Consider the following 72,089-nt stretch of genomic DNA (forward strand, 5'->3'; position numbering starts at 1 on the left):
ATGCCTTGCCTGTATTCCAAGTTGATAAAATAATTTCAAATCCATATCAGTTTATCTGTGGCCGCGCGCGTGCCCTCACAGAAGAATCTGCCTGTCACATGTTTAGTATAACCTTCTCTGTCAGCGGTGAGGACTACACATGTGATAAATGCAGGGAGATAGTCAGGCTGACAGAGAAGATTTCAGAATTAGAGACACTCATCCAAACTTTAGACACTGCTTTGAGCTGTAGAGCCATACCTGTCAAGTATCCCGTTTTCGCGATAACTGGCATCTGCAGTAGCCTACAGTATAGGTGTCAGTTGTCGCGAGGCTAGTGTGTGACTGAGGTCAGATGACGAGTGACAACGCGGGAAAAAAAACAAAACAGAGACGGATGATGATGGACGTAACGTTAGAGACGGATTAAGGCACTCCTGCCAAAACAATCACACAAAAAAACCCTCGTGTAAATACCGTGATCAATGGGACAGCGAATTTAATTATAAAATGTAAGTGACTTAATGTTAATTAATTGTTTATGGAACTGGCGTATGAAATCAGTGTCATTTCCAGTCGTGATGGTATTCTGGAAAACAACACTCTTGTTAGTGTAATGTTGCTTAACTGTATCATATGTTATAAATATAATAACTACACCATTTTAACCGTGTATGTTAACTGAGTTTCTGTGTGTGAGTGCCGCTCATTTGTTTTCGATTTTCTCTTCGAGAGGCTGCGCGAGCCTCAACCACTCAACATTGTTGTCAGTTCGTTTGATATTATTATCCACTATCGATTGCCACTTACACTAACTGAATGCAGAATCATTATTGCACTTTGGTGATTCCCTAGTTATTTTTTTGTTTTGACATTTTACTCAGGATACTTGTCTGTTGGGCAAGTAAAATAATTTTTCACTTGCCCCTTCAAAAAATCCACTTGTCCACTTGGACAAGCGTACAAGCGTTCATGTCGAGCCCTGTCCATAGCAATGCAAGTTCAGAGAGGGTATTTAGCATGGTACGAAAGATTGTTACAGAGAATAGGATGACATTAGACAACTTAACTGTTTGTGCTCTACTCTCATGTAAAATGAACCACTCTGGCCCAGCCCACAAATACACTCCTTCCAAAACAGTCTTAAAGAATGCAAAGTCTGCAACAAATGTGTACAATAACTCACTAAAAGAGTAAAGAAAAGTTGTGTGAAATGAAAAGAAAAGAAAAACTGTAAAAGAAAAGCAATATGAAATGAAAAGAATGTGTGGAATGAAAATAAAATCTAAAGACAAGCAATTTTAAATGAACAGAAAATATGCAAATAAGCCTTTAAATAAATGCTCATTATATATACCCTTTTGTGTTTTCATTTGGGCTATAACACCTGTCTTAAAATGTTAGGGATACTGGAGCTTGGTTGGGGTGGTGGGACTGCTTGCGGTGGGCGCCGAAAAATTTCCCTTATTTTCAAATCCAAAACTTGACAGGTATGTGTAGAGCCCGGGCAGAAGGGCAACTGGGTGACTGTGAGACGGCATAGTCACGGATCAAAACTGAGGCCTAGTCCTTTACCGCTGCCCAAAGACCCATATAAAAGTTATTGCTCCAGCTACAAGTCACAGAAGGAGTTCGCCAGGGTCCCCAGATTACTGTTTTGATCAAAAGAAATGCGTTGGCCGGGAATCGAACCCTATATCGAACACTATACCACCAACGCAGGTGTTTTTATTGTTGCCTGGATGCCGTCTTGTGCGGTCAATGCTCGCAACACATTAGCAGCAACCATGTGCAGAGGAATCAAAACTCTCTCTGTTTGGACCCAGCACTAAAAAAAAAATGAATCTATTGATCTGACCTACCAAGCTCTCCATTGAAAAACAAGCTCTCTAGTTTAGTGACATTCCACATTTTATACAGACACTTCATATTTAATGGTATTAGATGATTTGTTGGCTTCTCTGGCTTCTGTGAACCAATAACCTAAAATGACGAATTAGGCCGTGCCTGCAATTGGGAAGGCTGAGCAGCAGTTGTGCTGATCGGGGCGATGACCAATCTCTGCAGCGTTTGATTCCCCGACGGGGAGATTTAGTCCTTTACTGCTGCCCAAAGACCCATATAAAAGTTATTTCTCCAGCTACAAGTTACAGAAGGAGTTTGCCTGGGGACCCGGGTTACCATCTGATGACATCGGATGACTATCCATAGACCAGTGGGCTCAAATTCGACCAAGGAGAGAGATGTTGGAACAGCAGCGAATACTCAAAAACAGGTTTGAAGTAAGAAAAGGAAAATTGTACTTGTATTAAACAAATAATTTTTTTCCCCTTCTTTGACTGGTTTGTTTTAGATGTCCTGTCTTTTTCTTTTTCTTTTCAACCTTAGTTTACTTCAACAGTTTGAACACTTTTCCCATAAAACATTAACCCCTTGCCTGTCACCCACAACCCCCCATTTTGGCAAGTGGAGCATTTTGACATACCCATAGTAAAAAGGCTGCTGCTCACAAGTTATTCTGTATAGACGCATAACAAATATATTTCTAGAAAGCCAACACTTGAGAGTTTACAGCTGAATACTCAGAATTACTCAGACAGTTATTAATATGGAGATAAATGTATAAAAATAGTATGTGAATGTAGTATAACATTTTATAACCACAACTAAAGTAAAGCCACAAGGGTGGTCATGCTTCATTTAAAATGTTATGTCCAAAACTATGAATTTTATTAAATATTTTTTAAGACCATGTCAGGATGCTATCAACATGTATCAAACATGCTGTTGGCCTGCAAACACCCATTTACAGTCTTTTGTCTAATGTCTGGCGAGGAGAACAGCTCAATTCATGCTATAATGATGATCGTTTTACTCCTTTGAGTGCATGAGACGTAATCCTCATTATCCTTTTATCATTATTCTTTTGTTTGTTTATAGCCATTATTAAAAGCCATTATATAATTTATGCTGGCATTAATGGCCCATTAACTGTACAGTAATCCATTTACAGCAATCCACATATTATCTGAAGTCTTTCTAAATTATAAAAGCGCATCATTGGAACCTTTTGTGAATTATTGTAACAAAATAGACAAAGCTCCTGGTCCAACAGGTGCATTAGAGGTATAGTTAGCATTACGCTACATAACACAATTTAAAAGATTAAAATTACACTTTCACTCAAAATGTCTCTTAGAGCAGGGGTTTTCAAACTGGGGTCCGGGGACCCCCAGGGGTCCTCCAGATGGTTCTAAGGGGTCCCCAGAAAAGTTCAGAGAATAAAAAGACAAAGCAAAAATGGTTAAAGTCTACCACACATTCTAACTTTTTAATTTCTAAATGTTTCTCTCCTTTCTTGCCGTATACATACTTTCCAGAATTATATATGTTTGCTTTGTATCTTTAGTGAGTTTTTCTCACTATAGTCCCCTTTATCTTGCTCACTGGGTTGTAAAGCAGTATCCTTAACGCAGTACGTATGCTGCTTACATAAATGTATTGTGAAAGTTGCTTATATAAATCATTTTTAATTGAAAATGTTCTTCATTCTAACAGTTTGAATGTTTTTCATACATAAAAATATATAGATTTGGAAGGGGGTCCCTCATAAAACATTCATCGTATTTGGGGGTCCTTGACAGTTTGAAAACCCCTGACTTAGAGCACCATCGAGTGTTTGTATTAGCTTCCTGTGGCGATATAATGGGGATGTTAAAAACATGTTATATTTAGCATTTTAAATGGAGCTAATCGCTACACTTGCTAGCAGTTATAATGTAAACATCCATTATTGATATAAAATAGCCAAAATCACAAAAAATCACACAAAAACCTTATGCCATAGTTGATCGAGCAGGTAAGATGATTGACAGCAGTAGAGAACCAATGACTGCGTGATGACTCATATCTGACACAAATCATGAAGAGGAGACACAGAGAAAGCTGTGTTCATGTTTCAGCTGAATGGAGATTGGATAATTCAGTGAGAAATTAATAGAAATGGTATTCTGTATGGCGAAATATTTTGCAAACGTGATAAATCAATAATTCTCCTAATATGTGCACTTTTGAACTAAGAGCTGAACTGAAATGTGTTATTTGCGAGCTGTGCGGACACAGCGTAACTGCAGCACATGAGAGATAATTAATTTGAGTGTGATTATTCAATTCAAAATATAGTTCATTTCAGATCGGTTATTTTACACTTAAGTAAAATTCGTAAAATTCCCAATAAAATTATTAAATCCCAGGAAAATGTTATCATAAACAGTGGTCAAATATCGAAGCGGGAGCCTTTAATCTGCCTAATGATACTGAGTTTGTCCAGATGAAGTTAGAGTGTGATGTTTTAATGAGCAGTGAATGTTGAACGACAGTAATCTGGGGCCGTCTGAGATCTTTGACTGCAAAGGGGTTAAATAAAGGGACACCACAACTGTATTTAGTATTTTATTAAGAAAGGTATTTAATCAAATAATAAAGAAACATACTTACTGTCAAAAATGTTAAGTATATAATGATTGAGTAGAGAGAGAAGAAAAGCTGCATTAGAAAGAGCATAGATCAGAAAGTAATGCAAGAAGAATGTTATATTGCGGATGAGCAGAAGACGGCAGCAAAGGAGAAGAATGCAGAGAAAAACGGCAAAGAGGAGAAGGTCTTTATATAGACAAGTTTTGAGGGGGTTTCCACAGTTGATGACGTCTCAAGAATGTGTGGAATGTAGAAGCTGTCTATAAAAGACTGAAATGCAATGAGAGCTTCAGACGCTGATTCCGTGGAACGGCCTCTCCGATGTTAGATGCCTTGATGTCTTTATTGAACAACACTTGTAAACAGTTTATTTTTGTATGCACTTTTACGTTTTAAAGCCTCTGATTTCTAGTCTTGAGCAGCTCAAACCACGGAGAAGTCTTCTGTGACATACAGTATATATTGTATGTATGAGGATTTTGAATGCTTTGAAGTTAGGGCAGATTTGACTTGCTTTACCTTAACTGATAATAAGTAAAATAAGGTAGAAGGTGTTAAGAAAGTTTGCACCATAAAACAACACACGTTATTTCAGTGACGGAAGTTCAGCTTTATTATTAATATAATGAAGAGACTCTATATCACTGTTATCATACAGCTCAAAGCATTATGAGTAGAATCTCTCTACAATTTATTCTGATTCACCAACACAGTCTCAATGATGATTTAGACCAAACCCCAAACCCAGGATAGAGCGGTTTAGTGAATGTGGTCTGGACTGTGTGGATGAGGCTCATTGAGTCTCCAGAGATGCTGTAGAAGGACAGAGTTCCTGCATCGCGATCCACATACACTCCTACTCTATAGATATCCACAGACACTCCTTCACCATGGATAACCACACTCTCTCCTACTCTAATGTGACTCTCATACGTTGTTAGTCTACTGAATTTACTGGCGATGGGCTTCGCAGGGAGAACAGTCTCTATGTTATTGTGCCAGAATGAGTAACTGGAGGAAGAGCCGGACAAACTCCAGGACTGATCATTATGTCCATACACACACTCATTACCCTGTCCCTTCCTGCTGATACTCTTATATGACAGTGATATATACACACCATCATCCGTTCCGCTCCACTCAACCTCCCAGTAAGAGCGTCCACTCACACTCTCTCTACACAACACCTGCCAATGATGATTAAATCTGTCTGGATGATCAGGATATGGCTCAGCCGTTGAATAGGCAGTAATAACTCTGTTCCACTCAGACAGAAAGAGGTATGGATTCACTGTGTTCGTATCCACCGTCAACTGTTGGGAATCTGATGGATAAACAAATCAGAATCAGGAATTATGAATTTAAAAAGTTTAAAGGTGCTATAGAATGCATTGATACAATATTTTAAATTGTTCTCTGATATCAACATAGAAGGTATGGGGCTTAGGTAAGGTCAAAATACTCCAGATACGGTTTTACATGTCCATTTACAACCCAAGGATTTATCCCTAGAATGAAATGGGCTGTTATTACCTTATTTGGAAGGGTCATGAATAATAATGTTGAGCTCTGCTCTGCTCTGATTGGCTGTTTCACAGCAAGGCTCATTTCAGTAGCTCACAGTTATTCAGCAAACACAATCGCTAATAGTGGAGAGATCCATGCTTGAATTCATTACAGTTCATCTCTGAGAAGATTTTATGTCAGATTTTGTCGCACAAGCGGCTTGTGAGTCATGACAGAACACAGAACATCTCAAATGGAGAATTGCAGCTTACTTGTTTATTGGTGTTTTCAGATCATCTGTGCATGGTTGCCAGATTGCAAATTGTAATCAAAACACCGGATATAATGTGTTCCTTTAACAGAAAAGCTCTGATTGGGGGATTCGTCAACGATATTGTATGTTTTTTTTATAGTCAGAGTTATCGTTTAAGTACGTTTGTGTAATCTTGTCTTGTCTTAGTCATGGAAAAAAAGGTTGAACAGTTTTTGTTTAATTCGAAAATGAACACTAGTCAGAGCAAACTAACAACTTTGAATTCAATTGGTGCGGTATCCTTTTATAGATAAACATCAACCATGCCTGTTGACAGTTCTGTTCTGTGGGAATTGTATGAAAAGTGCTCATCCCCTGCACAGCCGGGAACATAACATTTATATTCACGATCTGCCATTTCCGCTATTGTCCTTGCTTGCTTCTTCACAATACCTGCAGAACTTCTGATGATTCGGCTGTGCAGGTCCACGTTAACCTCTTAACTTGCGCCCCTATTTTTGAGAATTTTCTGAAAACGACATATTCAAATAAAAATATCTGCAGCTCTTAAACCCTACGGGGGCAAAAAAGTGGCCCCGGACTTTCTGGCACAAAGCGGCCCATAAACACCGGTCCGCAACACGTCAAGTCAAGTCACCTTCATTAGGGATACAACGGTTGACCAGCCAAAAACCGGAACTGGTTTTATTTTTATTTTTCTGCCGATTTATCCGGAAGTGTGCCTGCGTGCACATACGCCTATATTGCAATCATTCGCGAACATGTCACTTGTGTGTTACAAACGGAAACTGGAGAACTGAGGGAAGGAGATACGCTGAAGGGAATGAAGAGCCGCTTTCCTGCGCGAGCTGAAGTTGCGCGAGCTGACTCTCCGCCCTGCACAAGCGCAGACAGTGAGCGTTTGTTCAGCTCAGCTTCTCACGTGTTGGATCGGATGAGAACGAAACAGACTAACTTGTGACAAAGCCGAAATACTTATTTTTGTAGCCTAAAGAAGAACATGCATGCACTTTTGAAATGAAATACTATCAGTTCTGTAGCCTATATAGGATGATAATTTTAATTTGGTAACACTTTAGAATAATGGTCATTAGTTAACATTAGTCAACTACATCAGTTAACATTAACTAATAATGAACTGCACTTATAAAGCGTTTATTAATCTTTGTTAATGTTAATTTCAACATTTACTAATGCATTATTAAAATCTTGTTAACATTAGTTAATGCTCTGTGATGTTTATATTAACTAACGTTAACAAAGATGAACAAATACAGTAACTAATTTACTGCTCATGGTTAGTTCATGTTAGTTAATACATTAACTAATGTTAACTAATGACCATTATTCTAAAGTGTTACCTTTTATTTTACCTTAAAATGACATTGACTTAATTTGATTTAAAAAGCACCTGCTGTAGCATCTTATTTATTTATTTTTTCGTTGCACTAAACATTTTTTGATTTAACATTTTGGAACAATTATATACTTTGGTTTTATTTAATTTCACAGGTAAAGACTTTTTTTCTTTACACTGAATTTAAAAACAAATGCTGATTTAAGTAACATCTTTGTTTGGATTGCAGAATATTCAGTTGTTGCCTTTAATTTCACCTTTCAGCCTTTTCATTTCCAATCCAATTTCCCGTTCATTTCAGATTGCGGACTTGTTTTCATTAGCCAAAAGCCAATTTAGCCTGTTAAATACCAAATAAACATCTTGTTCATGTATACTTTCATTCTTTTATTGTGTAAAAATTTTTTTTTTTTAAAATCGGAAATCGGAATCGGAATCGGCCAGTTTTCTTGAAAAAAAATCGGTATCGGAATCGGCCATGTAAAATCATGATCGGTGCATCACTAACCTTCATTTATACAGCTTCAAAGCAGCTTTACAGTGATGATAGGAAATTAATTTTGCTTTTGAAGAAAAGTTTTTCATCTCACCATAAACTCACCAGCTCATTATGCAATGAGCAATTTTAAACACCACTTACTAACAAACAAACATAGATGCTATTTATACAGAGATATAAATGCTATATTTGATTGAAGTGCTTATCATTAACATTAATGAATGACAGGCATACTTCTTTAGGTTATAATTGCTCATTCCTGGTGCACTTGGCAATTCATAATTTAGATTTTAATTTTTTTTAACACATTTTGAAATCTTTTCCATACAGTGAAGTTTAATATCACTAACGTTCAATACCTACGATAAAATCCGTCCATATAAAGCAATGCTATGGTCTAAGACTTAGTATGTAGTGCAGAATGTGGACTATTTTATGGTGCCTTTCTAGTGGTTATATGTCCTTTGAGGAGCTTGACATGTGTCATTTTATGGAATAAAGCTCCAATTGTTTAAAAATTCAAGTTTAAAAATTATATTGATCCTGAAATTTTTTTTTTTTTTTATTGAGCAGATTGATAAATGACAGTAAGTGCATGACAAATATGTGAAAGATCACATCCTGCTTTTTTTTTTTTTTACCCCAGAAATAAATAAATAAAAATTGCACAAATAGCTAGAACAACAACCCGACCCTAAACATCCCAAATTATCCCACAAAAACCAAGGAAACAAAAACAAACAAACAAACAAACAAAACCAAACAACAACAACAACAACAAAAAGGGAGAAGAGGGATGGGGGGAGTTAAATCTCTGTTAAAGGTACAGTCTCAACAAAGGAAAGAACAGGGTTCCACATTTCATATAATGCATTAACAGAGTCTCTGATTGAGTGTTTAATTTTTTCCAGGTGTAAAAAGGACATTAAGTCTTTTAACCAAGAGGAGTTAGAGGGGGGGCATGATGATTTCCAATGTAACAGTATTCGTCTTTTGGCGACCAATGAAGCAAAAGCAATAATATCAGCATGTCTTTTGCTATACAAGCCATCAACAGAGGGTACTCCAAAAATTGCAAGTATTGGGCAGGGTTTCACAGAAACATTAAGAGCCTTTGACAATGTAGAAAAAAAGGAAGACCAGAATGAATACAGTTTAGGGCAGGTGAAAAATGTATGAGTATGGTCTGCTGGGGAAAGCGAACATCTATTGCACCTATCATCTTCCGTTAGAGAGAGTTTCTTCAATTTTGCTTTGGTGAAATGAATTCTGTGGACAACTTTGAACTGAACAAGATTTAAACGAGCACATATACAGACAGAGTTAATTTTAGCTAAGGCGCTATTCCACCGTTCCTCATCCAGTTCCAGTCCTAGCTCTCTCTCCCAGGTTCCCTTGAGTGCAAAAAGAGGAAGGAGCTGAGAAGAACGCTACAGGCCATAAAGTGAGGCTATGTGACTATGTGATTTTGGAAGAGACATTATGTCATCGATTAAAGTTTTCTTTGGCTGGTGAGGGAAGGTGGCAAAGTGTGCTTTAGCAAAGTCTCGTAATTGAAAATAACGGAATAAATTAGATTTAGAAATTTTAAATCTACTCATCAGGTCATTAAATGACACAAATGTGTTATCAGAAAACAGATCCTGAAACAATATTAGGCCCTTCTCCCTGAGCTGTGCATATGTTGAATCCAAAGTAGAGGGCACGAAAAGATGATTACCAACAATAGGCATTAAGGTGGACAATGTGTTTAATCTAAAATGATGACGGAACTGTTTCCAGATTTTGAGTGAAGAAAGCACGATCGGGTTAGTGGTAAATTTAGAAGGACGCCGTAAATTGGGATCAAAAACGAATGCAGGTAATGAGGAAGATATACAAGAATTAGCTTCTATCATACACCAATTAATATCCGGGGAGTTACACCATGCATATATTTTCTGGATATTAGCTGCCCAATAATAAAAAATAAAGTTTGGGAGCGCAAGACCCCCATCTTGTTTGGGTCTTTGAAGGATTGACTTGTACACATGTGGAGGCTTTCCAGCCCAAATGTATGAAGATATAGTGGCATCAAATGATTTAAAAAAAGATTTGGGGAGAAAAATGGGAAAAGTCTGAAATAAAAAAAGTATTCGTGGTAGGATGTTCATTTTGATTGATTCAATCCTTCCTACTAATGATAGTGGAAGACTGCTCCATCGCTGAAGATCAACTTTAATGCTGTTCATTAATTTAGTAAAATTGTCTTTATGTAAACACTTGAATGTGTTTGAAATATGAACCCCTAAATGCCGGAATCCTGAAAACGATGTGCGAAAAGGGAGCATAGTTGCAGGAATTATTTTTGCCAATTCATTCATGGGAAAACACTCACTTTTAGTCAAGTTTATCTTGTATCCTGAAATAAAGACAAACTCATTCAACAGATGCATTATTTTATCGATGCAGTTGAGAGGGTCTGATACGAATAATAAGAGATCATCTGCATATAATGAGACACGATGCTCCCTTTCTCCTCTACAAACACCCGCAAATACTGAAGACGATTTTAATGCTATAGAGAGAGGCTCTATAGCCAGAGCAAAAAGGAGAGGTGAAAGTGGGCAACCCTGACCTGTGCCACGAGAAAGAGGGAAATAAGGGGACGTTTCACAGTTTGTTTTCACACAAGCTGAGGGAGAAGAATAAAGTAAACGAATCCATGAAATTAATTTCGATCCAAAACCAAATTTTTGTAAAACCATAAATAAATAATCCCACTCCACCTGGTCAAAAGCCTTCTCTGCGTCTAGCGAGATAACCATTTCAGGCCTTGATGACTTGGATGGAGTAAAGATTACATTTAGGAGTCTACGTATATTAGATGATAACTGACGACCCAGTATGAATCTAGTTTGATCATCCGATATGATGGAGGGGAGATGAGCCTCTAAACGTTTGGCCAATACTTTAGCTAACACTTTAATGTCATGATTAATTAGGCTAACGGGTCTGTAGCTGCCACACAGTTTAGCATCTTTGTCTTTCTTTAATATTAAGGAAATCAAAGCTTGATTTAAGGAAGGTGACAAGAAGCCCTGATCCGCGGAGTGATTGTATAATTCTAGCAATAGGGGGGATAACTGGATGGAGAACTTTTTAAAAAATTCAGCTTTGTTGTTCTTCATGCTCCCAATGCAAGAGGCTATCTCCTCCAAGCAAAGAGGCTCATCTAGTCTACTGGCTGTGTCAGAGCTTATTTTAGGTATTTCCAGAGGAGAAAGGAAAGACTGAATAGTATCAATGTCTAAGCAGGCTTCTGATTTGTAGAGATTAGAATAAAACAAAGTGAACTCTGTGTTTATTTTGACCGGGTCAGTAATAAGGTTATTTAAGGAGTCATACACTTGTGAGATTAACTGGGAAGCTTTTTGATGTCTGAGCTGAGAAGCTAAAAGACGGCTAGCTCTGTCTCCATGCTCATAGTAGGTTGCTCTTGTTCGTTTTAGCAGAAATTCTGCCTTATTGGTTGTCAACAGATCAAACTCGGTTTGTAGTTTTAGACGCTGTGTCTCCAAAACAGGGTTTGGTGAACTGGCATTTAGCCTGTCTAGCTCTAAAATTTTGTCAATGAGTCTCTGCTGATTTAATTTTCTGGCTTTAATCCAGTATGCGTTAAAAGAGATAATCCTTCCACGTATAAAAGCTTTAAATGTTTCCCATAGAAGTGATGGCGAAACCGATTCTGATTTGTTGGTCTCCAAAAAGAAATCTATGTTCCTAGAGATATAATCACAAAATTCTTTATCAGCCAGCAACCCGATATTGAGTTTCCAGCCTCTAGCGTGGCTGCCTGAATTTTGGGGAAAAGAAAGGTCTAAAATGTGTGGGGCATGGTCTGAAATAATTATAGCTGAATATTCTGTGGATTTTACAAGAGGTAGAAGAGATTTATCTATAAAAATAAACATGGTGGACATTTGAAAAGAAAGAAAACTCTTTTGCAGTTGAATTGAGGAAACGCCAGGGGTCAACACACCCCAGCTGATCTATTAAAGAAGAAAAAGACCTAGACATCGACGTAGGGGCAGATGATTTGGGCTGTGAGCGGTCTAAATTTGGGTTGATTGTGCAATTAAGATCCCCACCTAAAATAAGGCAGTGAGTGTCTAGATTTGGAATGTGGGAAAAGAGCGCAGTCATAAAAGCAGGATTATCAAAATTAGGTGCGTAAACGCTCACTAATATGACAGGTGTTTGGTACAGAATTCCAGATACTATTACATACCGGCCATCAGGATCGGAGAATACATTGTGTGGGACAAATTTTATTCGTTTGTGTATTACAATAGCAGTGCCTCTAGATTAGCTAGATTTGAATGAAAAACTTGACCAATCCATGGCTTGCGCAGTCTAACCTGATCACTAATCTTGAGATGAGTTTCCTGTAAAAAACAATATCTGTAGACAAGCTTTTTAAGTGCGAGAACACTCTTGATCTTTTAATTTGACCACCTAGGCCCCTCACATTCCAAGTAACAAATTTGACATTGTGGCCAGCCAGCCCTTCTATAATCACTTTAGGACTAGTCATTTATGTTGTTTTAAAGATAAAATAAAATAAAAGGACTGAGCCACATGAATCGTGAAGGTATGCAAGGGAAGGAGAGAAAGTGACCAAAACCCCCCCAAAAAAACAAGGAAGGGAGAGGAGAGAAGAATTTTTTTTTTATAATAATAATAATAATAAAAAACCTATACTTACAACTCTGAACATCACTTCACACAACCGATTAACTATGTTACACTGTCACTCCTAGACCTTAAATATACATCCAAAATAACTATTGGAACTTAGAGTTATGTACCAAGAAGCAATAATAATAATAATAAGAAGAAGAAGAAGAAGAAGAGATAAGCAAACGTAAAACACTACGGAAAGAAAAGATACAATTAAAATTGGCAAGTTATACTTAAGACCCGCCACAAGGCGGCACTGCCAACAGGGGACCAGGTGGCACGGCAATTTAGAATGATTACCCAAATAGCTTCCTTAACATGCAACCCCTAAACAATATAACTTGGGGGAGTAAATTCCCCATAAGAGTCATGCAGAGGTACTCATAGTATAGCAGATTATTCTGCCTTAACTCTCAGTTACAAGTAAAACGAGAGCTTAATACTAACTTTTTTCATTTACAACTATTTATACCTGTTGAATTCGCAAACTCGTTTCGGAGATGTGTATTGTTCCACACACAGTATAGGTCCGCGACTCAATTAGGAAAGTTCTGTTGATAAAACAGCTCCGCTGCCTCTGGGGACTCGAAGATCCGCTCCACACCATTACAACTCACTCTGAGACGAGCAGGGTACAACATCCCAAAACGAACTCCCTGCTTGTAAAGCAGGCTCTTGATCTTGTTAAAAGCCGCTCGTTTTCTCGCCACCTCTGTGCTGAAGTCCTCGTACATCTTGATTTTGTGACCCTTGTAGGAAATGTCCTTGTGGGATTTAGCCCAGCTCATGACAATTTCCTTAACAATGTAACGGTGAAATCTAATGATCAGCGGACGCGGGGATTCACCAGTAGGAGGTTTGGGCTTCAGGCTGCGGTGCGCGCGATCCAACTCGGGTGGCTTTGCAAGTGAGTCGCCGAGAAGCTCCGAAAGCAGGTTAGTCATGAACTCTCTTGCGTTTTTTCCTTCTATGCCCTCTGGTAGGCCTACCACTCGTATGTTCTGGCGCTTTGAGCGAGAAATCAGATCTTCAACATTAGCTTTAAGCGCCGTGTTCTCCCTTCCGATGGTTGTCAGTTTTGATTGAAGAGTGTTCACATCGTGTTCGAGCTGAGTGATTCGGTCGCTATGCTCTGAGAGACCCGATTCCATCTCGCTGATGGTCGCTGCCTGTGTTGTTAGGGTTGCACCAATCGATTCGATTGAAGACCAGATTGGTTCCAGAGAGTTATTCAGAAGTGTAACGAACTCCCCCGTCATATCTTTTCTGAATTTTTCGAGCTCTTTGACTAGAGACTCCACTGTGAGCTGTGCGGATAGAGGCTCGTTATCCGCCATTTTGCTGCTCTCTTGACCGCGCTGTGCATGTTGAACTTGAGCCTGTTGCTTACCGCCTGTCCTTGTAGTCTTGCTCATTTTAAACGAAAATTCCAAAGACAGAGAGTTTGTACCATGCCAAAAATACAATGACTTGAAAAGTACTGATAATATAGGATGTATTTTGAAAAGATTACATGGAATAACGCGGAGCTCAGACACTGTGCGTCCTACCGCCGCATTACTAAACCGGAAGTCCCTGAAGGTTTTTTTAATGAAAAATACGGCATATTAGAATGATTTCTGCAGGGTCATGTGACTCTGAAGACTGGAGTAATAATGATAAATTATTAGCTTTGATCACAGGAATAAATGACACTTTACTAATATAGCGACAACAGATATTAGAAATAGTATTCATATTTCTTAATATTGTGTTTTTACTGTATTTTTAATCAAATAAATTCAGCCTTCTCCTTTCAAAAACAATTATTCTTAATTATTAAAAGTCTTAATTATTTCAAACTGTTATTGCTAGTGTGTAAAATAATGCATGTGAACTAACTAGCAAATTATAGCCTTTATTTATTTGTATATGACACGTTCCTTCACGGGACATACTTGAATATGAAAGTTGCCAATTTTACCATGTTTTAGTGAAAACAATATTTTGAGTTTTATGAATCATTTTCAAATGACTGTGATATTACTGAAGCTGGAAAAAGACGCACATACATTCACTCTGATGCTGAAAACTGCTATGTTAATGTAGCCTGGCTCCGCCCTCCTACGTACTTCTGCTCAATTTTCATTTTCCTTCAGTACTCCGTCTGGGACTGCGCTATAGGTTTTCTCCAAACAAATTTTTACCGGTCCAATCAGCGAACAGTGGGAGTGGCTGAGAACGACGATGTTGATGTCGTGCGCTAGTCTGAGATCACATACGTCACGACCAAACGTTAGTGATTGGTTATGGCAGATCCAAAAGTTTTTAACTTCAACAGAGTTCCCGCCTTCAAGGAAGAAAACGCTTGTCAATGGAGAGCGGCCAGACTCTCTGTACAAATGAAATGTACGAGTGTTTGGTAGGACCAGGCTAACGTCAATGTGCATTGTGTGTCGAATAACGTAAATGGCATTACAATCTGAGAAATTCGAGAAGGTCAGCAGTAGTTTGCATCTCTGGAAATGAATGTGTATTGTTTAACATTTTTGTCTGGAAATATTGCTGAATTGACTCGTCAAGTTCAGCTGTTTATCTCACCTCGGCTCGCATTCAAGTGCTGCTCGGTCTGGACAATAAGTCCTGCCTCCTTCGATTTGATTGGATGTCTCAAACATTTTGACATTGACGAGCGCTTTTACACCACTGAGACTGATCAGGCTAAATAGATTAGCGTTTTCCCCTCAAGTGGGCCATTCGTCTGGGCTGACGGAAGGATATAGACTAGGCTACGCAAATGTACTATTATTCATTCTTCATATATATTTACGTAGTAACAGGCCGGCCCACTTTGTCTAGCGGCCCACCGGGAAAATGCCCGGTGCTCCTGATGGCCAGTCTGCCCCTGCCTATGGTCTATATTCATAAATCTGGTCTTATTTTAAACTAGACACTTGAAAATTGAGTCTTCTCGTTTGAGTCGTTCGTTCAAGTCCCTATAAGCTGAATGCAGAAACAGTTTATCTCTCGAGTCTCATTCTTTTGTCACGTGACGTGACAGTCGTGTTGGATACAGAAATGAATTAATTCACAACCTTCCTTACAAACAAGTGCAGAGTTTTTTTGTTTGTTTATTTCAGTTTTTTAGCTAGTATAATAATTGATTTTTCTATGGAGCCTGGACAGATTGGGTTGGTCAGAACGGATAGGCACGAAATGAACGAAATGTTTATTGCACATATCTTCTGATGATTTTATAATAATAAATATATTACAACTGTAATATATTGTTACAACTGTTACAAAAATAATACGACTGTAATTTCAAATGTATATGTTGTGAGACACTGACCGGGAAGCGGTCATGTGAAAAAAGAACGAGACTCGAGAGATGAACTGTTTCTGCATTCAGCCTATGGGGACTTGAACGAACGACTCGAACGAGAAGACTCGAGAGATGAACTAATCTTTTCTGTTTCCGTACGCATGTATTTACATATATGAGGCATTTGCATCGGGAGGTGAGGTGAACGAACAGACTGCATAGCCTGAAGCAAGCTATAGCAATTAATTAATAATTTCTTTCTCAAAGTTTGGCCATGGCTGCATTAGCTTATTTTTAATTTTTATTCCAAAAGTACTAAATGTGTTGAAAAATGTAACATGTAACATTTTAATTAGATTCTGCTGAAATGAACGAAATGACTTGAAAAAAGATTTGATCATTTTGCTGAACGAGATTCAAAGATCAGAGTCAGTAAAATGATCCGAACTTCGCACTACTATTACAAACACTGTGCAAGAGAATGCATTTTGATTGGTTACTACGTCCATCAATCAAACCTCTAGGCATTGACTGACATTATCCAATGAAAACCATGGGCGCTTTGACTGACACCTGCTGGAGCCAGTAAGGCTCTTCCTGTATATATTGACTCATCAGAAAGCCTGTGACTGAAGGAGAAAGACCTGGGAGGATTTATATTATGCGGAAGAGACTAAGCTGCAGGGGAGATCGCAAGAATACTGATTCAAATCGATAGTTCATTGAAAATTACTCTAACTCAAAACGCTCATGCAAACAATGGAGGATTTTTAGTTTTTTTCCCAATTTTTTTGTTGTTTTGTTTTGAATCTTTAGTGTTTTAGCTTTTCCATTCTATGGCACCTTTAATCATCATTGACATGATCAACTCTAAAACTCTTCTGTCGTGTTTTCTTTCCCCTGAACACACTCAGTGAGTTTTTGTGCTTGTTTTCATAGTGACTTACATTGTAGGAAGTCTTTCCTGGTCTTGGGAACTGCGGCTGTGGAAATCAACAGACATGAAGAGTGTGATTATCATTACAAGAGAAAATGATCCCTGCATCCATTGCTAATACATGCAGAAATCCTCCAACACAGAAGATATTTAGAGAAATCTTTCTGCTGTTTACAGAGCCCAAATCCTGACACAAGCACTATTGAGGGTTTGACACTATTGACATTTCACCATATTTGATTTGGCTTTTGTAGACATGAACTGATCACAGAAAGGATTTGAGAGGGAATATGATTAAAATTTCACTTTGTACATAAAGTAATCGAATCGTTTCATAAGACTTGGATTAAAGGTGTAAGTAGTGGTGTAAGTACAAATCTGTCTAAATCTGTGTTAGTGAGCACTTCTCCACACCTGTGAGGTGATGGATTATCTCGGCAAAGGAGAAGTGCTCACTAACACAGATTTAGACAGATTTGTGAACAATATTTTAAAGAAATGGGCCTTTTGTGTACATAGAAAAAGTCTTAGATCTTTGAGTTCAACTCATGAAAAATGGGGACAAAAACAAAAGTGTTGCGTTTATAATTTTGTTCATTGTGTGAGTGTATATATATATATATATATATATATATATATATATATATATATATATATATATATATATTAGTGCTGGGAATCGATTAAAAAAATTAATCACATTTTTAACGTTTTCACGTTTTTAATTTTTTGATATTGTAATAATTTCAGTTACTCTACTAATTAAGGAAGAAACTATTTAAAGACAGCATATTTTAAATATGTGTTGTATTGTCATGTTTTTATGAATGAAGGCCAGTATCACTGATGCTAATGTCTCTATGAAACATTAATGACGTTACATTACAGTATAACTCAAAGCTACCAATCTCAACATTTATTAGGCTTTAAAAAAAACTACTTTTAATTTAAGTGAATTTAAAACAATCTTTACATAAACCCATTATAATAAATGTTATATTTACCTGTGGCCTTCCCTGTTAGACATATACAGAAATGTAATAGTTATCAAACACCTTTCTTAACTGCATAAATAATAAATGAAATATAGATTAATCCTCATTAAAGCTACAATTTTCTCTGTTCCCGTTGTTCTGTGATGAACATTAAAGGGTTAGTTCACCCAAAAATGAAAATTCTGTCATTAATTACTCACCCTCATGTGGTTGGACACCCGTCAGACCTCCGTTCATCTTCAGACACAAATGAAGGTATTTTAGTGTAAAGCTGATGCTGAGAAAGGCTTCAGATAGGCCTCCATTGGCATTCAGTACATTTCCTCTCCCAAGACGCATAAAAGGCATTTAAAACGTTGTTACAAAGTCCATCTCACCACAGTGGCTCTACAATAATTTTATGATGCGACGACAATAGTTTTTGTGCGCAAAAAAAAATCAAAATAACACCTTTATCCAACTTGTTCTTGTCTTCCGTGTGTGCCTCCACGACGCATGCGCGAGAATATGACGTAGCGCCGGGGTTCGGGAATCCATGAAATGCACACTTTAGTCCGATTTTGAACACTACGCCGAGACCTAAAGCACGATCAATGTAGAATCAACAGCTTAGACACGCGCGCCTTACTCTGCTTGTAAACAAATCTCTTCTGGGTCATGTGTCCGAATGCCGGATCTGCGTCATATTCTCACGCATGCGTCGTGGAGACACACACGGAAGACAAGAACAAGTTGGATAAAGGTGTTATTTTGATTTTTTTTTGCGCACAAAAACTATTGTCGTCGCATCGTAAGATTATTGTAGAGCCACTGTGGTGAGATGGACTTTGTAACGACGTTTTAAATGCCTTTTATGCGTCTTGGGAGAGGAAATGTACTGAATGCCAATGGAGGCCAATCTGAAGCCTTTCTCAGCATCAGCTTTACACTAAAATATCTTCATTTGTGTTCCGAAGATGAACGGAGGTCTGACGGGTCTCGAACGACATGAGGGTGAGTAATTAATGACAGAATTTTCATTTTTGGGTGAACTAACCCTTTAATGACAGGCACCATCAGTGCTCCTGTCACTTTAAGAGCGGCCACTGACGAACATGACGCGGATCTCACGCGCTGTCCCGCGCATCTCATTTCCTCACAACTCTTTAAGTTCATTTAAGACTTTATTTAACTAATTTAAGACTCCTGATATGAGAATACTCCAAATTCTCTGTATTGTTGTTATTGTTTGTTCAAGAGCAAAAGAGAACTCGATGTGAGCAGGAAACTGATGCGAATTTGTCTGTGCGTCGAGTGTGTGCGTGTGTCAGAGTGTCCCTTGATTGGCTGACATGAGACGCAGCCACAGACAGGACACTGACACACACACACACACACACACACACACACACACACACACACACACACACACAGACAGGACATTGGCATACAGCGCGTTCTCTTGTGTCTTGTCGCGCTTGGAAGCATTTACATGAATAGGAGCGTGATCATATAATGTAACGCTGGGCAAAAATGTATATAAAAATGGATGCTGCATTATTTGCGTTAAATATTTTTGATGCGTTAAGCTGAAAAAATTAATCGCCCGCGTTAACACGTTAATTTGCCCAGCCCTAATATATTTATATATATATATATATATATATATATATATATATATATATATATATATAAATAAAGAGAGAGAGAGAGAGAGAGAGAGAGAGATAAAGATGCAAAGACATGTGCACATGACACTTACCTGAAGACGGTATGGGGCCGATAGTGTCACTGGCTTCACTCACTCCCACTTTACCCACTATCCTGTAGCGGATCAAATACTGCTTCCCAAACTCCAAGCCAGTCAGATTAAAGTTTTCATCAGGTTTGTTTATGACATTCCACTGTTCCCTGTTCACCTGCCGGTACTCCACTCTGTACTGCACAGTTTCTCCAGTTGGGGACTTCTGCAGTTTCAGGGACACACTGCTCTCCTGGACCTTCTTCACTTCTGGTCGAGGAGGCTTTGACACGGGCTGGAACTGAGTGTCTGTCAGCTTCCCTTTTTCATACAGACGGATGGAGGAGCCTGGACTGGATGGATCAGAGATGGCTGACATAACGAATCTGTATCTCTTCTCATCTTTATTAGCCTCTGAAAAACTTCTGAAAAGAGACAAGTTCTCTCTTATCTTTGAGATGACAGCAGTATCGTTGAACCACTTTCTGACAGATACCACAGAAACCATGCTTTGTTCCCCATCTAGCGCTTTAAACTTGTCAGATTTCAGAAACTTCTTCAGGGTTGAAAGATACGGGTCTTCATACTTCAGGGATGTGAAGGTCAAGCACACCACAGCATCAATATTAAGATTAAGGTGGATGGTGTTGAGGCGGTCTGAGTCTTCAGTTGTGATTCCCTCCAGCATCTTGGTGTGAGAAGTCAAGAGGTTAAGTTCAGACTTTGCACCATCTAACCACTGGCTAAGACTGTCAGCATTAAAAGGGGAGCTGTAGTGGATCTTCTGAAGGTCTTCTAGCGACTTCTCCTCCATCTCTCCTCCTCGTATAGCAGGCAAGACCCTGCCCACTGCTTTCAGGAGCATTGTCTTGTAAATGCTAAATGAGTTCTGAAATGAATGCAGCCTCTCTTTGATATCACTGAAAGCATTCACCAATGTTTTTTTGGAGAGGTCGTTGTATGTCCTGTCTAATTCTCCCAGCTCCTCCATTATATCTTCAGTGCTGGAAACCAGACGTGTGGTGATTTCTCTGTCCAGCTGAGCAGCTTTTGGATCCAGTAGAGAAAGAGGATAGAGCCAGACTCTTATTGGAACAGCATTCTGTGGATTCTCCTTCAGGATAGAGGGGAGCTTCTTGTACACCTCTACGGCCTCCATGAAAGTGGTGGGGTTCTGCTCAAGGCGGAAGTCACCATGAAATGTGCAAGCAATGTTCTCAGCCCTTTGCTTATCAGCATCTGTCATTTTTAAAGCTGCTTCTCCCTCAATAGACAATAGAGGAATCTTCTTGACCATGATATTCAGTTTTCCCTCAATCTCCTGCTTATTTTCCTCTTCTGAAAATCTCCGATCAAACACCATGAAGGCCTGAGCTCCGTACTGTACAGCCGTGACCACATGAGTTGCAGTTTTCTGGTCAAACACCTGAGGGTAGGTGATCTGGCCCAGATGGCTCATAGTGAGCTGTTCGAATCTGGTGGTTTCACTGTAATACATTGTTACTCTGGACTGTTGGTTTGAGGATTTGGTGTCCCGCAGAAACTTGGCAGATCCTCCCACCTCCACCAGCCCTCCTAAGAAGCTGGCCTTCAGGGAAGCACTTACATCCAGGAGATTGGCCTTACTAGAGAAAGAGTCGGAGCCACTGAAGTCAAAATCTGTCTTGGGCTGTGGACGGGTGTCCAAATCTTCACTCAGTGACTTCTTATCCCACAGAGTAACACCTGAAATGAGAAATCACTTTAACAGTCACGTATGAGGACGCAATGCACTCTTGAGGGGAAAATAAACTTTTATTTATTTTAGGTTGATAAAACACCTGGAATGAAGGTATCCTTGCGGCAGTCATACAGCATACCAGGAAACAGAGGTCTTCCTAGAGCTGCCACTTCAATGGGCGCTGATGCCAAGGCTGCAATAAATAACAAATTAAAGGTCATATTTATACTTAAAATATTTATGATATTTATATATATATATATATATGAACAAAATAACATCTGGTGATAATGAATAATGTGTCACTGTTTCCCCACCAGCATTTTTTTTATAGAGTTGCCAGCCACCACCAGCATTTTTGATCATTTACAGAAAAGTTTTATGACTCCCAGAATATTTTGCTGTATGAATATCTGAACATGCAATATGTCAAAAGACAGAACAGACCCTATACTTAAAAAAAGTTTTATTCTAGCAATGTAGGGCTGTCAAAAGATTAATCACGATTAACCCCCTCGAGTCGGCCGGCGTCATCAACACACTTTATGTCTTATCAGCAGGGTTGCCAACTTTTGAGATCAGGTTGGAGTGAGATTTTCTTTTCTTTTTTTTTTGGGGGGGGGGGGGGGGGGGGGGGGTACTTAACCAATTACCGTACGATTATATCGATTTCAGTATCAATTCATAGCCTGCTGTACATATAAGATTATATCGTATATCGATTTCAGTATCAATTCATAGCCTGCTGTACATATAAGATTATATCGTATATCGATTTCAGTATCAATTCATAGCCTGCTGTACATATAAGGAAATAAGGATATGTACGTTATTAACATTTTAAAATTTCCCATTTAAAGAAATCTAGTGTTTGATCATATCAAAATATTTATTAAAATGCAAAACTGCAATACTTTTTTGAGCAACTAGATTAGATACATGTATTTTGATTAAAGAGCCATAAAGGCACCTATAGTGGGTAATGGCATTACAAATGGAAATTATTATTTTTCAAGCCACAAAATGACTCTAATTTGCCTCTTTGAATAAGAATTCTCTAATTCAACCTTAATACTAATTGTAATATAAATAAGAAAAATATTAGAAGAAAAATATTTTAAGTGGTCAGGACCATAATTATTGCACAGATAGTATTTAGTACCAAAATATATATATATATATATATATATATATATATATATATATATATATATATATATATATATATATATATATATATATATATATATATATATATAATATATATAATATAATATTTTTGAACTAAAATATAGAACATTTATTCAATTGAAAAATAGTTAAGGTGTATGGTCACATTTGACCATCAATGTGTATGAGTGTATGAGGGCTAAATACAGGAAAAACATTAATGTTAACAATGTTGCATCTCCATCACTCTCTATAATAAAACGATCCTGTATGGTTGACGTAATAATCAATGCACACTATGCTGTACTGTTTACCAAAACTTGCTGCAAACACCTGAAGTGGAGATGTTGTGTATCAAGCCATTCAAATGCATTGAGCGCTAGAAGTATTGAGAGCTCCGTGGAGCACGTGACCGCGCGCGCACCCGCGAGATGAGAGAGCATTCCGCAACTCCGTTTTTCAACACTCTGGCTTTAACTGTTATGCCATATTAGCGCCAAAACGCTATTTATTGTTTGAATTTCGCATTAAAACTTAAACAAATCTAAAAGCTTAGACTTTGTTTAATATCAAAAGCAGGTTTGGCAGTTTGGCGTGAGATTAAGTTGGGCAGCGTGAGAGCGTGAGACAGAGCCTGAAAGCGTGAGTGTCACGCCAAATGCGTGAAAGTTGGCAACCCTGTATCAGTGCCAAAGAGACTCAAATAACTTTCTCTTTCAGGCAAGTGTTATACATCATTATAATTATAAGTTTCTTCTTTTATTTGTGTATGGTCACAATAAGAACAAAATGTTGTGCTTTTTGCAAAATAAAGAAAACAAACATGATGCACAATCTGCAGCCTCTCTGTCAAAGATGTTCATTCAGATAGTCTTCAGAAAAGGAACTCTATTTTAGTGAATACTTGTCTCACAAACATGAGGCATATGTCTAAAGAAACGCTGAAACAAGTTTTAAACAATGTAAATCAAAACGAAAACAAATATTCTCTGTTTATTTAATCTTTTTGAAAAGAGAGAGATGTCAGTCGCTTTGAGCCTCTTCATTATCAGCTAATGCGCCACGCCCATGGAGCACGCATTCTTTTCAGATTCAAATACTGACGTGATCTATGAGAACAGAATCCACGCCCACACCAACTCAAATAAAAACATCAAGAGAGTTTTGGACAGATTATATCGTGTTTATTGTAAAATAGCCTAGTGTTGCATCAATAAAGCTTTTATTTGCAAATGTTTGCTCAGATGCTATAAATATAGAACCAGTCAAACGTATTGTGTTCAGTAGCCATTAAAATGAATTTTGTTTCATATTGATGTTTAAATATTATAGCCTAATGTTATTTATTAATTTAATATATGTTGATTATGAAAAGTGAACAGCACGAGTAATAAAGGACACATCAGATGTGCAATATATCAGAAGACATGGAGTTTGTCAGAAATGATTTTGACAAATTCATTTAGTTTTGTTTTGTAGAAAGCCTTTCTTTAACTTCTTAACCCGCACCGGTTCGTGGGCGGGGGGATTGACGGAAGTGGGCGTGTCTGTACTTTTATTTGCTTTTGTTTTATACAAAATATTCAATCAACTATCACAAACTATGCATCATTTGAAAGCTAAAACACTCAAGATTCATGTTCTGAACTTGTTTTTGCAATAAATACACCAGAGAGGAAAGGGTTAAATGAAATGCTAGAGGACCGGCCATGTAAACATTAGCATAATATCAGCGATACTCATCTTTCATCTCCTGCCGTTCAGATCAGATCGGACGAATCCAATAAACCCCCGCATACATGTCCGTGTAAGAGTCTACTCTTCAAAATGCATCCCATTTTTTAATCCAAAACGACGAAAAAATAGGGAAAAAACAAAAAATCCTCCATTGTTTGCAAGAGAGTTTTGAGTTAGCGTAATCATTCATGTCCATTTTCAATGAAATATCGATTCTAATCCGTTTCTGGCAAACTCCCCCTGCTAGAATAGTCTCTTCCATGTAATATGAAACCTCCCTCGTCTCTCTCCTTCAATCAGAGTCTCTCATGTGATGCATCATATAGAGGAAGCGCCTTACAGGCTTGGTGAGCTGTCAATCATTGCGCCCATGGTTTTCGTTGGATAAAGGCACTCGGTGCCCAGCCAATGCCTTTCCAACAAAGGTTTGATTGATGGACTTAGTAACCAAGCAAAAGGCATTATCTTGCGCAGTTTATGTAAGTAGGATTTGGTGAAGACTGTTAGTGCTTAGGCTTTCATAACACCGGCACGCTGTCTACACGCTGTCTGTCTGCACGCTGTCTATGGCGCCTGCTAGTGTTTAGGGCAGAAACTGCAGTGGAGCGCGCAGATTCTATGACGGACACTTCTTATCAGCTAAATGAGTTTTTTACACTTTGTAATTTCTGTAAATAGTTGCTTTAGTTTTTCAGTAACTGTTTATCCATTATAATTAGCAGTTTATTGCAGTTTATTGCAGATTTATTTGAATGAAAAACTACTCTTTACAATAGCAAATCTTCTGAAATAAATGGCCTTTTTGAAAGGACGCCTAGACTTTTCTTGACATAAAAGCTTACAGAAGCTACATTACTGAGAGAATCATCCTCATATTTGAATCATGACATGATTACACATTCACATTTATATTTAAGTTATTTTCAGGCTCTTAACATTAAATTATCATATTTTTTTCCCTAAGTAAAACATAAAAAAAAACGTGAGTCACTTACATGTATATTTACATGTATATTACTCTGTTCCCATATTACTTTGAGTTATTATGACTCTTAGGTAGCAATATTTAAAGTGTCTAGTTTAAAATAAGACCAGATTTATGAATATAGACCATAGGGTTTAAGAACTGCAGACATTTTCATTTGGGTATATCGTTTTCAAAGAATTCTCAAAAATAGGGGCGCCAGTTAAGAGGTTAAAGTGAATTTCGTTTTATAAAAATTATATCTTAATTTTAATCTATGCTTTTAATATAGTTGCTTCTTATTTAATAAGGGTTAATAAATATAACAGACAATAGCCTTAGCACTGGCGATCATGCATTGCATGCATGTCTCATAAATGAACTGAAGCTCGTAATGATATTTGAGTATTGTGTAAATCAGATAGTTTACGAAATCAAATGATTCCGAAAATTGTTCCCGCTGTTATGACTGGGAAAAAGTGTCCCAATCAACCTGAAGTCACCATATACTTTTTGAAATCATAATTGCATTGCATTATGTTGTTTTAAATCCCAAATATTTTACTTGTAACATTCATTATTACCAATTATTCAATTATTTGTATTTACTGAATACTAACTGAATTGTGTTCAGTGTCACAATATTACTGTTTTTTACTAGGGATGTCCCGATCCGATCATGTGATCAGAAATCGGGCCCGATCACGTGGTTTGAGACTCGATCGGAATCGGACATTACCTCCCGATCAGGACTCGGATGTATATATGTACAGGGCTGGATTAACATAAGGGCTAGCTGGGGCTGAATCCCCAGGGCCCGAGCACAGAGGGAAACGGCATTACCTGATTAAACCGCGAGCGCATCCAACAGACTCAAAGCGCGAGAGCTGCTGGATCGTCTCACGCAGAGCTGACCAACTCGTTCGGCGATTTTGCCGCTTTATTGAAGTGATAACGAGTTACGAGCACCAGGCACAACATATAGTGTACAGTAAAGGCTCTGTGGAGAAACTAGCTGAACAAGACTGAATATCTCCGACCATGTAAACTGAAGTGTTGAGGTAAACTAGGCTGCCTACACGATGGCCGTAGCCAGCTAATGTTATGAGGTCTGGACCTCTGTATTTTTCCGAGGTGTACATAATACATTAATCATTTAGTAGACACTTTTATCCAAAGTGACTTACAAATGAGAGCAATAAAAGCAACTAGAACAATCAAGGGCAACAAATTGTTAATATGTGTTAAATGTAATAAATGTTGCGAAATAATTGCCTAATAGAGTATTAACACTACTTTAGTGCTGCAAGGATATCTTCTTGTCTGAGCTGCCCTGCCTGTGGTCCGTCACCGCTCATCAATATCAAAATATTTGAGATGACCAATCAAATTAAAGTATGCGGGCTTTATACGCAGAAGCTGCTGTGCAAGTAACACGCTTCAGTAAATGGTGCAAGATGCAAGTAGCCAAACAAAACATTTCATATTTGACAGCTGTTTTAATATATACAATGTTAAACAATGAAAAGACTATCAACCAGAGCTCAGCTTTAGGAGGGGAAGAGACAGGGCAAGAGAAGGAGACAAAAAGAAAGAGTGATGTAATAGAGGAGGCTTATAGAAATGAGAGAATGATGAAAAAAGGAGAGAGGAGGTATGACAGATAATCTACTGCCCACTAACATATAGAAGTATATACTTATATTATAGAAGTATCGGATCGGGACTCGGTATCTGTAGATACTCAAATTCAAATGACTCGGAGGCAAAAAAAACCTGATCGGGACATCCCTATTTTTCACACATGTGTTTTCACTGTTATATGGTAGGGGGCGCTATTACACATCCATGTTTTCACTGTTATACGGTAGGGGGCGCTATTACACATCCATGTTTTCACTGTTATATGGCAGGGGGCGCTGTTACACAGCCGTGTTTTCACTGTTACACGGTTGGGGGCGCTATTACACATCCGTGTTTTCACTGTTATACAGTAGGGGGCGCTATTACACATCCGTGTTTTCACTGTTATATGGTAGGGGGCGCTATTACACAGCCGTGTTTTCACTGTTACACGGTTGGGGGCGCTATTACACATCCGTGTTTTCACTGTTATACAGTAGGGGGCGCTATTACACATCCGTGTTTTCACTGTTATATGGTAGGGGGCGCTATTACACAGCCGTGTTTTCACTGTTATACGGTAGGGGGCGCTCTTACACATCTGTGTTTTCACTGTTATACGGTAGGGGTTGCTGTTAGACATCCGTGTTTTCACTGTTATACGGTAGGGGGCGCTCTTACACATCTGTGTTTTCACTGTTATACGGTAGGGGGTGCTATTACACATCCGTGTTTTCACTGTTTTACGGTAGGGGGTGCTATTACACATCCGTGTTTTCACTGTTATACGGTAGGGGTTGCTGTTAGACATCCGTGTTTTCACTGTTATACGGTAGGGGGTGCTGTTGCACATCTGTGTTTTCACTGTTATACGGTAGGGGGTGCTATTACACATCCGTGTTTTCACTGTTATACGGTAGGGGTTGCTGTTAGACATCCGTGTTTTCACTGTTATACGGTAGGGGGCGCTGTTACACATCTGTGTTTTCACTGTTATACGGTAGGGGGTGCTATTACACATCCGTGTTTTCACTGTTATACGGTAGGGGGCGCTGTTACACATCCGTGTTTTCACTGTTATACGGTAGGGGGCGCTGTTGCACATCTGTGTTTTCACTGTTATACGGTAGGGGGTGCTGTTACACATCCGTGTTTTCACTGTTATAATGTAGGGGGCGCTATTACACATCCGTGTTTTCACTGTTATACGGTAGGGGGCGCTATTACACATCCGTGTTTTCACTGTTATACGGTAGGGGGCGCTGTTAGACATCCGTGTTTTCACTGTTATACGGTAGAGGGTGCTGTTGGACATCCGTGTTTTCACTGTTATACGGTAGGGGGTGCTGTTAGACATCCGTGTTTTCACTGTTATACGGTAGAGGGTGCTGTTAGACATCCGTGTTTTCACTGTTATACGGTAGGGGGCGCTGTTAGACATCCGTGTTTTCACTGTTATACGGTAGGGGGCGCTGTTAGACATCCGTGTTTTCACTGTTATACGGTAGGGGTTGCTGTTACACATCCGTGTTTTCACTGTTAAACGGTAGGGGTTGCTGTTACACATCTGTGTTTTCACTGTTATACGGTAGGGGTTGCTGTTACACATCTGTGTTTTCACTGTTATACGGTGGGGGTGCTGTTACACATCTGTGTTTTCACTGTTATACGGTGGGGGTGCTGTTACACATCCATGTTTTCACTGTTATACGGTAGGGGGCGCTGTTAAACATCTGTGTTTTCACTGTTATACGGTAGGGGGCGCTGTTAGACATCCGTGTTTTCACTGTTATACGGTAGGGGGCGCTGTTACACATCCGTGTTTTCACTGTTATACAGTAGGGGGCGCTATTACACATCCGTGTTTTCACTGTTATACGGTAGGGGGCGCTATTACACATCCGTGTTTTCACTGTTATACAGTAGGGGGCGCTATTACACATCCGTGTTTTCACTGTTTTACGGTAGGGGGCGCTGTTAGACATCTGTGTTTTCACTGTTATACGGTAGGGGGTGCTGTTAGACATCTGTGTTTTCACTGTTTTACGGTAGGGGGTGCTGTTAGACATTTGTGTTTTCACTGTTATACGGTAGGGGGTGCTGTTAGACATCTGTGTTTTCACTGTTATACGGTAGGGGGCGCAATTACACATCTGTGTTTTCACTGTTATACGGTAGGGGACGCTGTTACACATCTGTGTTTTCACTGTTATACGGTTTGGGGTGCTGTTACACATCAGTGTTTTCACTGTTATACGGTAGGGGGCGCTGTTACACATCAGTGTTTTCACTGTTATACGGTAAGGGGCGCTATTACACATCTGTGTTTTCACTATTATACGGTAGGGGGTGCTGTTAGACATCTGTGTTTTCACTGTTTTACGGTAGGGGGTGCTGTTAGACATCTGTGTTTTCACTGTTATACGGTAGGGGGCGCTGTTACACATCAGTGTTTTTATTGTTATACGGTAGGGGGCGCTATTACACATCTGTGTTTTCACTATTATACGGTAGGGGGTGCTGTTAGACATCTGTGTTTTCACTGTTTTACGGTAGGGGGTGCTGTTACACATCTGTGTTTTCACTGTTATACGGTAGGGGGCGCTGTTACACATCTGTGTTTTCACTGTTATACGGTAGGGGGCGCTGTTACACATCTGTGTTTTCACTGTTATACGGTAGGGGGTGCTATTACACATCCGTGTTTTCACTGTTATACGGTAGGGGTGCTGTTACACATCTGTGTTTTCACTGTTATACGGTAGGGGGCGCTGTTACACATCTGTGTTTTCACTGTTATACGGTAGGGGGTGCTATTACACATCTGTGTTTTCACTGTTATACGGTAGGGGGCGCTGTTACACATCTGTGTTTTCACTGTTATACGGTAGGGGCGCTGTTACACATCTGTGTTTTCACTGTTATACGGTAAGGGGCGCTATTACACATCCGTGTTTTCACTGTTTTACGGTAGGGGGCGCTATTACACATCTGTGTTTTCACTGTTATACGGTAGGGGGCGCTGTTAGACATCCGTGTTTTCACTGTTATACGGTAGGGGGCGCTATTACACATCTGTGTTTTCACTGTTATACGGTAGGGGTTGCTGTTAGACATCTGTGTTTTCACTGTTATACGGTAGGGGGTGCTATTACACATCTGTGTTTTCACTGTTATACGGTAGGGGGCGCTGTTGCACATCCGTGTTTTCACTGTTATACGGTAGGGGGTGCTGTTACACATCTGTGTTTTCACTTTTATACGGTAGGGGGCGCTGTTACACATCTGTGTTTTCACTGTTATACGGTAGGGGGCGCTATTACACATCCGTGTTTTCACTGTTATACGGTAGGGGGCGCTGTTACACATCTGTGTTTTCACTGTTATACGGTAGGGGGCGCTGTTGCACATCCGTGTTTTCACTGTTATACGGTAGGGGGCGCTGTTGCACATCCGTGTTTTCACTGTTATACGGTAGGGGGCGCTGTTGCACATCCGTGTTTTCACTGTTATACGGTAGGGGGCGCTGTTACACATCTGTGTTTTCACTGTTATACGGTAGGGGGCGCTATTACACATCCGTGTTTTCACTGTTATACGGTAGGGGGTGCTGTTACACATCCGTGTTTTCACTGTTATACGGTAGGGGGTGCTGTTACACATCCGTGTTTTCACTGTTATACGGTAGGGGTGCTATTACACATCTGTGTTTTCACTGTTATACGGTAGGGGGTGCTGTTACACATCCGTGTTTTCACTGTTATACGGTAGGGGGCGCTATTACACATCCGTGTTTTCACTGTTATACGGTAGGGGGTGCTGTTACACATCCGTGTTTTCACTGTTATACGGTAGGGGGCGCTATTACACATCCGTGTTTTCACTGTTATACGGTAGGGGATGCTGTTACACACCCGTGTTTTCACTGTTATACGGTAGGGGGCACTATTACACATCTGTGTTTTCACTTTTATACGGTAGGGGGCGCTGTAACACATCTCTGTTTTCACTTTTATACGGTAGGGGGCGCTATTACACATCTGTGTTTTCACTTTTATACGGTAGGGGGCGCTATTACACATCTGTGTTTTCACTGTTATACGGTATGGGTTGCTGTTACACATCTGTGTTTTCACTTTTATACGGTAGGGGGCGCTATTACACATCTGTGTTTTCACTTTTATACGGTAGGGGGCGCTATTACACATCTGTGTTTTCACTGTTATACGGTAGGGGGCGCTATTACACATCTGTGTTTTCACTTTTATACGGTAGGGGGCGCTATTACACATCTGTGTTTTCACTGTTATACGGTAGGGGGCGCTATTACACATCTGTGTTTTCACTTTTATACGGTAGGGGGCGCTATTACACATCTGTGTTTTCACTGTTATACGGTAGGGGGCGCTATTACACATCTGTGTTTTCACTTTTATACGGTAGGGGGCGCTATTACACATCTGTGTTTTCACTGTTATACGGTAGGGGGCGCTATTACACATCTGTGTTTTCACTTTTATACGGTAGGGGGCGCTGTTACACATCCGTGTTTTCACTGTTATACGGTAGGGGTTGCTGTTACACATCTGTGTTTTCACTGTTATACGGTAGGGGTTGCTGTTACACATCCGTGTTTTCACTGTTATACGGTAGGGGTTGCTGTTACACATCTGTGTTTTCACTGTTATACGGTAGAGGGCGCTATTACACATCTGTGTTTTCACTGTTATACGGTAGGGGTTGCTGTTACACATCAGTGTTTTCACTGTTATACGGTAGGGGGCGCTATTACACATCATGTATGATGATTATATGTAGAGATATAGTAATATTACTGCTGTAATATGAGGAATTATGTAGCTTGAAGAGCAGGCAAAAATTAAATCTGTACATATAAACAAATTACAATAAATCCTATATGATTTTAATTTGACTAGCATATGATTCAGTATAAGAACTTTATATGATTTGTATATGAATATCAGGAATTTTCTACGAATACCATACACCATTGCATACTGTTGACATGTTAAACTCAAATAAGATTTTTACAGTATTCTTACATGACCTAAAAATCCCCTACAAGTTTTATGTGTGCTTTTTAGTATGAAAGTAGCATAAACGGTCTGATTTTGTGTATTGGCCTTACATGAAACACATATAAGATCATTCTGGCTGATTAAAGTAAGGAAGAAATATCGGGAACCGGGTTACATATACGTGACCTGAGACAATTTTTCCTTCTGATGATTTTGAATCTGTCCCTGTGATATTGTTGATAGCACATTCATCACATTTAGTACCATTTCAATCATACCTGGATATTTAGCATTTTCTTTGACTTCCACAGCTAGGGTTGCCAACCATAAACATGTACAGTAGATCCAGCTCGGCTGCTTCAGGGACATCACAAGTGCCGCCATCTTGGACCTGTGTGAATGTCAGTGAAGTTCAATGAGGAAGAAGTTCAACACCACGACCGTGTCTTGTTTAGTTTCATTGTCACAATCTGCTTTTCCTTTCACCATTTGCCTTAGTTCTCCTTGTTTGTTTGTTGTTTCTGAAAGTGCACACCTGTTCTGTTGTTTATCATTCCATTTCCATGTGTATTTAAGAACTCAGTTCTCCTTAGTTCAAGATTCTGTGTTGTTAATGTTAAAGAGCCCCTATTATGCAAAATTCACTTTTACATGGTGTTTGAACATAAATGTGTGTTGGCAGTGTGTGTACAGAACCACCCTATAATGGTAAAAATACACCCACTACTTTTTTAATCCCTGTAACTGTGCGTTCACACCGCCGTCGGCGAGAGCGTCAAAGCGGCCGGAGGTCATTCGTTTTCAATGGGAGACGACGGCGAGCTCTGCCGAGAGCGTCAAAGTGGCCGGAAGTCATTCGTTTCCAATGGGAAACGACGGCGAGCTCTGGCGAGAGTGTCAAAGCGGCCGGAAGTCATTCGCTTTCAATGGGAGACGGCGGCGAGCTCTGGCGAGAGCGTCAAAGCGGCCGGAAGTCATTCGTTTTCAATGGGAGACGACGGCGAGCTCTGGCGAGAGCATCAAAGCGGCCGGAAGTCATTCGTTTCCAATGGGAGACGACGGCGAGCTCTGGCGAGAGCATCAAAGCGGCCGGAAGTCATTCGTTTCCAATGGGAGACGACGGCGAGCTCTGGCGAGAGCATCAAAGCGGCCGGAAGTCATTCGCTTTCAATGGGAGACGACGGCGAGCTCCGGCGAGAGCATCAAAGCGGCCGGAAGTCATTCGTTTTCAATGGGAGACGACGGCGAGCTCCGGCGAGAGCATCAAAGCGGCCGGAAGTCATTCGCTTTCAATGGGAGACGACGGCGAGCTCCGGCGAGAGCATCAAAGCGGCCGGAAGTCATTCGCTTTCAATGGGAGACGACGGCGAGCTCCGGCGAGAGCATCAAAGCGGCCGGAAGTCATTCGCTTTCAATGGGAGACGACGGCGAGCTCTGGCGAGAGCATCAAAGCGGCCGGAAGTCATTCGCTTTCAATGGGAGACGACGGCGAGCTCCGGCGAGAGCATCAAAGCGGCCGGAAGTCATTCGCTTTCAATGGGAGACGACGGCGAGCTCTGGCGAGAGCATCAAAGCGGCCGGAGGTCATTCGTTTTCAATGGGAGACGACGGCGAGCTCCGGCGAGAGCATCAAAGCGGCCGGAAGTCATTCGCTTTCAATGGGAGACGACGGCGAGCTCCGGCGAGAGCATCAAAGCGGCCGGAAGTCATTCGTTTTCAATGGGAGACGACGGCGAGCTCCGGCGAGAGCATCAAAGCGGCCGGAAGTCATTCGCTTTCAATGGGAGACGACGGCGAGCTCCGGCGAGAGCATCAAAGCGGCCGGAAGTCATTCGTTTTCAATGGGAGACGACGGCGAGCTCCGGCGAGAGCATCAAAGCGGCCGGAAGTCATTCGTTTTCAATGGGAGACGACGGCGAGCTCCGGCGAGAGCGTCAAAGCGGCCGGAAGTCATTCGTTTTCAATGGGAGACGACGGCGAGCTCCGGCGAGAGCATCAAAGCGGCCGGAAGTCATTCGTTTTCAATGGGAGACGACGGCGAGCTCTGGCGAGAGCATCAAAGCGGCCGGAAGTCATTCGTTTTCAATGGGAGACGACGGCGAGCTCCGGCGAGAGCATCAAAGCGGCCGGAAGTCATTCGTTTCCAATGGGAGACGATGGCGAGCTCTGGCGAGAGCATCAAAGTGGCCGGAAGTCATTCGTTTCCAATGGGAGACGACGGCGAGCTCCGGCGAGAGCGGCGCGGCGCGTCTTGAAAGATTTGGCCGTCGAGGAGAGTTGAAATCAGTTCAACTTTATGGTAATGAGCTATGATGCGGTTTGGTTTTTTGTGGTACACACATCCTTACAAGTACGATTTTGGCTGTATTATTTGTGTCCCTTTCAAAAATTGCTTTGTGCCATAATAGACATTAGCAATAATAGACATTAATAAGCAGTTTATAAATACAACTGTAAATGCTTTTTTCTTATTTATAAGCATATCTATATTGTCTTTATTAATTGTATTTTCATACTTTATAAATGATCAATTTATTATTTCTAAATCATTACATTATTTACAAACCAGTTATTTAGGAGTTGTCAGTGGTTCATCAGATCATGTATAAAGTGTAAGTAAAGGATTAATAAACTATTTAAATATACATTTATACATCTTATTATTTAGACATATAGTAATAGTTGCTCAGTGTGTTAATAAATGCTTTACTAACATATTCCTACTGTAATTGATGATTAATTCAGGTAGTTATAACACATTTAGTAGTTGTCAGTGAACTATTTCTGTGAGCTCATCTAAAGTGAGGATGGTTTATGCCTCGTAAAGCTTTTACAGAGGAGATTTAAAGGCTCAGTTTTCTTCAAAAACAAAAAAAGGAAACAAACACAACACAGAGTGATACAGAACTTGCAAGTATTTATTTGAAAATGCAAAACAATGAAACTGTCCAACTGGTAACTTGATATAAAATTAAAAATAAGCTTCTGCAATGTCATAAAAAAATAACATTTCGGTACACCTCCAGAAAACATAACTGCAGTCAAATGAAACTAAGCCTCTGCAATCTGATATAAAAATAGGTTTCTGTGTAAACTTTGCTGAATAGACATTTACCCGTGTCAACACTGGATTACAGGAGTGCCAAAATACAACAAATAACATTTGAATAAAACAATTGACCAATTCCCCGAATTTAGTGATTCAGGACTTTGAATTGCCATTGAGTATGACGTGCTATATTAATAAATTGATGAACTCACAAAAATAATTAACTGAATATAACTACTAAATGTGTATACATGATAATAAAGCATTTATTAACACAGTGAGTAACTATTACTATATGTCTAAATAATAAGATGTATAAGTGTACATTTAAATAGTTTATTAATCCTTTACTGACAACTCCTCAATAACTGGTTTGTAAATAATGTAATACATGATTTAGAAATGATAAATTGATCATTTATAAAGTATGAAAATACAATTATTAAACACATTATATATATGCTTATAAATCATGAATAAAGCGGTAACACTTTACAATAAGGTTCATTAGCTAACATTAGTTAACTACATTAGTTAACATGAACAAATAATGAACTGCACTTATAAAGCATTTATTAATCTTTGTTAATTTCAACATTTACTACTGCATTCAAATATTGCTAACATTAGTTAGTGCACTGTGAACTAACATGAACAAACCATGAACAGCTGGATTATTATCAACTAACATTAACAAAGATGAACTAATGCTGAGCAGAGGTGTTGTTCATAGTTAGTTCATGTTAACTAATGCATTAACTAATGTTAACTAATAAAACCTAATTGTTAAAGGTCCCATGGCATGGCATTTTTCTATTATTTTATAATGTTTCCTGAGGTGTACTTATATTGTTAGTATGATTTTTACATCATAAGATGTCATAATTTAGAAATAAAAGGCATTTTTGTCTATACTGCTGTTTGCCCTGTGGCTGAATGCCCTGTTTCAAGAGGCGTGTCTGCTGTGAGACTTCAGTAAAAACGCTCACTGTTGTGATTGGCTGACATCTTTGCATTTGAAATGAGCGGAGGGGGCGTGGTTTAACGGCTGCTGCCAGAGAGACGGATGGACCTGAGTTCACTTCACATCAGTTCTCTAAGCACGTCTCAGTTCAGTGAACTGTTGTAGTTACAGCATATACTTCAGGTTATTAGTTTATTTCTAGTCGGAGGGGCTGTCACTCATGTCAGAAAGTTAGTAACTTTAGTAAATTATGGATCAGCGCTGACTGGAGACTCGAACCGTTTAGAACGATTCAGTCCGATTTGGTGAACTGATTCGGTTCACTAAAAAGAACCGGTTCAAAAGAAAGATTGTTCGCGAACCGGACATCACTAACGTACTAGAGACGGAGCTCAGCGATTGCTAACAAAGTTATTTATAGTAACTACTGAGTTATGAGAGTGCTGTCAGTCAGCGCGAGTTTATTAGGGGTTCAAGCATGAAATGCTGAAACCCTATTGTAATTGTAAGGATTCGTAAAACGCATCGTGCAGGCCAAACCGTAAGGCCTAGAGACTTGAAACCTGGCCAGATGGTAGGCCTCAGTTTGGGGACAACCTATCAGAGTATGACCCCGAATGGCCCATAGGTGGCGCTACAGCAACCAAAAGTTCAAAATTGCTCATAACTCTTAGACTGTTTGTGCCAGGATCAAGTGTCTTGTATCGTAGGAATCCTTGGCTCAAGTCGGAAAAAATGGCTATCTCCGATTTTGATGTAGGCAGGGAAAATTTTCTTCTATGTCGAATTTTGTCCAAAATCTACTTTTGCAAACTAGTCCCTGGTTTTTCGCCCGATCGGAACCAAACCAGTCTAGGACAATTCTCTGGACTCTCTAGATCAATAATTATCAAAAAAAAGTTGAACTTTGGCATTTGGGTGGCTGTAACAAGGTCATTTAGAAAAGAGGCGTGGCCAAATACACTCAAAAGCCTATAAATCCCAAAGGAAAACTCAAAACTTCACCAAAATTGATGAGCATATGTGTCAGAACATGGTAAGGAAGCATGCAGAGTTTCACGGAGATCGGACCATAGGTGGCGCTATAACTGGCAAAAAGCCTTCATTCTTATTAGGGGTTCAATCATGAAATGCTGAAACCCTATTGTAATTGTAAGGATTCGTAAAACGCATCGTGCAGGCCAAACCGTAAGGCCTAGAGACTTGAAACCTGGCCAGATGGTAGGCCTCAGTTTGGGGACAACCTATCAGAGTATGACCCCGAATGGCCCATAGGTGGCGCTACAGCAACCAAAAGTTCAAAATTGCTCATAACTCTTAGACTGTTTGTGCCAGGATCAAGTGTCTTGTATCGTTGGAATCCTTGGCTCAAGGCAGACAAAATGGCTATCTCCGATTTGCTCGCCCTTAAGGCGCCAATTTCGAGTAAATTGCATTTTTTTGAAAAACCTATTTTTGCGAACTTCTCCTAGGTTTTTGGCCTGATTGGAACCAAACCACTGCAAGACTATTCTCTGGAGTCTGACAATCAATAATCACCCAAAAAATTAAAAATTTCAATTAACGGTCGATAAGGGGAACCAAAATCTTTGATGGCACCAGGGCCATTTTTACTAAAATGGTTATAAATTGTCAACGGAAAGAGATTTTTTTGCTAAACTTGGGATACATCTTCGTGAGCTCAATCTGAGATCACTTGAAAAAAATCGCAACAATTGGCCACTAGGTGGCACTATAAAACGGTTATAACTTGTGAACGGAAAGAGATATTTTCGCAAAACTTTGGACACATGTTCATGAGCTCATTCTGAGGTCACGTGAAAAAAAATCATGACAATTGGCCACTTGGTGGCGCTATAAAATGGTTATAACTTGTGAACGGAAAGAGATATTTTCGCTAAACTTGGGACACATGTTCATAAACTCAATCTGAGTTGACATGAAAAAAATCGTGACAATTGGCAACTTGGTGGCACTATAACAGTGGAAAAAATCATGAAAATAGCTATAAGCGCACCCAACCGTTAGTCTACTGAAAATTGGCATGCAGTGTCTTTGTCCAGGGTGCCATGATAGTCTATGAGAACATTGGTGTATCTAAAAAAAACTCAGTATACGTCATTGGCACAATGCCTTGAAGGAGCCTTAGAAGTTTCAAGCCCGTGTTTTTTTCACAGGAGTGACCTCCTAAGAATCTTTGCAGAGTTCAACAATACCAAACATACCAGGTTTCGCCTTATGGTTTTAAGTGTCATTTAGAGCTTTAAAAAATTGTGGTTATCTTCAAAGCCGTTAGTCTGATCGAGACAACAACAAAAAAACTAAGGACATTTGAAAACATAGGTAAATGGCTAAACAATAATGCCAAAATTTTAAAATTATGATCGGAACTGACAAAAAAATTAATTAAATCCAATCAATTTCACCCATGGATCATTTTGATGCTCTCACATGTTTGAAACGAACAATGATGGATTGTGATGAAATTTGTTTTGAATTGGGACTGGCGAATCCCCGTCCACACTGTCAATAACCGTTTGCAAAGACCCGCCCACTTTAGTTACTATTGCTATGTCTGACAAGCGACGCCACTCTCACACCACACCAAGTTCTCACGCAGTGAAAAATACATTGCGGATCAGAGAAAAGACTGCGCGCTGACAGACAAGTACTTTTGATATGAAACAAAGTCTCACCTTTCAAATGTAGTCATTTTTTAGAGACATTTAAACAATAAATACCATTTTGTGTCTCTTTAATGTGTCTGAGAGATCGCTGTAGACTCGAGGCTCAGTTAAAGCTGCTTGTGAACCGATCATCTCTTCCTTCTACTTAATTTATATAATTAAAATAAACATGAAGGAACATAAAAGGAATGCTGTTTTAAAGTGCTAAGACGTCAGTACACTTTGTTTTTCAAATTTAAATCCTCCTATGTTAATCTACTAACTCTCCTGACTGCTTTGTTGGACAAAATGGCGGATTATGATTAGTCAGATCACCTGTCAATCAAACTCCCTGCGAAGGGTCAATTGAGAATGCCCGTGCGCACAATCCTGATCTAATCGACAACTTTGCAGTTGCACATAGTAAAGCCCGGAAAATCCCGCTATAATTTAAGAGAGCATCTTTTTCATGTATTTGGACCTAGGCCTAACAATGTGTTATGGTGCGCTGGTGACAGTGGGTTTTTTTTTGTTTTTGTTTTTTGGTGAGCGTAGGCTCCTCCTGATTTTGTTAGTCATCTCATCTCTTATATGCTGTGTATGATCATATCCTGTCCTATTCATGGTAGACTACTCGCGGACATTGCGTCATCAAGGGGCCCGCCTTGATAATCCTACTTAAGGGCCCGGTGTTGGCTCGTTACGCCACTGAATATAATTGTCTAAACTCCTAATCAAAATTACATATTTACAACAAATTTGACACATATATATGGGCACACTTGGAGTACTACCAATAAAAGTGGTGGAGATCAGGCAAGACTATAAGAAGACTCAGGCAAAACGTGCTATAACTGTAAAAACGCTTTAAAACCATATATTTCCTATGGTAAACTGCCTGTATTGGCTGTAAATTGACTTTTTCATCTATTACGGCAGTTGTTAAATGCTTGCTAAATAAAACTTAATGTTTTTTGATGCTTGTGTGCTTCAAGGCCTTAAAGGCCTTAACTGCTTGAACCCCGATAAATGCTGCTTGCAGCTTTAATTGTGTTTGTATCTGAGAGTTCTGAATAAACACGAGTCCCAGTCACACCGAGTCCGTCTTCATCATTATTACCAACTTTGTAACACATGCAAAGTACCATTACAGCTGTCGAGATGAACAAGTTACGAGTAAGTGTTGATAATACCATTATTTTTAGATGTTCCTATCGTATGGAAAGCGTTAGTGACACGCATTGAGTACACAGCGCAAACAAAGACACAACAGCAGTAATCGAATGTAATCCAGTTTATTGTGGGCTAGGCTGGCTAGCCCGGAGACCCTCACGTTTACTCCCTTCTGCTTAATCTCACGCCGCGTTTGGTGCCTCCGCTGTGGGCCAGATGCAGTACTGGGGGTCGGGGATGTTGAAGGCCGACCGGTCAGTGCAGCCCGAGCTTCGGCGTGTGTAAGGTTTATCTCTAAAGAGATGTCAGTCTGCCGATGTTGAGCAGAAACGACTGAATGCACATTTTAGAACCGATAGACGCGACGAGGACGTACAAAAACATGGACTCACCAGATAGAAAACACCGTTCTGTCTGGAGAGAGAGAAGCCGCTGCGTGTGCACGAATAATAAATAATTAGCTGCACATCAGAAATCACTGATCACAGATCAGAAGGAACTGAAAAAAGACTTCTGTTTTCATTTGTACATCCAAACACTGAGAAACTGCAGCGTTCACTCGTTCACAACCCATGATCTCTCGAGCGTTTGCATGGGCGTGGCAGATTCTCTGGGTGGAGGAAACCGCTCCTGCTTGGACGTCAAACCAGGAGACTTCAGGATTGGCTCGTCTGGCCTGTCATTTTCTCAAAGGCAGAGAAAGACAGCCAGAACTCGGGTTTACACCGATCAACATTTCTATCCACTTGGGGACAATATTCAGGCTAGGGGAACTCATATTAATGTTGAAATACCTCATAAAATGAAAATTTCATGCCATGGGACCTTTAAGTGTTAACAATAAGCATTTATAGCTGTATTTATAAACTTCCTATTAATGTCTATTAATGCTTTATAAATGATGAATGAACTATTTACTAATGCTTAACTAATGCTTCGTAGTGTGCAGTTATTATAAAGTGTTAACAATGTGATGACCTTTTTATGATGTTTAATGATCAGCAGGTGTGGGTTGTCATCAGATGTGTATTATGTTGAACTCATGCCTGATATTTTGTGACAAACGAGCACTCAGACAGAAGCTCTCACATCACATGAAGATCGTGCGCAGAGAGCAGCGCAGAAACGCAGTGTCAACGCTGTCCTGTGATTCATCACTAAAGTAGCTTAGAAACTCACCCATTACACATTTGTCTTCCTTTGAAGTAACTACACACCACAGCTTCATAATTAATAAAGACGGAGATAATTAATGAGACACACACACACACACACACTCTCTCATTAATGCATTCAAATTAATGTAATGTAGGCCTACTGCGCTAGATTATCTGTATCTGATGTACAACAAGCAGAAATCTGAAAGAAATGTTCTGCCCCATAGACAATAACTGCTGAAAGTGAGCCGTTTCCTTCAAGTATTTTAAAATCACAAAGAGATGCACTTTTTCATTAGACAAAAAAATCCCACCTTTAATAGATGAACATTTTTACAGTACAAACCTCATCAATGAACTATGAGGGCCAAAAAATCAAAGCAAAAAAATTAAAAAAACAAAATAATTGTTCGTTAATCGTAATCGAGGTAAAATGTTCAATTAATCGAGACTTTAGCAAACCAGGCACAATAATCACAAAAACTATCACAATAATTTATGGATGGAATTGGCCAAATTTAGTTTCAGACCTCGCCTTCCTACCAAAATCAATCAAGAAAATGCACAATTAATTTCAAGAATATTACAATTGCATCAACTCTGACAGCCTGGTGGAAAGAAAACAAAGTTACTAATTCACCACTAACACCATGTAGACACACCCCCATCTGCTCCAACCCTGATTTCCAACTATTCACTAATTCTGTCAATTTTCCAGCATTGCACTAAAAAGGACTTCCTCACCTCCATCACTTGATTCAAAATAACAGATTAGCATCATTTAAACCACTAGCCCAGAGGTACGGTTGTAATGATCACCAGCTGGAGTGCCCTTGAGAGCCACCAGAGGGCACTCCACACACAAGACTATTATCACTCACAAACTACATTTCCCATAACTCACTGCCCGGACCCATCATCACTTATCACTAATCACATTCACCTGTCCCTCATTCACTGATTGCATTCACCTGTGTCTCACCATCCTGTTAGTATCTGTCTATTTATACCATGGTCATGCATTCACACTCCGCGAAGTCTTGTTTAGTGTTACGCTGCAATTCCGAGCATTCTCCTGTTTTTCTTGTCTGTTGGTTTTGGATATCTTGCCTTGTTCCCTGGATTACTCTGTTGCCTCTGGTCCCTGCCTGTTTTGTTTGTTTGTTTGTTTCTTTGTTTGGACTGCCTGTCTGTGTATGACCATTGCCTGTACTTTGGATTACGCCTTTGGATTGCCCTGTAATAAAGCTGCATTTGGATTCTCAACCTCTGTCTCGGAGCAGTTTGTAACAGAAGACTTCGCCGCTATGAATCCAGCAGCACAGTTAATGCGTCTCCGTCAGGGAGATCGCCCCATCGAGGACTATGTAGAGGACTTCATTGAGCTGGCCCATTTGACTTCAATGGACGAGGTATGCCTCATGATATTTTTCAGAGGAGGACTATCTGAGCCACTCAGTTCTATCATGCCTTTGCATGATCCTAATTGCTCTCTAAAAAAGTACATTGACATTGCATTGCAACTGAGCGGCTCTGCTTTTACAGTGGGTATAATGGAGAAGGATAGTGACATACCCACTGCATCTGCTATGCATGTGTCTTCGGATGACATGGCCACCAGTCCAGTCGGGCCTGCAATTCACGTCATGTTTGCTGATCCAGAGACAGAGCTTAACGTCACTTCTGCCGATCCAGAGACAGAGCTTCACGTCACGTCTGCCGATCCAGAGACAGAGCTTCACGTCACGTCTGCCGATCCAGAGACAGAGCTTCACGTCACGTCTGCCGATCCAGAGACAGAGCTTCACGTCACGTCTGCCGATCCAGAGACAGAGCTTCACGTCACGTCTGCCGATCCAGAGACAGAGCTTCACGTCACGTCTGCCGATCCAGAGACAGAGCTTCACGTCACGTCTGCCGATCCAGAGACAGAGCTTCACGTCACGTCTGCCGATCCAGAGACAGAGCTTCACGTCACGTCTGCCGATCCAGAGACAGAGCTTCACGTCACTTCTGCCGATCCAGAGACTGAGCTTCACGTCACTTCTGCCGATCCAGAGACAGAGCTTCACGTCACTTCTGCCGATCCAGAGACAGAGCTTCACGTCACGTCTGCCGATCCAGAGATGGCTCCAGCCACTGACCAGCGTCTAGAGATGGCTCCAGCCGCTGACCAGCGTCCAGAGATGGCTCCAGCCGCTGACCAGAGTCCAGAGATGGCTCCAGCCGCTGACCAGAGTCCAGAGATGGCTCCAGCCACTGACCAGAGTCCAGAGATGGCTCCAGCCGCTGACCAGAGTCCAGAGATGGCTCCAGCCGCTGACCAGAGTCCAGAGATGGCTCCAGCCGCTGACCAGAGTCCAGAGATGGCTCCAGCCGCTGACCAGAGTCCAGAGATGGCTCCAGCCGCTGACCAGAGTCCAGAGATGGCTCCAGCCACTGACCAGCGTCCAGAGATGGCTCCGGCCACTGACCAGCGTCCAGAGATGGCTCCGGCCACTGACCAGCGTCCAGAGATGGCTCCGGCCACTGACCAGCGTCCAGAGATGGCTCCAGCCGCTGACCAGAGTCCAGAGATGGCTCCAGCCGCTGACCAGAGTCCAGAGATGGCTCCAGCCACTGACCAGCGTCCAGAGATGGCTCCGGCCACTGACCAGCGTCCAGAGATGGCTCCGGCCACTGACCAGCGTCCAGAGATGGCTCCGGCCACGGACCAACGTCCAGAGAGGGCTCCGGCCCGTGTCCCGAGTCCAGAGAGGGCTCCGGCCCGTGTCCAGAGAGGGCTCCGGCCCGTGTCCCGAGTCCAGAGAGGGCTCCGGCCCGTGTCCCGAGTCCAGAGAGGGCTCCGGCCCGTGTCCCGAGTCCAGAGAGGGCTCCGGCCCGTGTCCCGAGTCCAGAGAGGGCTCCGGCCCGTGTCCCGAGTCCAGAGAGGGCTCCGGCCCGTGTCCCGAGTCCAGAGAGGGCTCCGGCCCGTGTCCCGAGTCCAGAGAGGGCTCCGCCTCCATTCACGAGTCCAGAGAGGGCTCCGCCTCCAGTCACGAGTCCAGAGAGGGCTCCGCCTCCAGTCACGAGTCCAGAGAGGACTCCGCCTCCAGTCACGAGTCCAGAGAGGACTCCGCCTCCAGTCACGAGTCCAGAGAGGACTCCGCCTCCAGTCACGAGTCCAGAGAGGGCTCCGCCTCCAGTCACGAGTCCAGAGAGGACTCCGCCTCCAGTCACGAATCCAGAGAGGACTCCGCCTCAAGTCACGAGTCCAGAGAGGACTCCAACCGTGCCACCTACTGCTCCGCCGTGGAGGTCTTCAAACCCGTCTCCGCTGCTGTGGTGGTCATCTGCTCCGCCGTGGGGGTATTCAAACCCGTCTCCGCTGCTGTGGTGGTCGTCTGCTCCGCCATGGGGGTCTTCAACCTCACCTGCGCTGCTATGGTGGTCGTCTGCTCCGCCATGGGGGTCTTCAAACCCGTCTCCGCTGCTATGGTGGTCGTCTGCTCCGCCATGGGGGTATTCAAACCCGTCTCCGCTGCTGTGGTGGTCGTCTGCTCCGCCATGGGGGTCTTCAACCTCACCTGCGCTGCTATGGTGGTCGTCTGCTCCGCCATGGGGGTCTTCAAACCCGTCTCCGCTGCTGTGGTGGTCATCTGCTCCACCGTGGGGGGCTTCAACCTCACCTGCGCTGCTGTGGTTATCTGCCCAGCCTGCTCCAACCTGGCCTCCTGCTCTGACTCAGTCTCCAGGCCCTCTTCCACTCCACGGGCCTGGCCCTCCATCCCGCCCCCGGGTCCGCCTCCGCTCTTCCTCCCTCCGTGTCAGTTTTAGGAGCGTCTGGAATCCGCTCCTTAAAGGGGGGGCTATGTAATGATCACCAGCTGGAGTGCCCTTGAGAGCCACCAGAGGGCACTCCACACACAAGACTATTATCACTCATTCAGCAAACAATATCATATCACATATCAACATATCACTACATTTCCCATAACTCACTGCCCGGACCCATCATCACTTATCACTAATCACATTCACCTGTCCCTCATTCACTGATTGCATTCACCTGTGTCTCACCATCCTGTTAGTATCTGTCTATTTATACCATGGTCATGCATTCACACTCCGCGAAGTCTTGTTTAGTGTTACGCTGCAATTCCGAGCATTCTCCTGTTTTTCTTGTCTGTTGGTTTTGGATATCTTGCCTTGTTCCCTGGATTACTCTGTTGCCTCTGGTCCCTGCCTGTTTTGTTTGTTTGTTTGTTTCTTTGTTTGGACTGCCTGTCTGTGTATGACCATTGCCTGTACTTTGGATTACGCCTTTGGATTGCCCTGTAATAAAGCTGCATTTGGATTCTCAACCTCTGTCTCGGAGCAGTTTGTAACAACGGTCTTGGGGAGAACAGTTTCTCCAATATCAACAAATAAAATCTATAGTTAAATCCAAGATCATCAATAACCCACTTCATCCCACTCAGTTAATGGAAGATCACATAATGAAAATCACTAACTCCAACAAATTCATTTCCAAACGACATAAACTTATATCAAATAATGATGCATCAACAGTACTACCCATGACCCCTCAACACCGACCTCTGGAAGGAAATCTGTAACAAAACATTTTCACTGACTAACAACACAAGCCTCCAACTCATACAGTTCAAGATTATTCACAGGACTTACATCACCGAAAGAAAGAAGTTTAAAATGGGCTTGAGGGACACATATTTGCACATGGTCATGGGCTGTAGAATCCCACCATCTCCATCACTCTGTTTACTCAGTAACAGCAGAGAAGTCGATAATCCCCCAGTCAAATATAAAAACCCACTCCTCATTTCACTAACTATCGCCAAGAAAATAATTTTGCTAAATTGGAAATCCAAAAATTGTATACATATCAATCACTGGACCAATCTTCTTACAGAATACATCACATTAAAAAAATGACACACTAACAAGAATATTATGTCTACATTTCTTGAAATCTGGAAACCATTCCTAACTGGTCTTCATATAAATCTCCTGGAACCGGTGGGGCAGGGACCCAGGCGGATCGGAGGGAGCGCTCTATGTCTGGCAGAACAGTGGATATCTACACTAACTTTATTGACTGGTCAGAATGTATTATTCTTATTAATACTATTTTTTTCCAGTTTGGTATGTTTGCACAAAGCTTACAGTCAAAAATAAGAACTTTATGATTGTAATTTATAAATCATTTCTGATTTCTGTTTAATTTCCATGTTGAGTCAACTTAAATATGTAAGTACACTTAAAATTAGCACCAAATTCAGTGAACCTAATAGTTTAAGTACATTATATAATGAACTTAAATACACAAGTTTTGGGAGATTCCATCACTCAATTAAACTGAGGAAACAAGTTTACTCTAACCAATTTCAGAGTTCAATCAACGTATTAGGGACATGCATGCTCTCTTAAACTTAACATATCATTTCATCTTATTTCATATATTTACTATTTTATCTACATTGTTTTTATCTACATCACAATTTGTATTGTTTCATTTATAGACATGGATGATGCGAATGCTGAAAACAAGATCCCGACATATCGACCTGCTGGGCTTGAACCAGCTAGAAACCTGAAATCAGAGATCAAATATACAGTGTCAAACACAAACAGCCCTGCACAAACACTTCCTGATCACATAAAAACATAAACACACACAGCCCCCCGGAAGCGGAGGTCACACCTGCTGATCATTAAACATCATAAAAACATTGTCACATTTTATGACTTCCAGAAACAGAGGTCAAAAGATGAACATCTGTTGATTGAACACCAGCCATAAATCACAGGGTCATAAATCATTTTGACAGAAGCCCCCTCATATAGACTACTGACATACACAGCAATGAGATCTCATGGGTGTTTGAGTCGAGTAGTAGTCTTAGTCTTTCTAACTGCCATAGACCAAAATTAATAAACAGTATTCATATAATTCAAAGCTATGAGCCCCGGAAAGAACATGCAGAGAAATATAGCCTACATCGTGACCAATTCATAATTCGGTTCCTCGTTACCGTGTTTTATTAATGCATTTCCTCGTTTTAACAATTCGTTCCCTCGTTTTGATTTGACTGAAATGAGGGAATAAATGAGTTTAAATGAGTCTGCAGGTCAATGAGGAGCTGTGGTCAGCCTCTGTGTCTGAAGCGCTTGCGGGATTGTCATTTTACTTATATAATTTATCTTGATTTAAGAATTTTTTAATATTTGAACTGGAAACAAGAAAAAGGAAAAAAAAAAACCTAAAACAACTAAATAAGAAGAGCATTTTTGCAGCGTAGTCAACTTTTTTTCCCCATGATACCACAATTGTTTGAGACAGACAGTCTATATTAAGACCTACTGTAATGCACAGATATAATGTTACACATCAGATATTTCCCCCCCAAAGGTTTCATTTAAGACCTAACAGATAATGTTTGGATGAACACATGCCAAGTAGATATTTTGAAAGTAAATGTAATTCTGTGTATCTGTGTATACACTGCAAAAATGCTCTTCTTATTTAGTTTTTTTTTTCTTTCCTTTTTCTTGTTTCCAGTCCAAATATCTAAAAATTCTTAAATCAAGATAGACTAGATAAGAAAAATGACATAAGATATTTGTTCTTGTTTTCTGGAGGAAAAAAATCAAAATGAAGTGAGTTTTTGCTTAAACAAGCTAAATGATCTGCCAATGGGGTGAGGAAAATAATCTTATTTCTGTTTGGGAAAGAAACAAAAAACACGATTTCAATCAGAAACATGATTATTTTCCTCACTCCATTGGCAGATCATTTGGCTTGTTTTAAGCAAAAACTTGCTACATTTTGATTTGATTTTCAAGAAAACAAGAACAAATATATGTCATTTTACTTATCTAGTAAATGCATCTTGATTTAAGAATATTTAGATATTTAGACTGGAAACAAGACAAAAATACTAAGTAAGAAGAGCATTTTTGCAGTGTATCGGGATCGTTTGCTTTGTTTAAATCAGCACGAGTTTGAAAATGACATTTCATTGGTTCAGACTCATGGTTTTCCAACTTCTTACACCTATCCTCTGAAAAACGTCACTTTTCCTTTCAGTGAACATGTAGATTGATTTGCTGTGCATTGTATTAAGCTTTGCTCAACCTTTACTCAACACGTTCACACTGACACTGCCTGTTCATATAGTCTTAAAATCACATCTTACCTGGAGTCTCTGTTCTTGATATGGTGAGTCTGAAGCTGATCAGAAATCTGTAGTGATATTTATAGCCCTGCTACTGAGGAAAACAAACAAGCGCTGTCGGGAAATGTTGAGAAAGATTGGAGGTGGGAGGTCATTGCCCCTTTGACCTCGAAATGCTTTCTGGCAGTAAACGATCATTTTGTGTGAAGTACAGAGTAGAATTTATTAACAGACCTGCCACTTTGGAAAAGATTTTTGAGCGCCATCAGTGTGACAGGACACAGGGTTTGACAGGAGGGGTTTCTGCCCCAATTACTCTGAAATCTTGTGATTTAAGCAAGAATGTTTTTCCCCTCTACGTTACGTGGACAGCTGCAAGACACACACACACACACACACACACACACACACACACACACACACACACACACACACACACACACACACACACACACACACACACACACACACACACACACACACACACACACACACACACACACACGCCTATCTTCATAATTCTAGTTTTGACTGTTAAAGTTTCTTGAATTTGACCCACTTCATAAAGTTCTCTTGCCCTGCACTGGGCTATATTATAATATACAGTGAAAGTCAACAGTGTCAATACACCTGCTCAAAAACCATGATTAATATTGCATTACATAATGTGTGCTTATACAAACTGATAACCATAAGTGAATAACATTCAATTATTTGATATAAATGGAATTAGTTATTTTGTTTGCAATTTCGAGTATTTAAGGATGTGCCCTACGACTAATTTGTCAGACGTTTAAACAGGGTCTTTTTTTTTGTATTGGCTTTTGACAAACAGCATATACCATATTTTTTAGAATTAAAACACTTTATACTCAAATGTCAAAACATTTACTCGAATCAATGAACAGCATTAATAAAGCCCCAGTATTACAGATCATTAACTCAAAAAAGTTGGTTTAGGGTTTAGTTACCCTTTAAGATGTTTTGTTCAGCTGATTAAGTTTTTTATTTTATTGAATGTTTTATGTCACCATCATGGTGATGAGTGTTTTCTTTAGTTGGGCAGTTTGACAATTTTTTAATGTTTGGCAAGAAAAGATAATCAAATGCTGTCAGCTGCTCGATGATAAGAATATAATCATTGTGTAGTGGCTTAATTCACAGATTTTATGAGTTTAATATGAGCAATATACTATTAGCTTTTTTTATTGTGATTCTAGAAAACATCAAATATGGTTTTGATCAAAATAGTTGACTAAGGTTTAAAACCGATTGTACATTAAGCACTTTGACCTCCTATGAGATGTTCTCACACAGACATCAAGAATCAGCCTATGAATCTCAACAATGGTTACATGCTTCATACCGCAATGCATTCTGGGAGCCATGGATGAGTTTTGCATGATGCACCCAGAATGCATTGTTAACTTGTTGCAACTTGTATGCTTGTTAACTTGCATTTACAAATCGAATTTACAATTAATACTAGGTTGGTCCAACAATTGTTGAACCAACTTATTTTGACCAGTTAAGCCAACTTTTTTGCATTAAATTGTCCAGTTAACTAAAACTTTATCATTAGTCAAAATGTTTGTGAGTTAGATTTTTTACAGTGTACTGCTGTTGTTAGAGATTAATATACTTTTGCACAAAGTGAACAACTGGGTAATCAACTAACTACATAAGACATAAAAATGTTCTGTATGAATATACAATATATACATTCACAACTCCATATATACATACACTCATACACCTAGCACTTTGAGATTTTGTTTAATGTAAAGTGCGTTACAAATAAAATGTATTATTATTATTATTACCTATATACATAAACACATTATGTTATTCAACACCTAAAATTGAAAAAGAATGTTAGGCCTACTACTTTAAACTGGTCTAAAATTAACATTATGTGTGATTCATTTAAAATATTGAATTTATTATCCCAATATCCAAATATGACACTAAATCCCACAGAGAAAAGGGTTTATATTTGTATATAATGGTGCATTTGATCAGTGCACATTATAAACAGGACAAGTATTAGCTGAATAAACGTTTGCAATACAAACACGTTTATGAAAACAGCTGACAATAAACAGGACCAATAAGAGCCAAACTAATCACTTATTCTAAACAGAATATCAAGTAAGAGTTAGCCGAGTCCGGCATATAATGAGGGGTTCATCATTTAACGGATTTTAAAAACATGAATGGATAATACAAAATGCCTTCTTACATTGACAAAAAAAAAAAAAAACACTCACACACATAAACAAGAACAAAATTTAAACCTAGCATGTCAATGTTTGTGTAGTGAGAGAGCTCGCGCTGCACTGAAGGGGGAATTCAGAGCAGTGGTTTTCAAACTTTTTTAAGAGTGACCCTCTTTTGTTGTTGTTGTTGTTGTTGTTGTTGTCGCGACCCATATATAAGCCAACAACCATTTACATTCAAACAAGTCAAGCCAAGCATAAGAATACTTATATACAATGGGCCATGTGACTGTATTCTCCATTAAACCACTAGATGGCACAACAATTCAGCTCAGCACTTTTCCACACAACCGCTTTTGATCCTTGATGCGTTCGCAACGCAAAATTGATTCTGCACTAGTTTGATAGCTAGGCCTATATATGGGACGCTAATTAACTGGTTAACCATTAACCAACAAGAATTTTAACCAATTATTAGTTTAATTGAAAAAAAAAAAAAACAGGCAACTCACGTATAAGTCACATTTAATTCCATTTAGAAATGATACCGGTAAATAAAGCAAAATGTTATAATGTCAATATATGATTTCATGGTGAAATTTGTTATTTTCCATGTTAATCAGGTCAGTTTTGATCAAGAACAATCCACTGTGGCTTTAATTCAGCGTGAGCAGCGCGTCGAAACGATCGCGGTTGCTGCTTCTGCTCCTGCTACAGTGCTGCCGCGCCGCCTCTGCGTGCGGTGTGAATGCTCCTATCTGTTAAAACACGCGCTGCTTACGCCCTGCTAACGCGGGCAGTGTGAAACCGGCCTAATGCTGCGCACTCCCTGTTGAACTTTCTGCACTGCATTGTATGTGCGCTCTGCACTCCAGCACTCCCATATATGTGGCCTATTTTCTCTCCTCTGTTGCTCAAATCAAGTTGTTTTGTTGATTAAGTAGCGCTGTAGACGGTATAGCGTTTGTGACGGACTGTTACGCGAGTTTCACAGGGAATAAAGTGTGAGCTGTGAAATGTCCATTGCCTCCATAACTCCAGTTACATGAGCTATCCCTATTTTCCTCTGGACACAACGCATTACAACATCCTTTAAATTTAACGGTATTTAGAACAGATCAAGAATTAAAAAATATAAGAATATAACTATAAAGCCAAAATGAAATCATTTCATGAGGAACTGAAAGTAACCAGCATAGCCTAACTCTCTCATACCAATCCAAATGTTTCCATATTCACGATGTATTTGGATGCTAAACCATTCTTTATTATAGGCTTTATACTTCACTCGCGTCCCAATATTGATGGAAAAAAACATCCTCTTCACATGTGCAAAACTGAGCTTGAAACACCACAGCGGAGAAGCAGAGCTCACACTGAACGACACAAATTGTAGGCTACTATTGACTATTTAAACTGAGCTGTGTAACTCTTTATATGTTAGGTTGACTATTTTATGTTGATAATGAACTGACTGTGAAGAAAACAAGAAGTGCTTTCTGTCGTCTGGTTTTCTTTCCGTGAACTGGTTTGAGGAGCGCTGCGCCTCACATAAATGAACCAAACTCAGCAGCACAGTCGCACACGCATATATATATATATATATAAAGGAATTAATTAGCGTACATTAGTATTTTACTACTATGCAATTAAATAAACTGTTCATTCATTGCATCACTTTACGTCTGTCTTTACACTGCAAAAAATGCTCTTCTTATTTAGTAATTTTTTCTTGTGTCCAGTCCAAACATCAAAAAATTCTTAAATCAAGATGTATTAACTAGTAAAATGACATTAGATAATTTTTTCCTTGTTTTCTGAGGGAAAAAATCAAAATGAAGTGAGTTTTAGCTTAAAACTAGCACAATTATCTGCCAAATGGGGTGAGAAAAATTATCTTATTTCTGTTTGGGACAGAAACAAGAATTCAATCAGAAACAAGATTATTTTTCTCACCCCTTTGGCAGTTAATTTAGCTTGTTTTAAGCATAAACTCACTTAAGAAAAAATATTATTTTACTTATCTAGTAGATGCATCTTGGTTTAAGAATTTTTAGATATTTAGACTGGAAACAAGACAAAAATACGAAATAAGAAGAGCATTTTTGCAGTGTTTCCCTTATCTTGCCTGCATCAGAGGGCTTCTGTTTTTTATGACACTACAATTCGGCCATCCGTCATAAATTATCAGGAAACTTTCACCGTGTCTACACCTGGAGCGAGCGGCCAAGCACCCTAAAAAATGAAAGCAATCCTGTCTACATTAGATGCGGCGAGAGGCGACGCGACACAACAAATTCCCAACGTTAAACTGATCGCGCGTTATATTTCTGACGCACTTCAAGTAGCTTGGCGGGGTAGATTGATGTGGCGGACCGGGAAGAGGCGGGGCACTTACCGTAAATCCTCTAATATAGGCTCGGGCCTTTATTTTACTCAAGCGCATCGCGGTCCAGGCCTTTATTGGAAGGAGGCCAGAATTAGAGGCAGGCCTCAATTTCTATTTGAGCAAATCAAACTACCAGTAGAATGACTAAAAATGAGATTTTGCGTCTATTTCAACCTATAAAATACTAGGCTCATTTATTGAAAACGTACAGCATAACATTATGGTATGCATACAGAACATTAACAACAAATACCGGTAATTCAGGCTAAATTCCAGTGTAGAAATATGGTAACAAAAACGTAGCAAACATAGGCTACCGGAAGTGCATTGTAAACACTTAACCATACACGGTGATTATTAGGTTATTGATTCATAACAAAAGGCAACAGACACCTTACCGCTCCAAAGTTTAACCATTCCTGTCTCGTTTGGTTTGAAGTTATAAAAAAAAAATCCTCCAATTCTGTTTAATCCTCGTCCTCCTCAGTTTCCTCCTCCTTTTCATCTCTCCCTGTAAACTCCTCATCACTCGCGCCAGCCTCTACAAGTTAATTATTGTACAGCTCCTCTTCGTCGTCCTCATGTTCCGCTGACCGCTGCGCGTCTGTTCTCATCCTCGCGCCGTAAACGTTAGCCTACCGGACCCGGTGACTGAAGTCTCACATGCGAGTCAAGAGTGAGGTGATCAGACATCCCAACCTGAAAAAAGTCATTTCAGGGAGGTATCTCTCCTAAAATTATGTAGATCACTTTTACTATTTACATAAGCTGCTTATACTATTTATGTAAACTGCTTTTATTTATATTTCATTGCAACTTTAAACAGGTCTAAGGAGTTTGTTGTTTTCATGTAGCCTTGGCAACTAGCCGACCTGAAAAATATGCACATGAAATGAAACTTGTTTAACTCAACCATAACATGTTAGTTACAAACTGTAGAGCGTGCAAGATTGTCATTATGTTTATACTTTATACTTTCGTTTTTTGGGGCACTCTCCCTCTGCCATGGCGCTCCAGTTTCTAAATACACTGAACTGATTAATTCGGTTCGAGAGAAGAGATAAAAGCCCGCCCACACTGACAATTGATTGGTTGACTTACCGAAACAAGCCAATCAGGATGCTCTCCGTCTTACAAGCGCTTCAATAGGTGCACACTAGCACACACCGCACACACACGTAAGGTCTCTCGCTCTCTCTCTCTCTCTCTGCCGTGCGCGCGTGCACAGTTTGTGTCTCGCATGCGCGCTCTTGCTCGCTCGCTCTAGATTGCGGGAGAATTTTACTAATTTGCGGGCATCAGGGAGCCGCTATAAAAATGCGGGAGACTTGGGATGTCTGGGTGATTGACATGACCAGTACCCTGTGGTACTTGCATGTTACTATCACAAGCAAGCATAATGTTGAGGCCTGCCCAGAAAAACGTTGGATCTAATAATAGCCCCGGCCTCTATTAGAGACCGGCCTTTATTTACCTTCGGTGACAGCGAGACCGGCCAATGTTGGAGACCCGGCCGCTAATGGAATACAGGCCAATATTAGAGGATTTACGGTAGTTAAGTTTTTTTGCGCTTTATTTGGTAATATTTCAAATTAATATGAATAAAATAGTATCAGTAATACATTTTGGCGCCCCTATGGATGAGTGGCACCCCTAGCATTTGCCTATTCCGCCTATGCCACGGGCCGGTCCTGAATGTACCAGTTGCTTGTGAAAATTACACCAAAGCAATTCAAAAGTGTGTAAAGGTCAACTACAGTATAGATTCAGTCATATGGCACACTGAATAGATACCATTAGAAACATTATGGATTTATGTAAGTTAGGTAATGTAAGTGTATTTTCTAATGTGGCAACTGTAGCCTGTGTTACTGTAATTCAGCAACAAGGGTGGTTTGAAACATGTATCTTGCATTGTTTGCTATTAAAGGAACTGAGTGTTAAAAGTACTCAGTTGAAAGAAGATCATCCTGTTGTGTTTTGGTGATTTAAACCAAATGTCCTCGTTACACATTTCAATAATCTTGTGTTTGAAACATTGATTATGTAGAATGGAAACATGTACAACTAAAATGAAAGCATGAGATCAGGTTGTGAAAGAATGACTAGCTGTGTTATGAGTAATCAGTTTGGATTTCTGTACTAAGAGTTTTCAAAATGTACACTTAACTTGTGAAAATATATAATTTTCCAGTTGAACCGGCCAAAGAGCATTCAGTGCTTTATGTGAGTGTCACGAGAGCAATCAAAGGTAAACCACTTAAGCCCAATTTATACTTCTGCGTCGAGTGTAAGCACGTAACTTGCAGCGTAGAGGATACGGCGTAGGCCGGCGCAGAAGTATAAATGAAAACCAACACGTAACTTGCGGCGTAGACCGACGCGGAAGTGTAAATCAGCCTTTACGTTTCTGTGGTAAACCTACAGCTCCTGCGCTGACTCAAGCAGCTGAAGCTTGAACATTTTTACAACAGCAAGGCTAAGTGGGCTATATAAACTTCAATATATCATTTTAGTAAAACTGATGCTTTGCTGTTCCAAATATTTCACCTGCTTGTACTTTAGCTTTGGCTGCAGAGATATTTTATGTCCTATAAATGTGTCGTATTTATGATAATCCGCACATTCCCGTATGTTTCATCCTGTAAGTCCTCTGTGACCGAGGCGATTTTTCTGTTAATGTTTTACCCGTTTTCTGCAAAATATTGATCTTTTTCTCTGTCACAACACACATTTGCAGTGCTAAGTTCACAAGGATTGATTAGGACAGAGGACCTCGAGGACCAGAGGTGAAGAACCCAGAACACACAGTCATAGACTATTTTCACTGAGCTTCATGACAAACCGTAACACCAGCTTTAAGAACATTGCTTTGATGCTGCTTAAAGAAACTGAGGGGCCAGATACTTCCATATTTCAATGAGCCATGTCTATAAAGTTAACCCTCAACAAATAGTGAGCCACAAATCAGCAGACAGTCAGCAAGCACATAACACACACAGCCATTGAGTTGCAAGGGAAACACTAAATAGGTCAGACTTTCACAGTAGCATTTTTGTCTACCAAGAGGTCAGTCTTTGGAGAAGTGAGTGTGAGATGAAACAGGACTTAAGTGCACATCAGTCTGCAAAGAAATCTCCAAGCGGCTGTTGGTGATGTTGACTCAGGAAATGAACAATAGATGGAAAGGATGTTGTTTGCTGAATGAAGAGCGTTAATCCCTTTTGGTCTAGGTCCTGCAGGGCTGTACATAAACTTATTTTTGCACATAGCACTGGTGCTCCAGAGGGTTTTGAAGTGAAGTGAAGTGACGTGTGGCGACTCATACTTGGAATTTGTGCTCTGCATTTAACCCATCCAAGTGCACACACACAGTAGTGAACACACACACACACACACACGGCGCAGTGGGCAGCCATATTGCTGCATGGCCCGGGGAGCAGTTGGGGGTCATCCTACTCAAGGGTCTCACCTCAGTCGTGGTATTGAGGGTGGAGGAGGCGCTGGTTATTATTATTATATATATATATTACCGTTCGTTCTTTACTGGCATAAAGTTGGTTTGACGATGGACGTTCGATATGCACAAATTTAGGGCCGTCTCTAAAGCTACATACGACATTGGAACTTACACAATTATAACTTCAATAGCATTTGAACGGAATATGTAAAATGTGTTTATCTTAGCTGACACCTAGATGAACACTTTACAGTTGATACTATAAATTATTCCGTTCAAATGCTATTGAAGTTAGAAACGTGTATACCAATGTCGTATGTAACTTTAGGGACGGCCCCTAAATATGCGCATATCGAACGCCTAATAACACCAAACCAATATGACTAACGCCTCATACTTTTTTTTTTTTTTTTTGCAAAAGGCGATTTATAAAACAGGCTTTAACTTTTCAATGGAGCTTATCAAAATGTAAATTTCTGCCGCGCTGGAATTAAAAGCACGCCGTTGTTTCTCCATTTTGATTTTAGGTTTACCTCAGAAGCAGTGTGCATGTTGTCGGTTGCTTGGTAACAGACCTGACTGTTGATTACCGAACTCGATGGAGCGGTTTAAGATTTCCCAACTACAGATAAGATGAGATTTTGTAAGATAGGACAAGAATCCTAAATCAAGTTAAGATTTGCTTCTGTAATACGAAATTGTGAAAAATCCTAAATGAACTTATCATATCTTAAGTTAAGACCTAGGATAGAACATTTCTGTAATACGCCTCCAGATCACCAGACTCCGCCCACTTGTTCCCAGTCAGTAGAATACTGATTCCCTGCACCTGCACTTCCTCATCAACACGCCCTGTATATTCACCACCATTCCTCACATCAGTGTCTGGTCTCGTCTTACTATACGCAACAGACTCCAGTGGCTATACTTACCTATACCACTTACCTTATCTACTATTCCCGTCATCCATCGTCACATCCTGGAAGGCCTTCCTCTCCGATTCAGCACCTGCATACAAACACGCAAGGCAACCATCTTCAGCATATCTACTCACCTGTGTCGCTCAGGCAAACTCTTTTGCGGAGACAGTGGATTGCCATTCATTTGTCACCCTGTTTGCAATCGCTATGCGTGAATACACTCATATCCAAGGCAAATAAATTATAAATGGACTGCATTTATAGCGCTTTCAACAGACCATCCATGGCCATCCAAAGCTTACATATTGCCTCACATTCACCCATTCACACACCGACGGCGGTGTCAGCCATGCAAGGCTCCATCCAGCTCGTCGGGAGCAGCTGGGGTTAGGTCTCTTGCTCATGGACACCTCGACACTTGGTCAGGTGGAACCGGGGATTGAACCACCAACCTTACGGTTTGTAGACAACCTACATGAACCACTGAGCCACTGCTGTCCCAAAATCATACCATATGTGTTTTATTGAACCAAAAACATCGTAATCGGCTAAAAAGTGCGCACCCGAGTCACATTCACACAAATCTCGGCACAGTTCCTTCGCGATTTCATAATCTCACTAAGCCAAAACGCTCTTTTTGTTTAATTTCAGGCAATCGTGCAGCCCTAGATAACCTCACACAAGCACAACACAATTTCTCACTTCACACAAACAAGCTCTGTCTTGCATGCTACTGTGGTAAATATATTCATCGTACAGCCCAATTTACTTTTTTCGTAGCACGTGCAACATATACATCGCACTGTGCAGCCCTGTCCTGTTTATAGTTGAGCTGTTTCCCCATGTCAGTGTAACGTCTGCTGCCTTCCTTCCATCCCCGGACTGAGGTCAGGTGGGGCTCTGACGCACTTTTACATCTGGCCCTGAAGTCGGACCTATGATGGTTGTGAATTGGTTGTTTGACGTTGGACAGTTTAGTAAGTTATAGGCTCTCAGTGAGCCTCCTTAGTTTCTGCTTTCTTTGATACCAATCTCTCGTTTGATAGCCACGTTTCTAGCATCTGTAAAACTGCATTCTACCATCTTAAAAATATATCTAAATTACGGCACATGCTCTCAGTGTCAAATGCTGAACAGTTAGTTCATGCGTTCATGACCTCAAGGTTAGATTATTGTAATGCTCTACTGGGTGGTTGCCCTGCTCGCTTAATAAATAAACTCCAGCTGGTCCAAAACGCAGCAGCTCGAGTTCTTACTAGAACCAGGAAGTGTGACCCTATTAGCCCAGTTCTGTCAACACTGCACTGGCTCATTATTAAACATCGCATACATTTTAAAATCTTGCTTATTACTTACAAAGCACTAAATGGTTTAGCTCCAGTACTTGAGCGAGCTCTTAACACATTATCCTCCATCAGGTCTACTGCGGTCTCTAAACTCTGGCCAGTTGATCATACCGAGAATATCCAAATCAACTGCAGGCGCTCGATCCTTTTCCTATTTAGCACCTAAACTCTGGAACAGTCTTCCTAACATTGTACGGGAAGCAGACACACTCAACACTCAAGTTTAAATCTAGACTAAAACTCACCTCTTTACTGTGGCATACACATAAAACACTTTTTCAATGAAATGATTGTTAGGCTGCATTAACTAGGTCAGCCGGAACCGGGAACACTTCCCATAACACCTGATGTACTCGTTACATCATCAGAAGAATGGCATCTACGCTAATGATAGTCTCTCTGTGTAACGGAACTGCTCCGAGAGACAAAGGTTGAGGATCCAAACGCAGCTTTATTAAGAGGGTAATCCACAATCGTAGTTAAAAGTACAGGCAAGGTCAAAACACATGCAGGCAGTCCAAACACACAATCCAGAAACAGGCAAGAAATTCAAAAACCAAAAGACATGAAACCGGGAAGAACGCTCAGAATTGCAGTGTTACACTAGACAAGACTTAGCAATGAGTGACAGAATAGACCAGGCTTTTATAGGGTGAGCTAACAAGTTAAATGAGACAGGTGGATGTAATCTGGAATGATGTGTCCGGGCAGTGAGTATTGTGGGTAATGTAGTCTGTGGTGATATGGCAATAGTCTGAGGTGGAGTGCCCTCTCGTGGACTACACGGCCACTCTCACTGGTGATCGTGACATAGCCCCCCTCCTGAGGAGTGGGTTCCAGACACTCATATAATTATCCTGGAGGGAGGTGGAGCGGAGGCGAACCCAGGGGCGGGATGGAGGGCCTGGCCCATGGAGTGGAAGAGGGCCCGGAGACTGAGGCAGAGCAGGCAGCCTGGGCGGAGCAGGCCAGGCAGATGAAGCGGGTAGAAGGGCTAACCACCATGGCGGAGCAGACGACCACCACAGCAGCTCCCACTGTTGATCATGACACTCTGTTTATCCCAAGGTTTACTGTAGTCAGCCGGATACAGATCAGATGGTGGACCTATTCCTAGACATGACCAACGCCAAAGTGACAGCAGAGACCATGTCATCTAGACTCTTCCCTTCTGTACAGATAAAAACACACATGCACACATACGTATCCAAACACGCTTGCCTATAGGCTGAACACTTGCGTACATGTCGTCGTTGTTTTCACGGATTCGCCTTTTTAGGTGTTGTGAGAGGAAGATGATGGTATAGTTTCAAAACTATTTCATATTTTGCGTTCTCGGGCCACCATATGCTGTTGCCGTGTGGATGGGGTCTGGAACGCATTGGGGGTTTTCTGTTTTAATTGAAGATGGTGTTGTTTAAATGGCACCAAATTAAATAACTAATCAGCTTTTACAACAGAAATTAATCAAAAACTTTTCTTCAAAAACGAAATAAATTCATATCATCACTGTAAAGCTGCTTTGAAGCAATCTGTGTTGTAAAAAGCGCTATAGAAATGAAGGTGACTTGACCTTCTATGGAGCATGTTATGCCCTCTCACTCTGAGTGTCGTTTTTGCTCAGGTTCTCTCTTCCTCTGAGCTCATGCTCTGATAGCGCTGTCAGGTAGTTAGGCTCTCCGTGAGCCTCCCTGACTGTTTATTTTATGGAAGTATTTTTGGACATCTGGGGGCATATTACAAAAAACTTTCTATCTTAGGTCTTAATTTAAGATACAAGTTAATTTAGGATTTTTCACAATTTTGTATTACAGAAACAAATCTTAACTTGATTTAGGATTCTTATCCTATCTTACAAAATCTCATTTTTTCTGTAGTTCTTAAACCGCTCCATCGAATTCAGTAATCAACTGTCAGGTCTGTTATCAGGCAACAAACAACGCGCAAACTGTTTCTGAGGTAGACCTAAAATCAAAATGGAGAAACAACGGTGTGCTTTTAATTTCAGTGATTTCACTCCGTTGCTCCGAAGCTCTGTTGAAAAGTTAAAGCCTTTTTTATAAATCGCCTTATGCAAAAAAACAAACAAACAAAAAAGAAACGTGTTAGTCACTTGAAGAATGACCAGTAATGCTCTGTGACGGCTCGTTGGCCTCTGTAATGTTGGTTGTAATTCCTCAAATAACTGCAATATCGTTTGTCGTGGAAGTCTGTAATTTACGAGTGTTTTATCATCAAAGCGCAGCACATCCTCTGGGTCCTCCAAAAGTCTCTCCACCATCAAACGTCGCTGCTTTTCGTCTTGTATAATTAATACATGTAACGGCATTCTCGAAAAAGGCTTTTTGTACTGTGATTTTTATTGTTGGATTTCAAAAAGGTTTGAAGTTAGGACATTTGGGATTACAAATTTAAAAAATTTGTTTTAAACTAAGGGAAGTACGTTGTATTTCGAATTTAAGGTAAAGATGATGACATCAGATTAATTATTCTGTTTTTTTATTTTGCATCCTTTCTTTAAGGTTTATGATGATAATAATATTTCAGTTGAACCGGCCAAAGAGCATTCAGTGCTGTTTGTCAGTCCTTCCAGAAAAATGCGACTTTTTTTTTGTGATTGTTGGGGGCAAAAATCCTTGATTATGCGGCACGTTTTCTTAAAAAATGCGATGGAAAATGCGGGATTTTTATGCAATTTTATGCTATAAAATTGCGGGAACTTGCAAAAACTGCGGTTTGATGAAAAAGAGAAAAAAGCACTACATCACAGAAAGTGCTGGGAATATTTAAGTTCTCATCTTGTTTTATTGAAGACCTTAATAAACACACGGCTCAAACTTACAAAACATTGAGTCAAACAAGTTCTGTAGCTTTACAAAAGGAATATGCTACAACTTCTGAAAAAATGAATAAATAACTTCCTGTTTTACAGAGGTAGCTTTACAAAACAGACATTTGAGTGCTTCCAATGCACAAAGTGCAATCTCTTAAAGGGTTAGTTCAGCCAAAAATGAAAATTCTGTCATTAATGACTGACCCTCATGTGGTTGGACACCCGTCAGACCTCCGTTCATCTTCAGACACAAATGAAGATATTTTAGTTGAAATTCGATGGGTCAGAAAGGCCTCCATTGGCTCAATGCACTTTACACTCTCAAGACCCATAAAAGGCACTAAAGACGTCGTTACAAAGTCCATCTCACTACAGCGGCTCTACAATAACTTTATGAAGAGACCAGAATAGTTTTTGTGCTAAAACCTAAATAACGACTTATATAGTGATGACCGATTTCAAAAAACAGCATCATGAAGCTTCAAAGCTTTATGAATCAGTAACCAAATAAATAAAGTAAAATAATATAAAATAATATAAATAAAGTTGACTTGACTTGACACTCGTTGTTACACAAACACAGCTTTCACTTCAAACACACATTCAAGGGGATAGTAAAATCACAATTACTGAGGTTCAAGAGAAACTGTACAGAAAACACTTCCTTCCTGAAGCATGTGAAACTTTGTTCACAGCTCTGAGGTTGAGCAATTGTTTGGCGTGGATATTCTCACTCCTTTCTCAGAAAGATATTTAGAACTTTTGAACAGCCAGCAGTCGAACCTTCGGAGGACACGAGGTCAAAGGACAAGATTATCCCCTTGGTGACACACTATTCAAGTCTCAGCAGGCAGTTGAACACAGCGGTTAAATCTAACTTTGGAAAATGTCTAGCATACACCGGATATAAGAACTTCCTGGACATGCTGGTTCAAAGTAAGCTTAACGCACCAGTGTCTTTGTTCACAGCCCTGAGGTTGAATAATTGTTTGGACTCATACTTACCGTTTCACAGCACCTAAAAATTCATTTTCACCCCTCTCTCTTCTCTTTTCTTATAAATATTATTGAATAACTAGTCATAGATTGAGCGGTGTGGGTCCTGACCCTAGCTCTGTCCTGTTACTGCCTTTAATGGTCAGCGGGAGGATGGACCGTGCCTAACCATTTCTGACTTCCTCTGGAAGACGGACTTTGGAGATTCTCATTGCTAACCAGCCAGTGCCTCCACCTCTGAGCTTTGGGTGGGCATGGGTCAGATCTGGGGTCACTCATATCTCCGCTCTCCTCATTGTGTGAAAGCTCCATATTAATTTGAGTTCAGAAAAGACAATATACATTAGAAAGTCATTTAATACATAGAAAAGAGAAATATACAAGATACACATGATTATTCATACACCAGTCAATTGATATTCCACATGATTCTGAGTTTGAGCAAGATTGTTTTCCAGATGAAATACATAAATATCTATATGCATGATTATCACATATGAAATTAATAACATGAAAACAGTTAAAAACATATATGAAGTATATACAAATACATATAAAAAGGATCATCAGAGCTAAGAAACACATATATTATACAATTAAAACACATTAAAGTTGATGATTCCTCCAAAAAACACATTTTAAAATTCAATATAAGAGAGAGAAGCATTTAAGTTAAGCAGATTTGATTTTCCACATGATTCTGAGTTTGAGTAAGATTGATTTCAAGATGTAGCTACTAATACATACATATCTGTATGAGATGGTCATATATGAAATAAACAACATGAAAACAATTAAAAACATACATGAAGTAAATACAAATACGTTTAAAAGGGAGCATCAGAGCTAAAAAAAAAAAAAAAAAGCATATATTGTACAAGTAAAACACATTAAAGTTAATGATTCCTCCACATCTCAAAGTTCAATATAAGAGAGAGAAACATTCAAGTTAAAAACATATATTTTATATCACATTAATAATATAACATCGACAGATAATCTACAAAGTTGGATAAAGTACATTGTGACTTAAAAATCAGAAGGGGAATCATTATAAAATCTAGAAACATACGGTTTACATCATGATTGTAAATTAAATAAACATATAAAATCAGTTGATGATCCCTTTAAAGTACATTTCACCCTAAAAATAATAAATTGATATGATTTTGATTTAATCTTACTCGCATACTTACCAGGAGGAAAGATAATAAGTGGAATATTTTTATTTCACTTTATGGGACTTCAGTGTTAACATTTCAGTACAGATTCTCCATTTTGTAGAAGTTAGGAAGCCATTTTAGAAAGACCATGAGGTTGAACAATTGTTTGGACTCATATACTTACCGTTTCACAGCACCTAAAAAATCATTTTCACCCTTAAAAAAATGTTTGGAGTTCAAGGAACAAGGAATCATCGTTTTCTTTGACTTTTATTCATTAAAGCCTTCATTTAATATATACTTTACTCTCTGAGGGAAAATATTGTTTACACACTGAGAAAGTGAGAGAGTGACGTCATTACGAATAAAACTCGATATATCTTTTAAATCTTTCTTTTTTAACACTCAGTCTTTTTAAACACATGTAAAGGGGCATATTTACTCACTTTTCTTTGTTTTAAACTCCAGTTTTGACTTATTGTAAGCCTTTTATGGCGATGTTTAGTTGATTAGTTTCCCCCTCAGCTCGTCTATATACGGGGGCGCGCCTCCAGCGCGTGCACAGACGCTGCATTCCAGAGTGCGCGCCGGCACGCCAAATAGATCCTCCGTGAGATTGAGTTCATTTTGAGAAAAAAACATTAGATTTCCACAATAATGTTCACGTTTTGATTTAAGCCCTTTCTGAAGAAGGTGCAGCTAGTGATGGGCAGACCGAGGCTTCGTGAAGCACTGAAGCAGTTGAAGCAAATGTGCCATATTGTTTCGAAGCTTCGAATCAATCCGACACCCATCTCTACGGTGACACCTAGTGGTCACTTCCATGTGTTGATCTGAAATACCTTGACAATGATCCATGTAAAAAAAAAAATGTTAAACATCTGTCTGACAACTACATGATCTTGGTTTTGTAACCTGTAGCCTCGTCATTGTAAAGAACTATATATATTTTGTTTGTTATACAAAATGAACATTAACAAAATAAATAAAGCCACAATGTGTCACATTTGTCACAAAACATTTTTATTCAAAAATATGAATTGCTCTGCTGTTGAAGGACTCAGCTGACTTCTTTTTTTACATATAATTTCTCCAGCCTTTGAAAAAATCCTCTCACAAGGGACACTTGTTGCTGGCATGCACAAATATTTTTGGATGATGTAAATACATGGATGATGTATTGTTGCAGAAGGCTAGCTGCCTATCACAATACACACATCTCACTTTATTTGGTGCTTCCAAATGGAAATGCTACCACACCACAGATGTACGGCATCTCTTGCGTGCAGCCTCCATTTTTATATATTCTATTAATATATCTATCTATATATCACCTATGAATCTATATCTATATAATTCTATATATCTAACTTATGCTGTGCTATCTATCTGTCACTTTCTAACTTAGCCTATATGAATGTGTCACTATATCTATCCTAACTATATGTCACTGTCTATACCTATCAGTCAATATATCTAATTTAAATCTAGCCTAAATATAACTAACCAAAGCGCACTATAAATCTCACTGCTATCACAAAATCACTGCTATCACAAAATCACTCTCTTCTCACAAAAACCCACGAGGTGGAGATGGATTTACTTCACTTTTAAACTGTGGTGAATGAGGTTTATACAGATGTGTGACTGTGTGGTTTGTTCCCGCCCTTTAATCAACGCAGTTTCGACAGGCGCCACCTGATGAAACACTTTGAAGCTTCATTTAGCCATAGTCACGTGACATGGGTGTTTCGAATCATTCGAATCATCACAGTTCGGAGCAGTGTTTCAAAACATCTGTGCTTCGGGATCTCGGCAAAGCCCCGAAACGTCTGTTTCGCGTCTGCCATCCCTAGGTGCAGCACGTACTGAAACATCAACAGGGCTTGTAAAAATCATTTTATTGACCTTATATTTTCGTTTTAAATTATAATCATACTTGTTTTGTTTAATTTTATTTTCAGTTTGATTCATTTTCATTTACTTTTTGTACAAAAAAAGACAAACTCGTATAAACAAAAAAAATAGTTTTTTAGAGAGGCTAAAGTCTCTCTCTGTATAGGCTAAAGTTAGTTTGTAAAACAGGATTAGAGAAAAATAGTTCTGTGCATCCCGCAGAGATGCTCACAATTCTCTGAGCTAGAGTCCAAGTCAAGTCTCAAGTCTCTTAATTATAATAAGTCTCTGGTTATATAAGTGCTGCATCACGTACGGCGACCCATCCAGGCTGTGTAGAAAACTGCAAAGCTATATAAGGAATTCAAAGCATGTAATATATTATTTTGACACCTTTCTCTATTAACATATCGTATCAGCTTTGATTTTGCTATATAACTGTAAGCAGGCTATTGCAACATGACAAAAACACCAAGAATGCTTTACTTTTAAGATAATATATGTATTTTGCCTTGTAGCATGAACGCACAGTTGGCCTACAGTACAGACCATAAATGTAGGTTCTGAAGAAAAAAGACTCCCTTGTCTGTCGTGAATTATAATGAAAAGCTCCTATTGTGTTGGCTCTGTGGGGCCATAAGACCAAATATAGAAAATGAGTAAAGTTGTAAAACAAATTTGGTGCAAAACATCACATTGTAGCTAAATGCAAAACACTTTTGCAACAAATCAAACAATCTGAAATATACTATCCACCAAATTAACACACTACACTTCCTTATGATAGAGAATCCTCAATTATTTGTTATTTACTTAGTGGCTGGACAGCACAACTTTTAAACTCAACATTTTTAGAGTGAGTGAAGCAACTGACTAACTTATGGCATGTAACAGGTGCACTGGCCCCTTTCTTTGTTGAACTCATTAAACCTGCAGATGTCGATCAATGAATATGAAAAGACAACAAGTAAGATGCTTATCTAATAGCTAACAATTTTATGTGCAACAAAGCACATCTGAAACCACAAGGTTCTGAACTGAAAAATGGTACTCAGGGTATCACGAAAACATTGCAAAATTTATAAGCAATAACAAACTTTTTTTCCACTTAAAGAGCACACACACACACACTCAAGCAAACACACACTTCCCACACGTGGTTTACGGGGACTCTCCATAGGCGTAATGGTTTTACTAATGTACAAATGGTATAATCCATCCACCTACACTAACCCTACCCCTAAACCTACCAATCACAGAACACTTTTTCAAAAAACTTTTTCAAAAAACACCAAGCAGCAAGCACCAAGTTTTTTAAGCAGTTTGGATTATGAACCATGATTACGTTTTATTTTAATGCCCATGTCATTATACACATTTGTGTCCTCATAAACCATATACAAGAACACACACACACACTTTTAAAAACGTTTTTTCCCCACTTTTTGAAAACAGGTCTGTAGGACAACAAGGGTTAACATTAAACAAACACTCATTTATATTTCATAAAGAAAACCGAGTTAACCTCCCGTAATGTTAGGTAGTAGCTAAAGCAAGAAGCAAGCTAACGGTAGATGGGCAATGCGCTAAACATGTTTACTGACCTGTCAGGGTGCCTTTTCAGATGCCTGATAAAATTAGATGTGGTTGAGCCAGAATCTTTTATCTTGAGACCGCATATTTTGCATTGAGCGCTTCTTTTGTTTGGGCCGTCGTGTTGGAAGTTCTTAAACCCAAAACATATGATGAGTGGCACAGCAGCGGCAGGTGCAGTCGACATGATTGTCCGTTCTCCTCTAATGTGTGGCCGCGCGCAGCAGATATGAAGTACATCACGTGTTACGTGGCAGGTTATAGGTATCGGAGGGAGGGAGGGGAATAACAGCGAGCTCATCAGACGTTTCCTAAAAATAAACAGTGTTCACGAGTCCCGCAGCTCGAGTCCGAGTCGAGTCTGAAGTCTTTCGAGTCTGATTCTCAAACTCGAGTCCCCATCTCTGCCATCCTGGCCATGAGTTCTGAGAGAATTACATTCATACGAAAATCAATTGGTCCTGGAACTCTGAAGAATTGTAACTCTTCTATATACCAAACTATTAAATCTTTAAAACCAATTATAATACTATCACAAATATAAACATGTTTAAAGTCTACAGATGACATAAGTACAGATCGAAATATCAACTGGCAAGAAGTTTGCAATAATTTTTATTCTGGCTTGCAATACCAGAATCCAGTTGATTCAATATAAGATTATACATAGAACACATATCACAACATCCAAACTGCAGCGCATGGGATATATTAATAATAACCAGTGTCCACACAGCCCAGCCTCCACTGATGATTATTTTCATGCATTCTGGCAGTGTCCACTTGTTCAGTCGTTCTGGTCGGAGGTCATGAACAGGCTCTCAGATATCCTTGGGCTCAGCATCACGGTTTGTCCCATAATAGCTCTGCTGGGAGACATGTCTACATTACAGATTTATAACCATTTAAACCATTTTTATTCATCCTACTGACCTTGGAAAAGAAACAAATTCTACTTAATTGGAAAGACAGAACAGAACTCTCAATAAATCAATGGCTCATTCTTGTTAACACTCAAACTTGGAGCAATGAACTGCATTTGCATATAATATTGATTCATTCAAACAAACTTGATCCCCTCTTTTTCAATACCTAAACAGGAGAACTGATTCCTCTTTGTCATAAATTATGAGAAATGTGCCCTTCCTTGTAACTTGTGTAGCTTGGGCTATATCCTGTCACCCTGTGCCGATCACTCGTCATATCATAGTTGAAATTCTACTGCTTTTACATTTGTTGTCGTCTCCTTTTTTTCCTTCTTTTATCTCTATTATTTATTTAATTATTTGTTTTTTTTCACTGTCATGTTTCTTATTTTGCCATGTTCAGTGCCATGCACTTCCTGGTCATGTTATGCCCATGCCCTCATGTGTTCTTGGCTGCGTTCGAAACCGCATACTTCTCTACTATATAGTATGTAAAAAGCAGTAGGCGAGCGAATAGTATGTCCGAATCCTCAGTATTCATAAAAGAGTAGGCGAGAACTACCAGGCGGATGAACTAATTCTGGCGAGATTCGGACGCGCGTGTACTTAAATTGCGTCCGAATATGCCTACATACCTAATATATAGTAGGAGAAAACAGTACGTGAATGGAGTAGTATGTCCGAAACCTCAGTATTTATAAAACAGTATAGGCGAGAAATCCCCGGATGGTCTACTGCATCCGCCCAGATTCTGAAGTGTGCATCCGATGGACACTTTAATATCCCATGAGGCCACGGGGAATCATCATTTTCGAACATGTCGGAGGACGGAGACGCAGCTGTTTTCAAGTGTAAGTCCAACAAACTGAACCGCTGTTAATTGTATTTAAATTTCACATATTTGACAACCGACGAGGAAACGTAAATATTGATATATTAAAGATATTAAATAGCTGTAAAACATTTCATTTTCATATAGCTAACGCACCAGTCGTGCTTCATTAAGCACACATACTTCTGAAGATTTGTTAATCATCGTTTTCTTGAAAGCATTGCTTTAACTGTGTACAAGAACCTGATAAACGTTTGTTTAAAGTAAATGTGTGAATGCACTCGTAACCATATGCAATATAGACGTTTCCTAAATGTGCGTTTAACATTTGACGGTCAGACGTGTCATGGATTGGCCTAAGCTTTTGTCAGCACTTTGCATTACACACATATATGCTTATTTTACTGATTTAAAGAAACAGATTAACACATCTGAAGATGCATTTTAGATTTCATTTGTCTATTGACCAATTTAGGATCGTTTGTGTTGGATGAAATACAAAATAACAAGTCCGCTATCAAAGTATACACATCAACCTTTTGATATATATTTACTTTTTATCACATAAATGACAGATGTAACATTAAATCTTGTTTGGATGTTACAGGGACTGATGAACACACACGCAGCCTTATCCAGTGGAGAGTGGCTAATGAAGCCCTCTTCACTGGAAAGAGAAATGCTGCAATAAAAGGCTTCGAGTAAGTATACCATAGAAAATAATTTAATTTATTTCAGCACTTGAGTTATTACAGCACTTTTTGATTCTTGATCTCTCATCACTTGTTGCAGAGCTTTTGTGGTGGACCAGGGCCTGAAGGGCAAAGTAGTGGCCACATTTGTAAAAAAAAAAAAAAAAAAAGGGAAAACCTAAAACAGAAATATAAAGTATAATGTTTTTGTTACTACTAATGCAACAGTTAATGACTATTTAAATTGTGTAATTAAAATTAGTGACTTTGTATTGTGTATGAACATTTCTGCTGGATCTGAAATGTCCACAGAAGGGTGAGCACTGAGGGTGGGGAGCCCACAGAAGCTCCTGGAAGTGGTTCAGTGCCATGGATGAGGCAATTGGGGCCAGACCTTCCATCACTCCAACTGCCCTTATTGCCTCATCTGGCCCGGATGTTGCTGTGGCTCTTCATCCTCGGTGAGCCCTGAGCCAGTGAGGGGGGTAAAGAGAAAAAGTTTTGTGGAGCTAATCCGGCAGATGGAGGAGAGGGAGGCTGCACGAGAGCGAGAAGCAACAGCGAGGGAGGAAAGACGATGGCGGGAAATGGAGGAGAAGGAGGATCGCAGAGAGCAAGAAAGACAAGAGCGAGAGGACCGACGGGAGCGAGAAGCCAGAGAAACTGAAGAAAGAAGGCATCGGGAAGCAGTTGAGAGAGAGGAAAGGAGAGAGAGAGAGAGACCAGGGAAAGGGATAAACAATATCTTGCCCTTCTTGATTTAATTGCAAAAAAATGATTTCTTTTTAATTATTTTATTTTATTTTATGGAAAGCATCCTCAAATCAATCACACACATATCTGTAGAAAACAAGCATTCATACTCCAAACTACTTTTTTTAGTGTATAATGTATTTATACTTTTTTTATAGTCAACATATATTTAATTATTATAATTATATTTCAGAACAAAACAACATATTTTATTTGTATGCATTCACAGTAAATTCAAGACATTTGATATATTTGCTGATATTTTCTTGAGGTTGATATAAGTTAATTTAATTGATTATCTGATCATGACTGTTGTAAGACACCAAACACTTCAAACATAAGCATAGCATTATTTTTGTTCTATTATCTCACTACTAAATGTATATAGAATGGAAACACAGCTCAGGGATACCCAAGTCTGATCCTTAAATAACTTGATGACATGTTCAGGTGTGTTTGATTAGGACGGGTGCAGGCAATCGTCTCTCTTCCCTCTCTGTTGCTTCTTGCTCTCTCTCAGCCTCCTTCTCCTCCATCTCCAGGATTAGGTCCTTCAGTTTTCTCAGACGCAATGCTGATGTTTTCCAGCTGCTGTTTGAGAGCTGCCGGTTTAACACTGTGATACACGACCTGGAACAACAGTTGCAAAGCGCCTACTCTCATCATGTGTTCATAACGGATTCCAAAACGTTTTCACACTTGAAATGTTACAAGGATAGATCACCCAAAAATGAAAATCATTTTTTATTTACCATAATTGACCCACCTTCAAGTCATCCTAAGTGTATATTACATTCTTCTTTCAACCAAACCCAATCAGAGTTATATGAAAAAACATATCCTGGCTCTTCCAAGCTTTAGATTTGGAGTGAATAGTGAACCTGATTTTGAAGGCCAATAAAGTGCATCTATCCATCATAAAAGTCATCAATATGGCTCCGGGGGGTTAATAAAGGCCCCTGGCTCAGAAACGATAATAAAAGAAAATGCATGCATATATAGAGGAAAGAATATTTATTGACACTTTCCACCTTTATATAAAAAATAAATAAATAAAAATTAAAAACACAACAAAGCTATAATAAAATAAAATAACACAATGCTTTGGGTAAAAGTATTAACCTGTTAAATGTTTTACAGGTAGTCGTGCTCATGGAGAGCTGGAACACAAATGTTAGGAGCAGATACAGCAGAAGCCAGATTGTCCCGCACATGTTCTCCTGATCTTGTTCCGGGGTTCTGGTCTTCTGGGGGGGCATCATCATTATTCTCCCCAACCTCTGGCTCTGTCCCCATTTTGAAGAGCAATATTGTGGAGAACAGCACAGCATGCAATGACCTCTGGCACGAAGGTAGGACTCACTTCCATGGCCTTAAAGAAAACTGAGCGCCAGCGCGTTTTCATCATCCCAAAAGCTCTCTCGACGATATTCCGGCCACGGGAGTGCTTGCTGTTAAAGCGAGCCTGCACAGGGTTCTGCACAGGGTTCTGCACAGGGTTCTGCACAGGGTTCTGCACAGGGTTCTGCACAGGGTTCTGCACAGGGTTCTGCACATGGTTCTGCACAGGGTTCTGCACAGGGTTCTGCACATGGTTCTGCACAGGGTTCTGCACAGGGTTCTGCACATGGTTCTGCACATGGTTCTGCACATGGTTCTGCACATGGTTCTGCACAGGGTTCTGCACATGGTTCTGCACAGGGTTCTGCACATGGTTCTGCACAGGGTTCTGCACAGGGTTCTGCACATGGTTCTGCACATGGTTCTGCACATGGTTCTGCACATGGTTCTGCACAGGGTTCTGCACAGGGTTCTGCACATGGTTCTGCACAGGGTTCTGCACAGGGTTCTGCACAGGGTTC

The 72,089-nt window shown here is 40.0% G+C and overlaps 1 protein-coding gene across 1 annotated transcript; it reads right to left on the reverse strand.

The window, feature by feature from the left end:
* Window positions 1-5,043: 5,043 nt before the first annotated feature.
* On the reverse strand, window positions 5,044-48,314 carry LOC307117367 (neoverrucotoxin subunit alpha-like). Its single transcript, XM_079802180.1, has 6 exons — window positions 48,231-48,314; window positions 32,301-32,413; window positions 21,590-21,682; window positions 19,791-21,494; window positions 17,065-17,100; window positions 5,044-5,779 (listed from the first exon to the last, which is right to left on the reverse strand). The coding sequence occupies exons 2-6, from the start codon at window positions 32,404-32,406 to the stop codon at window positions 5,157-5,159; spliced, it is 2,562 nt and encodes an 853-aa protein (XP_079658306.1). The 5' UTR covers window positions 32,407-32,413; window positions 48,231-48,314; the 3' UTR covers window positions 5,044-5,156.
* Between the last annotated feature and the right edge of the window lie 23,775 nt (window positions 48,315-72,089).

The sequence above is a fragment of the Gobio gobio genome (assembly GCF_949357685.1).
Source record: "Gobio gobio genome assembly, chromosome: 21".
NCBI lineage: Eukaryota > Metazoa > Chordata > Actinopteri > Cypriniformes > Gobionidae > Gobio > Gobio gobio.

Bases quoted from the DNA above. Each gene is read 5' to 3' on its own strand.
- LOC307117367 (XM_079802180.1), bottom strand. From the start codon at position 32,406: ATGGCGGCACTTGTGATGTCCCTGAAGCAGCCGAGCTGGATCTACTGT. The intron at 21,683-32,300 runs GTATGATTGAAA...TATTTATTGCAG, and splicing joins AGAAAATGCTAAATATCCAG to CCTTGGCATCAGCGCCCATT. The intron at 5,780-17,064 runs GTAAGTCACTAT...TTTATCCATCAG, and splicing joins CAGGAAAGACTTCCTACAAT to ATTCCCAACAGTTGACGGTG.